Raw genomic sequence first — 70854 nt, forward strand, 5'->3', positions numbered from 1 at the left:
CTGGGAATCAACGGAGTGAGTGTCACCCGAAGGTGGTACCGGATAAGCCAAAGGTTGAGGGCAACAAAGGGGAATCTGAATCTGAGACTGAAGTGGATGAACAAGAAAAGTCTGAGAGTGACATGGAAGATTAAGATGAAGATGAAGATGAGCTCGTCTGCATGAAGTACAAAAAAGAGGCCGCGGAAAGCAAGGTACTTTGATTTAGTTTAAAACTTTTCGTTACAAATTACGTTGTTGAAAATACTGTTTGGTCATTTTGGTCCTTAGGGTTTTGACATCGAAACTCTTCCTCCGATATTTTCCTTCGGTGGTTCTTGGCCAGTCGTTTTGGATCTTAGTAGAGAAGGTATCGATGTCGTATCAGAAGCATATTACAAATTCGGATGCGAACTGTCCGTTAGATATGTTATTGCGGAACATAACCGAGAGAAGGTTTGCCTTGATTGGCTTTATAATTTACATTAGTAGCTAATTAAGTTCATCTTAATCTAGTGTTTAGTTTACTAATTAATTCTTTTTCCCTGTAGAAAAATCATCTCACACTTGTGAAAATTATTAAATCACTTTGTAATAAGTGTGGTTTGTATCATACAACCTTTGAGGCTGAAGATAGATAGAGATACGAGACAATCCAAAATTTATCAGACTCGGGTCTATTTTGATCTGCTTGGTGGTGAATTTGACATTGAAATATTCAGGGAGAGAAAAAGTAATACGTCATCTCCATTATAGCATTCTTTTTAAATTTTTTGCCTTCTGTATGAAATTTCATTTCCTAATAATAGCTTCAGAATACCAAGGTGAGGATGACCTAAAGATGGTTTCCGGCAATCCAAAGGTTGAAGACAACAAAGGGGAATCTAAGACTGAACAAGGGAAATCTGAAAGCATGAAGCACAACCAAGAGGTGATTTAATCTGGTGATTTGTTTCTGTAGAATGAAAACCTCGTCCTTTGTAAAACTATCAAGTCATATTATAATAAACGTGGTCTGTATCATCTTTAAACTTGAAGATAGTGAAACGGAAGAATCCAAAATTTATGAGACTCTGATCCGTCTTGATATGCTTACTGGTGAACTTGACGTTAAACTATTCTGGGAGAGAAAAGGTACTCTGTCAATCTTCATTTTAGCAATTTTTATGTATTCTGTCTGAAATGTCAATCTTTGGCAGCCAAGAAATACAGTTTCAAGCTTTGTCGAATTTTCTCTGAGCATTATTCTCTTTTTGTTATTTGCAGATGATCAATAGAAAATCGATTAAAGCTGATTGAATCTTGAGATCCTGGAAGAATATCAAGAACGGACTTAGAAGCTCGTTAATTATTTTTCAAGAATTAACACATCTGGAGATGTTTACTTATAATATATTGCCCTTCATTAAGACTCTATCGATCAGTTTTATCAGACCCTTTTGACTATGAATATGTAAAGGTACATATTTCTCAGGCATTTTCATATAATCATAAAATTTGGAATTCATTTGGAAGGAATTTGACTATAAACTTGACCTAAAATGTGAAACATCACTTCCCGGTCCACCCGTTAACTCTTCTATAACACTCCCTAATTCCATCGTTAAACAGAGTCAAAATCAGGGTTCAGTAGGATGTTACAAAATGTCCTTAGGCTATTTTGATAGTTTGGGAATATTTTTTTTAAGTACAATTTATTATTATTATTATTTTTTTTTTTTGATTTCAGAAATAACACGTGCTATATTATCAAACCATGTAATACATTAAAAGAAAAGCAACCATTAGATTAAGATTTTAGCAAAAAGTAAAAAATAAAAAAATCCTAATATTATGAATGATGCTCTAAAATAATCATTAATATATTAATTATTATAATAGCTAATATTTTGTTCTCATATTTTAATGATATAAAAAATTTATAATATTATATTATAAAAAAATAAGTTAATTAAATTTAAATTGTTATAAAAAAATTTAAATTGAATGATAAATAATTTTATTTTCATGAAAATTTGGTTGCAAATTATAATAATATTTTATTAATATAAATATGTTATTTTCTGAACAAGTTATTTAATTATTAAATTTTTATTTCTTCATAAAATGTCCTTTTTTTCTATTTTGTTAATGCTTTTAGATTTTTAATAATATAAAATATTTATAATTTTATAATATATATATTTATATTTATTTATTTATTTATTTAAAAATCAATAAGTATATACAATATGCAGACGCATGTTGGAAAAAACTAATACTAATAAATACAGGTGTGCATTAAATGGTTCAATATATATTAAATACTAGTTTTATGTTGTTTATTTTTTAGGTGGTTTGTTTGATTTAAAATTTAACAAATCATTTTAAAAATGGTATCGTCTAATCAAAAACATTTGAATCGAACTAAATTGTTTATTAAAAGATTTGTCAAAAAATTGCAATTATGGTTAGTTTCTTATCTAGTAATATCTAATATTTTATTTTATGTGAATTTCATGGCAAGTTTATTTTTAATGGTTAAATATTTTTTTATCAATTATTTCTTGAGGAATATTCAATGAATGCATATAAAATAAAAGAAATTTATGTTTCTTTCTTATATAGTGAAAATTTATTATTATGTTTATTGATTTAAATACAAATATTTGTATCGCATTAAATTACAAACTGAATTTGTTGCAATTTAACATGGTTTGATTTTATCGAATAAAGAGTTTGATTTGATTTGAAAATTTTTATACCGATAGTTTTTGGTATGGTTTTCAAACCAAACCAAATCAAATTGTCTCTACCATTAGGGACATAATCATGGTTTGATTCTAAATTAAAATCAATTAAAAGCAAACTAATTAAAATCAAAACTAAACGGTGATTAATGGTTTTCAATTTGAAATCGTAAGTAAAATCGTGTACATGTGTTTTTAATTAAGATTTCTCATTTTCTAAAATAAAACTGATAGTTTTGATTTAAAATCGATACAGTTTGAAACCGTGAAAAAAATAAAAAGATTATAAAATTAACAACTATTAACAAAACCCTCAATTCATTCCAAAAAAAAAAACTAAACCCTCAATTTATTTTTTTTTCTTATAATTTTTTAAATAAGTTTAATATTTTTATTATACTATTTACTTTTATTAATATTAGTACTTTTTTTTTTTTGGATAATATTATTGAGAGATCACAATTTATTAATTTCTTAATACCATAGTAGTGAATAAGTTAAAATTTTATATTGACTACTTTACCCTTTGTTTAATTAAATGGGGATAAATGGCAATTTTGGTATCATAATTTATTTCCTGATAAAAACTTATTTTTTAGAAAATATTTTCATTAATTTTCTATTATTTGATTAAAGTATTGAAAATTAATAGAAAATTAGCTAAAAATATTAAAATTGAACATTTAAATATCAAAATAAAAAATAGATTACCAATACTAAGGTAAAAAGTCTTATCATTTATTGCAAACCCTAAAATTTATAATAAAACTCAAACAAATCTTTTTTTTTTTGTGTAACCCACCGCTATCCGGACCTTATTATCATGGACCTCCTAATCTGGTTAGGGATTTAGTCACAGTTAAGACTTTTTACCTCTTCCTGTAGGTGTATTTAGTGGGAATCGAACTCGAAAACTCTTCCCTCGTATCAAAGTCAAATAAATCTTTAATAGTCAAAAAAATAAAATTTATTTGACAAAACAAATAATTTTATAGTGATTTTTCTCTAAAAAAAGTAAATATATATAGTGATATAATAAGACAAAACATGCATAATAGGATTTTAATTCATAAATAAGATTGGGAAAAAAATCCAATTAACATTGATAATATATACTTGATTTGATTTAATATTGATAAAACATAATTTAATTTTATATCACGTTTAATAATATATATAATGAGTGTTTAAGGCCTGTCATTTATAATTATTAAATTTCTAAAAAAGTTCTAAAAATTCTAAAAATTTCTAAAAAAGACTTTAAAATGCATATAAAATTTTTAATATATAATTATTAAATTTCATAAACTTCAGCATTCGAATGAGTTTTCTATTTGTGTCAAATTTTATTATTAAGGCTCCATTTGTTTTCATAAAATAACTTGCTGGAAAATATTTTCCACAATTTTTCATTATTTGGGCGTTCAGGAAAATAAGTCAATGGAAAATATTTTTTTGGTAAAAGAAAAATTAACTCATTTTTAAGGAAAATGACTTTTTATCTTCAAAATCGTACAACATTTTCCAGATTTTGACAAACTTATTGTAACCTTATAAATCCATATTTTGTTAATTTATTAATTATCGATAGCTAACACTGCAACTCACCGTTCACTACCACCGGCCAACATCTATCACTACCACTGGCTGCCGCTTCCAGCCAAGACCTCCTGTCACCGGTGACTTTCATAATTTACCCTTTTTTTTTCACTGTTCTCGTATTTAACAATAAAATTTTTAAAATAAGAAAATTATCTTATTAATATTTTTATTTTTATGGTCTTATGAATTAAAATTTTTAATATTTTTTAACTAATTTTCAAACTGCAACCAAATAATGGAAAATAAGTCATTTGTAAAATATTTTCAAGGAAAAAATTTTCCTTAGAAAATATTTTCCAAATATAAGTTATTTTTCGGAAACAAAAAAACTCTAAAAATTAGATCTTCTTTGTCTAAAATAGTCAATGCACTTCTTTATATTGAATTGCAATTATAACATAATCTAACAAGCCAATGAAGTCATGACCTAATAGCTAAAACAAAGATCTTTTATATGTAAGTTCAAACTTAAAGAATATTGTATTTCTTACAGAATTAATAAAGAAATGTTGCAATCATTTATAAAATCAACCTACCGACTGAAGAGTTTTAAATTTTTTATAAAATTAATAAATAAACGTTACAATCAAATATAGAAAAATCAACATATTTACTTAACAACTATAAATGAAAATTAAATATAGAAAAATCAACACGCATTTGACAGCTATAAATGAAGGAATCAATTATGTCAATTACTCGTCTACAAATTTACTATAAACAACATGTTATGTTGAATTATGGATTATCATCTATGTTACTTTATCATTTTCTTGTGTTTATTATCTACAATTATATGAATTATGGATTGAGGTTCGTAGATACTGTATAAAAAATAAATTTTTAAAAAAAGTGTGTCGTTACATTGCTCTTGTTTTTTCTTTTTCAAAGGGAATTAAATTGCTCTTGTTAATGCCAAGTTTTGTATCAAAATTATAATTTTGTTTTTGAATTGATTTTGAGAAATTTTTTCAGAACAATTTTAAGGCCTATAAAACAATATTATTACAAGAATTTATTTTTAATTCATCTATAAAAATTCTTTCTTTTGTTTATAATGTCAATGGTGATACCATTTTTTTTTTTTAGCGAAATAACAATTATAAGTTTATTTTTAAGTACATAACTGCAATAAAATGCATTTATGTTTTCACTTATGGAGATTGAAATCGCTTACCACATTAAAAAAAGCCACCATGTTGGTACTTTATCTTGGTTTTTAGTTTAACTACCGCATATTTTAACTCCTCATTCATTGATTAATGATTTATTATTCAGTCTTCACCTAATTAAGACTTCCACAACGAGATTATTCATCCTTAACAGTAGTCTTCGCGTTCAGATGTTTCTGTATCTTGTCTTCTCCTTACGAATTCAATTTTTTACTCTGAAAAAAAAAAAAAAAGTAACCAGCAAAAAGAATTAATTTAAGGGAAAATAATTATTTCGTCCCTGAAGTTTATCATAATTATTAAATAGTCCCCGACATTTATATAAATATTTATAATGTCCCTGAGATTCACTTCCGTCTTATTAATTAATGGAAAAAGTGTAATTTTTGGACAAAATGACCAATTAATAAAACGAAAGACGTTATAAATATTTATATAAATATCAATGACTACTTAAATAATTATGGTAAACCTCAGAGACGAAATAATTATTTTCCCTTAATTTAATTTTACTTATAATTGATGTGTGGATTAAATTGTACATTCTCCTCTATCAAATCGGTGCCATTCTACTATTTCTTGTTCTCTACTATTTCACTACCATTTTTATTTTGCATAAATTTACTTTTACACGACAAAACTCTTGGAACTTTACTCAGTAAAATAAAGCTATAGTATTACCAAGAGCATCCCGTAAGTGTTAAAGCATTGCTGAACTCAAACGACCAAATGAGGCTGAAATAATACTGCAGGCTACACAGGAGATAGTGAAAATTCTTATAGTCAACATGACTCGAGCTCAAGATTTCTCACTCCTCACATAAGCAAAAAAACCAATCAGATTATACCTGATTAGCTTTGCCATTCTTATTTTAGTTTATTGCCATTTTTTGTGAAAAAAGAAAAACCACAATCTAAAACTAAATATAAAAACACGATTATCAAATTAAGCAGAAAAAGAAAATAGCCCTTGCATATAATGACAGTCATTAACCAGAAACAAGGCTGATTCCTAAACTTTAGCTGATACTGATATTAACAGAATTTTAAAGAATTCGAATTCAAGAACATCTAAGAGGACTACCAGTTTGTCTCTCTAATAGAGGACTAGAAAACAAAAATGGATAAGTAGCATATACAGACCCAAGTCAGAAAAGAGGTAAATAACTATTCTGCCATTTAAGTGCTTCAATCCTCTCATGTCAAGAACTACCTGAAAAATATAGAAATGAAATGTAAGGCAGAGCAACAGAGAAATCTGTGAATAGGATATCCAAAGACAGAAGAAATGGAAAAGTGTATTAACCTTTTGTACAGAACCCTCACGTCTTGTGCTAACTGGGGACTCGCCAAGAACGGATCACCACACTCTTTCAAATCAATTGTCTCCACCTCAAAATTCTGATAACCACAACGCTCGTTCCATTCAAACCACATTTTTGCAATGGCTTCCTTTCTAAAACAAGTGCTGTGATCTTCCACTTCAGGTGAATCTGCAGCAACCAGTCTATATGCGTACACTTTCTTATTCTGGCCTGGACGGAATGCACGTCCTATTGCTTGGCGAGTGACGGAAGGATTGAGATGCACATCCAATATTATGATGCGTGATGCCCCAACCAAAGAAATTCCCTCTCCACAGGCCTTAATTGATCCAAAAAAAACTTTGGCATCAGTGGAATTGTTGAAATGATCCATGGACATCTCACGATCTTCAGCCCTTGATTCACCTGAGATCACAAAGACTTCTCTTCCCACCACCCAGCCCTTCACTTTCGCAACTAGTCTCTCTAAATATTTCAATGGCGCGAGGTACTGACCGAAAACCAGTAACTTCTCTCCTGCTGACTCACACAAACTCAACATATTGAGGAAGAATTTACCTTTTACCCCATCTCTCACATCCAACTTGTCCAAAATTTCATCCATCTTACCATCAGACATTAAAGAGTTCTCACTCACAGCATTCAACTTGGGGTGCAGATAAACAGCACTGCCAACAGAACTTACCTTGAATTTCCTTGCCCACTTCTTCAGCTTCTCAACCTCCTGCTTTTGTCTTGGACTAAGGTTGAGTACTACTGTGAAATCAACAAGTCCAGGAAGCTCATCCAAGAAGTCTCCTTTATAATAGTGAAGGACGTTTCTGGTCATCTCTCGAAGATCTTGAATGATGGACACTTTTCTTTTGAAATCTTGATCTTTCTGTATGGTGTGCTCTACAAGATCATAAAAAACTGTCTCCCCTGTCTTAAGATGTTTCTTCACTCCTTGAATGTGCACTTTACTCATGATGCGCTTAACAATACCCCGGGAAGAATCCAATCTAAGAAACTTAGGGCGAACAAGATTCAATATGTTGAACACCTCCTTGACATGATTTTGGTAAAGAGTTCCAGAAAGCACAACCTTTCGAGGCGTCTGCACTTTAGCAAGAGATTGTAACATATTAGTATCCTCATTCCTTGGAGTGTGCCCTTCATCCAAAATGAGAATTGCAGGCTTCTTGAGCAATATCTCCTGACAATTAGAGGAAATCTTGCTGTTTGTATCATCACAGACGATGGAGGCAAATTGTTTGTACCCCAAGAAAAGGATACTCTTCTGCTCAACCCACTGTTTCAAGACCTCTAGTTGCTGCATCCGACTATCCGCTTTTGCGGTATAAAAATCATATAGTGGAATATCCTCAACCTGCCATATCTGGAACTCCTTTTTCCAAGTAGCCAAAATTCCTTTGGGAAGCACCACTAGAGGTCTAGCCTGTGGATATTTGGCTAGGAAACTCTGCATAAAGCTGATGATCATGAATGTCTTTCCAGATCCAGGAGCATGGGCCAAGATGCAGCCCCCAGGATTATCTGATACCAGGTTACTGCAAAGAAAATTGAAACCTTCCACTTGATGAGGTTTCATATGCTTCATATGCCTTGGATGAGGAGAGACATCAGTTACTGGCAAATCCTCTTCAGGTAATTCTACCCCAACCACATTAGAATCTTTATCCTTGGTAATCCGGTAATCAGATGCATATGTCCGTGTACTCCTTTTCTGAATTAAAAGGACAAAAACATATCATTCAAGAAGCATTACGGACAAGCACAATTAGCTAAATACTTGACATGTGCATTTGATATGATGCTCCTACTAGCACCACATGAATTGGTCAGTAGGGAAATTAAAAAAGCACAGAAGAATCATGGAGAATACATGAATTCACTGAAGTTCCACTCCAAGCCTACATTCAAAGGCAAAGATTATGGAAGAAGGAATGTCAATTTCTATAATTTCACATGTAAATAGGCTGGTAGTATATCACATATCATGTAATATTCACATCAGCTAAAACATGACAAAAAGAAAATGTGTCAGCCTAAGGATTAATATACTTAGAAACTAAGTATACATCAGCACGTAAAATTTACATAAAATGAAGGAAAAGAAAACAAGGGTTGCTCCCTGATTTACCTAGTAAGAAACTAGACATAATTCATTTTATGCCACTTAAGAAGCAGGAGGAAGGCTGCGCACATCAGCCCTCTCAAAAGCCCACAAATGTGGGATGCTTGGTGCTCTTTTTTAATTATGAAAACAGAAACTAAACATGCTTATTGATATGCTCAGTTGACAAAAAGAACTTCCTATGCAGGACTCTTTTTGTGTAAAAACTCCTCATGGTGGCAAGAAGGTCCTATGGAATCCATAAAAGTAAGATGATGGGTTAAATTGATATGCAAAATATTTGAACTTGTGCACAAAGAACAAGTGGTAGATCTTTTGGAACAACTTCCCTTTATGTGATTCTAGGTTTATCTTTTTGAACTTGTGCACAAAGAAGTGGTAGATCTTTTGAGACAACTTCCCTCTATGTGATTTTTAGGTTTATCTCTTCCTATTTAACACCCTCCATCATCAATATATCACACTACAAACTGGAGCAAATAGGACCAAACCATCTCACGTCCTTCTCTCATTTTATCACCAACTTGTACTACTTGCACCTTTTGTTGTATACGGTAATTTTTTAACACTGTCCAATCTTATATGACCACACATCCATTTTAACATCTGCATTTTAACATTCATTATATCATCTTATGAACATGTTTTGGTAGTTGGAGTCAACATTCAATCCCATATAACATCACAAGTCTCACCACCGTCCTATGACATCTGCGATTCTTGGTAGCACGAAGCCTAAATCTAAGTTTGAAATCCTACCACAAAAATTCTGTAGCCAACCCATGATTTTGATCCTTTTCATTGCGCAGTCTGTTCATGAACAGCAGGCAGCATTCACTATGGTAACAGTCAGGTCTCAAGTAGCCCAGGTAGATTAATTAACCAAAAAAAAACAAGCATAGCAAACACAAAGAATGCAGCATGAATGGCAACTACCTTAGCATGTATGCATTAGCTGGCACTTCAAATCCATTTATGTGAATCAAACTTGGAAATTTATATACTACAATCATGAGATCGATGAGAACACAAAAAGTGAGGACCTTACTTTGTTATACTGAACCTCAATTATAGTCTCAATTCTTCTCTTAATAATCCCACACACACGACAAACATCACCTAAGTCATCCTTCAAAACAAAAGAGTGATCACAATATTCTTCATCTTCTTGCATGTGTTCATCGGCTGAAGGATATTCCGCAACATCCTACAAGAAACAGCAGAAAATATTATATAAATGCAGAAAGAAAATACAAAAAAAGTATTCTTCAAACTGACAGTTCAAATTATTAATTCCAGTATGCAAAAAAGAGACATGAATTCACAAGGTCCAAAAAAGCAAATAAAGCAAAATTATTAAAAGTCATTTATGAATTTTATATTTGCATCCCTTAAGCTATGCGGTGTCCACAAATAATACTAATGCAAAACAGCTTGTGCAACATGAATTATTCAAAGAATAGAATCCATGGATTTAAGTCACCCATATGCAACTTTTAATTACTAGCAGCCAATGTATCACTTTAGCATAAGTTATTATGGTCACTTTCATCATAATCAACTAGCCATTGATATTAATTTTGTTTTAATTACATATTTATATTACTAATTACAGCTAAACCCTCTTGTTTCCTTTTCTCTTAAATAAACAAGAAAAGCCCAGAATAAAAAAAAAAAAAAGCCAATTATAAGGTAAACATCTAAACTCTTTTTCTTTTTTTCAATTTAGAAAAAGAAATCCAGAAGACCAAATATTTAAATCCAACACAAAACTTTACAAATCACGAAATCTGCATTGCAAGCATAATTCCATGAAACTAAGCATTCCATTAATGATATCAATTTAGAAAAATTTAGCATACATCTGTATATTGAAAGTAGCCTGAGCTAGACCACAGGTGCACAACCATGATGGCCAAGAAGATTTCACAGAAATTAAGTACCTTAGAACATTCCAATGCCACTGACATCTCATTCCAAATATCTCCAAGACCATCATCTTCAGGCGCAGGCTCATATTGATCATCATCATACTCCTCTGCACCAACATAAACACCTTTATCTCTCTGGATATTAGTACCAATATCTCTCTTGATATCAGCATCAACACCATAAATGGCTCTCTCTCTCTTGATATTGAGTCCAGCAGCTGAAATTACCAAATTTCCCAGACTTTTTCCTTCCACATGAGTTCTAACCTGAATATAGCAAACCAAATAGAACAAAAATGACATTGGACACATTTAGGTATGCTCTCACTACGAAAGAAAATAATTTAACGTAATTAGAACAAAAAGAAAATAAACAATAGCAGTATCTATTCATAGATCATTTGATGGCATGTGGTGCTCTCTATTCTCCCAACCCCTACCCCCAAAAAAACCCTCTTCAAGGATGCTTCATTGGTTAGATTATGGTAACTCTTTCAAAGGCAAGAGAAGAAAACCTAGCCATTTTATATGAAAAATCTCCCTAACCTCTCAGGCAATGTTAAATTGTTAAGTGGAATCCAAAGTACCCTGTATGTAATATGATATGGAGATCAACCATTTTAAAAGCAGCCACTCGATACATGTTTCTCTACATATATGACGATCACAGATTATCATCACATGCATTTTTAAAGCTCCAACTTCAAAATTGCATAAAAAGAAAAGAAATTTACCTCTATTTCCAGGCGAGATTGCCCACTGGACCTTGGCAAGACTACCTCCTGGAAGTGATATGTTGGCCTGTGATCTGCACTGTCTTCTTCATCAGAATCCAGAATCACAACAGGCCTTGTTGACGCTGGTGGTAATGCTGACGCTGCCGCTGGACGATCATTTGCAACAATGTCATCCTCCAGGACAATGACATTTTCTTGTGCTGTTGAAGAATATTCACTTGAGCTCTTTTCCCCATCTAGTAAGACTTTTGACAGCACAGGATGCTTCTTGAGGTAGGGGCTGAACACTTGAAGCTTCCGAGAAATGAGAGCTTCTATATCTTTTGTGACACTTCCATATCTACCTGAGTCTAACCTGTCAATCAAACTGGATATGGAAAATGGATCAGAGTAATCCAAAACTTTAGGAGAGGGTTTCCCTTTCTTCTCTGCAGTTCCAATGCACTTAGGTCCGGATAAGTTCACACTACTGTATTCATCTCCATCATTAGAAAGTTTTAGCCGTTTATGTCCTCTCGTATATGATTCTACTAGAAAAAAAGAAGCACCGTCACAAAATAAAAATAAAAAAAAAAAGAAAAAGAAAAGGAAAATATAATATTGTTAAACTACTACATTTTGGCACACTAAAGCACAAAGGAAGACAACAATAAAAGCAAACCAATTGATCCAAGCAACAAGAAAAACAAGATGAAGCACTTCAGACAATCATATTATGGTCAACATCTAATACGACTTAATAACCACAAGTTATACATAGAAGAAGAAATTTGAAGGTCACAGGAGCAGTGAAATAGGAACAAGGAAAACAAACCAGTACACCAAAAATATTGGGCAAAATACTAAACAAAGTAATAAAAACAAAACAAAACAAAAATGCTACATTATAGCTCACAGAGAAGAACATCACACATAAACAAATACATGCAAAATTTCAACTATCCATAAATCCATCTATCTAACTACAAAGTACAAGTTTGCCTACAAAAGACAGAGAGAGAAAGGTACCGCCAGAAGAAGTGTGATTTTGAGGCAGAGCCATCAAAGGAACCTCCATTGATAACTGAATTGAAGATCAACACCTGTAAAAAACAAAAAAAAAAACAAAAAAAAAACAAAAAGAGGCTAATCAGCTACAAAATCACAGAACCAGCAAAACAGATTCAATTTCTTAACCAGGAAATGATATGCTCATGCAGTGCATTGGTTACTAACCACTGTATCGAGCTCAACACAGTGTCAATTACTGAAACCCTAAATTCATTTGCTTGCACCTAGCGATTGTGACTAGTGAAGAGAGCCGAGACTCTTTTGCTTCAATGGAAGTCTATAACTGATCGTAAAAGAGAGCGGATTCTCTATTGCTTTAATTAAAAATTGCATTCTTTTAGAATTCTTTTCATAAGTGGAAGACGTTAATTGGATCAATAGGACAGATTGCTACGTGGACAGCTGAAAAGTCTCCAAGTGGCAATATAAACTGGTATCGGGTACAGTGAATGTTTTTGCTGCTGCGCTGTTGAGAGAAGGGAAGAGTCTCATGGGAATAATAAAAATGGACACGCGAGGAAGAAAAAATGCGGATCTGGGTCCCAGGTATGCGTCACGAGTCTTAACACTTCCGTATTTTACTTTTACAGTGTTACGGTTTTACTATTGGGTAGTCGCGCATTGCTTGGATTCTTATTTCAATGCTGTGAAATTTGATTAATTAATTATTATATAGTACTTAATAAATTAGCTTTAAACCTCTTGATATTTTCCCACTGATCGTCTATCCTTAATTTTAATTTTGGGATTGTTCATCACCAATATTAGATTTATAACACTTGAGATTTTATTATTATATTTCTAAAAAAAATACCGTTAAATCCTTGCTTTGCTTCAAACTTTTATATATCGATGATTAGTAATGTATCACGGTATATTACATAGAATTTATAAATTTTTATTATCTTTTTACTCTCTGCGTTTGTACACATAGTTAATGAAGTAATTAAATTACCTAAATTATAATATAACACTCCATGTAATAAGCTAAATTATAGCATTTTCAAAAAAAAAAAAAAGCTAAATTACGCACTCTAAATAATAAATTAGTAACCTTTTTATTTAAGTAATTAATTTGACTAAATTAATTTTTATTTCATTTATACTCATTTAACAATAACTTTTCATGTAATGTTTAACGTTTTAACCTATATCAAAATACTATATATATTATTTATAGTATTTGATGAAGTAGTATTTATATTGATATATAAAGTTTAAGAGAGCGCACTATAAAAACATTTTATTAAATGCTAGTAAAACAATTGACTAGGACAGCTAATATTTATTAAAATAATTAATTTTATCAAATAGTAATTTAATTATTCTAATTTTAAGAATTATATCTTTATTAATCTACTCTTAAAATAGTGATGCTAAATAGGTAAGTTTTATCCAAATAAATTTAGAAAGCTAAAATTTAGCTTTTATTAATAATAAACCACTTTATATTTATTTGTTGTTGAAATTACTTCAATATGCTTTGTGTTCATATCCAAATTTGGTTACTCCTTTTTCTTCTTTTGTGTTATTTTTTTATTCTAATAATTCTTAGATTTATATATTTTTTGATATATATTTGAGTTACTATTGCTCAAATATTGAAATTTTGTATTCAGATTTAGTCATTTTGACAGTTTATGAATTATTGTTGCACCATTATGGTGATTTCACATATATATTATTCTGTTATTTGGATTATGCAGAATGAAGTACAGATCTCCTCTCTAATAGAAAAAATAAATTATCTTCAAAAAAAAAAAATAAAAATAATAAATTTGAAAATGATCAAATAGACTTGTAGAAATACCATGTAGTCAAACAATGACCATAAATAGCCAATAATTGAAGCGAGTAATCAATTATCACATATGTATTACGCTATGTTAATTCGATCGAGTACTTCAAATCAAGATTATGTATTTTTTTTTTTTGAGTTTTATTATTAGATTTGCTATAAAAAAAAATATAAAAATATGCTGATTTGTATTACATATAGCAATAACTTGAGCTTAGCTTCAATTCTGAAGATAGATAGAGGATTGTCCAACATTTATTTGAAAGTATCAACAATGGAATTGTTTGCTTGTCGAACATTTGGTGTATAGGATTAATCCAAAGAAATTGAAGCTAATTTAGAAGACATACCTGAAAAAGAATACACAACGATTCTAAAGAAGGTGAGATTGATGATTATAATGCTAACTATGTTAATAATGATATTATCAATCAAGACCCTAATGATGAAGTAAAGAGTCCAAGATTTGGTATGTACTTTCCATCAATTGAAAGTTTGTTCGATTGTAATCTTAAGCATGTAAGGCTAATAGGGTTTGAAATTGCAAGAAAATGAAGTTATAGAAACAAAACAAGGATTAAGAAATATCAAATTATTACCTGCAGCAAAGATAGGAAATTATGCAGATCTAAGTTCGAATCTCCTCCTTAATACTTAAAAAAAAATATATATAGAAAATTAAGTAATGGGAATCCTCTAAAATAACAAATTGCTCTGTACAACTTAATGAAACTGAAGGGTAACAATATAGCATATAACATGTGATAAAAATTATTGGAGAATAGAACACGAGTTAGAACCCTCTGTGCTTGGGTTCGTAATCTGAAGGTTCATGTACTTTAAATATATAAAATTTAAAGTAATTACAATTAATCTAGATTTGGAACTTCATCATTAAGAACTGCCAAAGGCATAAAATTAATTGCATTATTCTTAACATTCTTACTTTAACATATAAAGAAGATCCATGGCTCCATTCATGACCAAACTAATAAAAATAAAAATTGTTGTTGAATCGATGATATTTTTTACTGTACGCTAAAAAAGAAAAATATGAACAATTTTAAAAATATTTTTATTTCCATTGGTGGGGCTATGGATAAGGTATACTCCTAAAAATTTTGATATAAGATTTCTCTTATTTACTTCATGATGTTAGCAAGATGCATATATTGAAATGGTATGCACATCTTGTTGGCTCACAGATTAGTTCTATCTATAGGCAATTCCTAAATTTTTATGAATTATCCAAGTTTGTGATTCTAAATTAAGACCAAGGTTTGTTTGCATAAATGAAATTTAATTAATGAATTTATTAGATAACTTCATTTAAATTTTTTTCATGAATTTATTAGGTTACTTTTTTTAAGTTTAGTAAAATGGGTCAAAATTAATCGAATTATATCATGTGCCTAATTTCATAACTGTGGAAGTGAAAACTATATTGGAAATGCGATTTCCCGATCCTATCAATTTTTATTAAAATATAAGATATTTAATTAATTTTATTTTTTAAACAAACAATAGAATGTAAATTTTAAAATTTACGAATTTCACGTTTCACTGGTCCAAATAATAACATCATATGATAAAAACAGAGGAACTGAACTAAGTAGTTGTTTGATTTTATCAGAACTGGGTCTGGGGTCGGAGTCGATTCTGCTTCCAAGCAATTACCTCTTCCAGTACCGTACAGCTACTGCTGTTGCTAACGCCGCCCCTTTCACAGATTCTCCACCTTCTTTAACGTCTTGTATCGACTTTCCACGCTCTCTTTTCTCACACTGTTCTCTATTTCTGTTTCTATTCTATTATTATTATTAGTATTATTATTATTATATAACTAACCATTTTAATAACAGACTTCAAATTCTTCTTCTTCACTTTTCTTTTCTCCTTCCCCTCTTTTCTTCTACCCCTAAAATGGCTTCCCTCCAGCACTCCTCTGCTATAAAGGTACTAAAACACTCTAATAAACCTTTTATTTTCTTCTCTTCATAATATTTTGTTTCTTTGGTTACTCAATTGAATGGAATTTAAGGGTTTTGTATCTTTTTTTTTTTCTTTGTGTTTTTATTTTTTAGGGCGCGAAAGTCCTTATGGTTGGTGCCGGTGGGATTGGCTGCGAGCTACTCAAGACGCTCGCTCTTTCTGGCTTTCAAGATATTCATATAGTGAGTAATTCACTTTCCCCCAATTTTTTTTTTTAAAATTTTCGTGGGTTTTTTTGGAATGGGTTTTGTTTTGGTTTTTTTAGGTTTTGAGTTTTCTGGTTGTGTTTATGCTATTTTATCTTAGGTTGAAACGACTGATTACACGGTTGTAGTTTCTTTATGTTTTGGGGTTTATTATTTAATTTTGTTCCTAAATTGGTTTCTTTGACCCTTGTGTTTTTCGCCATTACATAGGCTCTAAGGGTTTTGGTAGGAGGTATTTGTGAAAAGCTTCAAAGAATTTTCTTTAGTTACTTACTGAATTAAGAAATGTTGAAGTTTTTGGTATAAGGATTCAACAAATAGATTAAATTTAGGTTTTTTTTCAGTGGTAGTGATTTGAGTGGCGTACGTAAATATAATGAAGTGGAGATGTTAGTAGTTTAGGGCCTAGCAGTTTGAGTGAGGGTTTTGCTTAACTGATGCAGCCTTGCTAACATGTCAGATGTGGAGGTTTGATAATTTGCAGCAGCAATTAGATGTTGAGACTTGTCTGATCTGGCATCCCTTTACTGTTGTGATTGGCATGCTGTGCATGTTATCCACAGAATGCTAGGGTAACTAGTTGGTGGGAATAGTATGGTATAGCAACTAAAGGTATTTCTTGGACAGTTGCAAAGTTTGCTGCTGTAGTTTGAGGTTGTTGATGTTGGTTGTGATGTGTTAAGCAGATATAAAGCTTTGAGAGTGATGATTATGGTTTATTGTAGGGCTGTTCAGTGGCCATGGAAACAAAAAAAGAGTAATAAGTTGGTTTTGGAATTATGTAGCAAATGGACTTTTTTCGCCTTTATAACTATTGTACTACCTAGTTGAACTTAAATCTTGAATGCAGAAGGAATTTCTACTTGGATAAAGGGTGCTGGATGACAAATCTGGAATTAGGTGCTCAACTCAAAATCCAACTGCAAATCTGTCTGTTCTTGATCTGAATGTCCCAAATATAGATGAGAACCCAATGTCCCTTATTTCTGCTTGGCTAGGTCATGACCTAAAACATTTTCAAAACAATCTTTGTGATAAGAAAGCAATTGAAAACTTTGAGGATGGAGGACCAAATGATTGCTTCTTAGGAAGCTGTTATTTATCTGCAATTTATGTTTCAATTTTTGCAGCTAAGCGTCCGCCATTATATATGAAAGGTAACATTTATTGGTTCTGATCATGAATTTTTTATAAAGCAAATTAAGAAGATTTTATAAGTAAGGATGAATGATTTGCACCAAAATGCCAATTGCATTCGACATTTGCTTTCTGAGTTGCATTTTAAAAACCTTATTCTTTTGTTAAGTGATTGGTGTATTTCTTGTGTATGATGTAGATTGATATGGACACTATAGAAGTGAGCAACCTTAACAGGCAATTTTTGTTCCGGCAATCACATGTTGGGCAGTCAAAGGCTAAGGCAAGGTTTTTGTTGTCATTCTTTATTGTATGCTCATATCATCAGTTTTGAGTTGCATGTGTTATGTTATTTCTAATAAAACTTCTGACCAGGTTGCTCGGGATGCTGTGTTAAAATTTAGGCCTCACATTAGCATCACGCCATACCATGCAAATGTGAAAGATACTTTCTTCAATGTGGACTTTCTGAAGCAATTTAGTGTGGTTCTGAATGGTCTTGACAACTTGGACGCAAGGCGACATGTGAACCGACTTTGCTTGGCAGCTGAAGTTCCTTTGGTTGAAAGTGGGACTACTGGGTTCCTGGGACAGGTGATCTTTTGTTGTTTATAGTCCTTTTTTCAAGAATTCACTAAAGACAGGGTCTTTTGTATCATCTTTTCCCCCCTTATTTGATATTCCTGAAGTGGTTGTATGATTAGTAAAGAAAAAACCAATCATTAACAGGTTGTGAATTTTGAAATATTGTGTTATTAGAGGCGGCTTCCGCAGATGAAAGAATTGGTTCTGCTTGTTTCAATGTGAGGTGTCCAAATTTAATGCACTCACATACACCTTTAGATGTTTGCATTTGTAAGTAGATTGTAATAATGTTATTTGTTTGTATGTTTCTGACAAAGATTTTATATTGCTTTGCCAATTTATGGAATCAGGTCACAGTGCATGTGAAGGGGAAAACAGAGTGCTATGAGTGTCAGCCTAAACCGGCCCCAAAGACATATCCTGTCTGTACAATTACTAGTACTCCATCCAAGGTACATGGTTTTTGAGTTGTGGCTATAATGTAGTAGCTTCCCCTCCTCTTCTTTCTTTTTTTTTTTTTTTAAAATTTTTTTTTTCTTTTTCTGGTCTGCTCTCATCTTCACTTTTTTGGGTCCTACTGTTGCTGAAAGCAATTAAGATGCTCTAAACCAGCTAACAGCAGTTTCTTTAGTTGAGAGGCAATATCTCAAAACATAAAACAAGAATGGAATTATTTTTTGTGTTAAAGCATGGGGGTTTGATGGTTCAATTTAGTTGGTATAGTATAGGTATTCACTTTGGATAATTGATTTGGTTGGTTTGACCAAAGTTAAATTGGTTTAAAAAGTTGGAAAAAAAAAAATCAGCTTGCTTGGAATTAAAATATTACGATAATGTTTAAGGACTTTTCAATTTTATGCACAAAGGAACAAAACAGTTGTATTTCATTTCAAGTACATGGAAATCTACATTGTTCAATAATAATAATAATAATATAATAATAATAATAATAATAATAATAATAATAATAATAATAATAATAATAATAATAAGGAAAATTTAAAAATCACTAGACAAAAAGTCCCCCTAAAATTAATTACATATAAACTAAAATGATAAATTTTACTATATTCTCATTTTGGTAAGCAAACCAAAAAGTTTGATTGGACAGTAATTTTAAAGCTGAATCAAACCATAAATGTAATAAACCATGGTTTGAGTTTGGAATTGAATTGGATTCATTCATTTGGTTGGTTTGGTTAAGTTTTGTGCGGGCCTAGTTGCATGCCTCTAGCCTACCTGTTCTTGTTTGCCAGAATTTCTTTAGACCTCCTTTAGATAGAAATTGATGTATAAATGGTGTTTACGTGTATTGTTGACTTCCATAATTTTAGAAGGTGCCTTAATTGAATGTTATCTACTCTCATTTCATTGTGGAAATTAAAATCATTCACTTGTAGGGAAATGTTTGATCTGTGAGAATTATGATGATTTTTCGTGTAATTACAAGATGATCTGCCTATTTGTTTGACTTTTGCTGTCGTCATTTAAAACTGCAGTTTGTTCACTGTATTGTTTGGGCAAAGGACCTGCTTTTCACAAAGTTATTTGGAGACAAGAATCAGGAAAATGATTTAAATGTACGGTCTAGTGATGCTTCTAACTCATCAGAACATGCAGAAGATGTATTTGAAAGAAGAAACAATGAAGATATTGAGCAATATGGAAGGAGGATATATGATCACGTGTTCGGTTATAACATTGAATTAGCTTTGTCTAATAAAGAGACATGGACCAACCGCAGGAAGCCCAAGCCGATATATATTAGGGATGTTCTTCCTGACAAACTAAGTCAACAAAATGGTAATGCTGATAAGAGTTGTGCAACTGATGATCTTTCATCAGGATCCGCCATGACATCTTTGGGCTTGAAGAATCCACAGGATGTATGGAGCCTTGCAGAAAATTCAAGAGTTTTTCTGGAGGCTTTGAAACTATTTTTTTCAAGCAGAGAAAAGGTTTGTTGATTTCATGCTTTTTTAGAAAGATTTAATTAAATATTTGCATATTTCTGGTCTTCCTAGTGAATACTTAATTATTTATTTATTTTTGTCATTTTCTTTTCCTGGCAGGAGGTTGGTAATCTTAGTTTTGACAAAGATGATCAGTTAGCGGTGGAATTTGTTACTGCTGCTGCAAATATTCGAGCTGCTTCATTTGGAATTCCTTTGCATAGCCTTTTTGAAGCTAAAGGTATTGCGGGTAATATTGTGCATGCTGTTGCAACAACTAATGCTATTGTAGCCGGTTTAATTGTAATTGAAGCTATCAAAGTGTTGGAAAAGGATGCTGACAGTTACAGGTGTGGATCAATTCTCCTTTACTCTGTGAATTTGTTTCTGTTTTTATGACTTATCTGGTGGCCTTATCCATTGCGCTTTTAAGTAACAGTTGAATATTTGTCCGAGGGATTGAAGCCGGTACTTTTACTTATTTCTTAATCTCAACTACTCAACTTAATTCAGATAAATTCCAGCCAACTTGGTGGCTGTTTTCAAACTAAGAGGACTTTTAGGTTTGAGGCTAGATATGGCTCTCTCTTGGTTTTTCTTTTTGGATGGATAGTCTGCCTGTTCTTTTACGTCTCATCTTTTGTAGAGAGGCTGGGCTGTATAAAAATCCAATCAAACTGATTGACCTGATAAACTCTAATCTAAAATAACTGTTGCTATTGAAAATGGATTGGTTGTGGTTTATCAGAAGTTAAAAATCAAATTTTCAGTTTGGGTTTGGTTTTACATGTTAGTAATCCTGTTGAAATGGATCCAAACTGATTTAGTAATGTCCAATTGAAATGCAGATTGTCATTCTTGTCTCAAATAAGGAAACATGACAAAGAGAGGACCTTAATTCCTCTTTCTCCCTGTTTCTCTTTTGCAATTCATTCCTTGCAGTCTCTGCAAAGTGAAAATTGATGCTCTAGATCTTAAACTGTGGTTGCTTGCTATTGTCCCTTCAAGTCTTTGCATTATTGCACCCTGTCAGTTTTCTCAATCTCATCCTCAAATATTTGCTGCCTCTCTCTCTCTCTCTCTCTCTCTCTCTCTCTCTCTCTCTCACACACACACACACACACACACACACACACACAAATAGAGCACACATGTACAGAATTTTAAGTCAGGTCTTCATATAATACTCAGTAATTATCATGCTCTTCCTTATCTTGTGTTGTTTTTGCGAAATTATTGGTTGGATATTTTCCCTTTATGACTGAGCCTAGGATGAGGAAGGATATAGTTCTAGTTAAAAAATTTAGTTTGTAGAATCTGTTCTTGCTAATCAACTAGCTATCTTTATTAATTTCTCATTGCTCTTAGTTTTTATTGGTTTTTGGGAACTGAACTGCTATTGCTCATGGATATCTCCTATCCTTTCTAGAGTTTTGAGAATTATTCAACTTTCTCATAAAACAAGATCTATATGAACATGTATGATTTGGGACATTTCAAATCATTTAATTATAAATTGTTTTAATTAGAACTTAAAGCATTGTTTAACCAAAAATTGGATAAGTATGGTCTTGCACATTATCTCTCTGGTTTTGGTTTAGCTACTGTAAATTGCTTAGTTCATGGTTTGTTTAGCATATCATGTCCAGCCCACCAAGCTGGTGAACGTGCAAACCGTCCTGCCCAATGATAACTTGCGTTCTGAATAGCTCTGACTGTTTTGCATCTTGTTTGTTATAATGTAACAATATAGTGCATTGTCCATGCAGGATGACATACTGTTTAGAACATCCATCAAAAAAGATGCTTCTTATGCCAGTGGAACCCTTTGAGCCTAACAAGTCATGCTGTGTTTGTTCTGAGGTAGATTCACACTAAATATATATGTGTCTCCGCATGTGTTATTTTTGGAATTACCTTTATATGTCTTTGAATTCAATTGTTCCCTGGTGCTTATATTCATCACGGTTAATGACAGTCACCACTGTTGCTGGAGATTAATACTCTCCAAGCGAAGTTGCGGGATTTTGTTGACAAGATAGTTAAAGCAAAGCTTGGCATGAACTCCCCGTTAATCATGCATGGGTCGACCCTTCTTTATGAAGTTGGTGATGATCTTGAAGAAGATATGGAAGCAAATTATACTGCTAATCTTGAAAAGGTATTTTAAGCACTTAAAGGCCTGATATATCAGATTGCTTTAAGTTAAATTAAAGGAGTTCGTTAATTTTTTTTATTTGAACATATCTCCTTATTCCTTAATGCCTAATCAGGTGCTATTTGAGCTTCCTTCTTCAATTACTGGTGGGACAATGCTCACGGTTGAAGATCTCCAACAGGAGTTCACATGCAATATCCATATCAAGCATAGGTCTGTTTTCTTAGTTACTTCCTTTCGTGCTCTTATCAGTATGTTTGAGAAAGGTTGTCATATATATATTAATTGTCAATGATGTGAATGCTCTCAATAGAGAAGTTTCACATTCTGCTGTTTCTTTTATTTATTTACCCCCTACTACTAATATGCTTGTCTTGGTTATTGGATGAGAATTAACTTGCACTAGACATTGTAGTAGGTGCACTTCCAATTTGCAAGTTCACAATGCTCCACTATTTTTCTTTATATGTGCCTCCTTAAATTTTCATATAACTGTTTAGACTCTTTTGTTCTTGTTTAATTTCTTGTCCCTAATGTCGAGGGCTAGGACTCCAACCCGAAAGACTAGCCTATTAGGTGCAAGTAACTCACCTGCTAATAACCCCAAGACAAGACCATCCCATTTTTCTGCCGATGTGCGACTTGTAACACTAAGGTTACTCTCTGAGGTTACATTGATTTTTTTTTGGCCCATTAGATCATATGGTATCAGGTATTTCTTTATTTCTTCAGAAAAAAGCCATAATTTTTTTTCCGTAATCAATGCAAATTAAGCACAACATGACGGTGTGTAGTAAGTTGTTGGCTCTCTGGCTCTGTATGCAGGTTAGCTTTTGTTTTTTTCTCCCCTTCCTAATTTGAAATTCAATACATTACTTGGATTCTGTCACTAAGACTTGCCAATAGTTTTTGTGGATTTAATACCTTTGTTATGGGAATAGAACTATGTTTGTATCTCTAATCTATAGGGTGGGAAACCTTATTGGTTCGTTATTGTGGTCAATTGCTTGTTGCTGTTAATACTGTTGCCGTTGCAACAATGACAATATGGCAGTGAAATATAGTTTAACTTGATTGTCTTACCATTCAAGTTGAATTCTTGAACGTGTTTGTATTTAATTTTGAGGGCAGATGGCTTTGCTAGGAAAACTGTTAAGTCTTAGTCCAGGATCAACTTTTTCTGACAGCAATGCTATTGTTGCATGCCATTTTTGTGGACTGCTAAATCTTCTTCTTTGGTTGGTGATTTTTGTTAGATGAGTCTTAGGTCAAGTTACTGACAATCGAAGCAATACTTCCTGAAACCTGTAGTGTGCAATAACACCCCTATTTGAATTTTAGATCTAATGTAATATTTTATGGTCCTGATGTGGGTTTAGCAACTAAATATTTAAAGAACACTTGATTCTCACAGGGAAGAATTTGACGAGGAGAAGGAACCTGATGGAATGGTTCTATTTGGATGGACACAAGCTCCTCTTGAGAAAAAGGAGGATAGCAAGCCAGCCGGCAATGACGTCGAAATTTCAGAAGGGACTGAGATTTCTGGGAAGAAGAGAAAACAACCAGATATGGATGTCTCAACTGTTTCTGATGAATCCAATAATCACAATAAAGTCCAAAAGCTCAATGTTGTCGACGACGAAGACGATGACCTTATCGTGCTTGATCATCGGGATATAGGCTGCAGCAAGAACAGCCTGCAATAATTTTTTGCTTCAACTTTGTTAGGTCTTCTTACATCCTAATTTTGTACAATTAGGGAGAAATGGTGATTCTTTGGTGCTTTAATCGTTAGGTTGCAAATTGTTATTGTTTTTGGTCAGGCTGATACAGTTAATTGTATCTCCATTTCCCTTCTGTGACTTACTGGTGTAGCAATGATGTGAATTCTTCCTAGCTATAGCTAAAGATAACAGTGGAATTGTAACATTTCAAGAACTAGAATCTCTTGGAGTTATTTGGAAATTCAAATCAGTGGTCAAATTGGGTGTTGATATTATTTGAAGCTACTTCAAATTTACTGTTATATTTGTATAATGGCATGTGTGGATGAATACATGAAAATATTTAAACTCATGATTAGAAGTTTTCATACGTCGTATAATATATTTATGGTAATTTTTAACGGCTTCTAGATGATATATTAATATGATAATTGATGGGAATGGCAAAAATACCCATTATATAATTACAAAATGTAAAAATTCAAAACCAAAATTTTAAGGCAAAACATGAAACATTATACAAAATATTACTTATTTTTCCCCCTCACCTTTTTTTTTATAACTATAGGAACTCCTCATGGCTAAACAAGTACAAAATCGTTTATCTTATCAAAGAACAAGGAGTATAATTAATTAATTAATTATGTAAATCTAGACACCAACATAAGGTGTTGTACGTTGGGTATTACTAGACATCCTTCGACATTGATATGGAGGAACACGCAGTTCCCTTCTTATCTCTGAATATTTCTTCCTTTTCTTGGCGTCCGGATGTTCTTTTTTCTTTAAATCTTCAACACTTTGAACATCCGCCATGCACGTAAATGATCTTGATTTTCCGGAATAGTACTTCGACAACCCTTTCCTGTTCAACATACAAGTTACTATCAACAATAATTATAATTAAGCATCTATCTCATAATCAATGAGAGTTAAAACCGGCATCCTTACTTTTCTGGAAGATTGTTTCGCAGATCGTTCATGTTGAAACTCATTGTGATTATTGAATTTTCCATTTTAGGAGAGAAATGAAAAGGTGATATTGTCTATGAATATTATTATTATTATTTTCGTAAATGAGGTTTTTATATGAGAAATACCGTTGGTAAGATATAACGGTCAAGTGATGTGAATGGTAATGGGGATAAGATAAGGGGTATTGGAGTTTCGATAAAAGTGGATTGGATAATAGCCTCTAAAGCAAAGACAATTATTTATATTTGCACTCTCTTTAATTAATCAATCAATAATTTCCACAACCTCATCTATACTCTCTCATGGCCCACATGCATTGCCCCTTTTTTAGGCATATCTCACTTTTTTCCCCCCATTGCTTTAATTTTCTTTTCTTTATCTTTTATGTTTTAATTTTTAATATCAACTTTAATTATTCAATTTCCTTCAAAAAAAAAAAACTTTAATTATTCAATTCAAGTTAATTTATAAATATGAACATTTTATCAAATCAATTAAGTTGAACCAAATTAATGTTCACTCTGACCAATTAATTTTTTATATAAATTAAATTGAACCTAATTGTACAGTTTACGAGATTAAATTGAATTGAATTAATTATTTTTTAGTAAATTTCTATTTTTTATTTGTTTAACAGAAATTAAACCAAACAAAAAAAAGGTTTGATCCTTTCTTTTTAAAAAGTCTGAATGGATGCATGGGAAATATTATGAAAATATCGAATTAAAAAAAAATTAAAGCAATAGATCCAATAACTCCCACAATAATGATATATTTACAACCTTTCAAATGTTAATATTTTATAGAAAATGATTCCTGATTTCATGCAAAATTCTTTTATAATTACTTCAATAATACTAATTTTCTATTATGAAATTTTAAAATATTACCTTAATGAAATATACTCACTCCGTTCTATTTTGTTTGCATGATTTGACAAAATACTCATATTAAGAATTTAGTCAATAAAAATTATTTTACCATTTTTTACCTTAACTCATTAAGATATTAATAAAAGTTATAATGAAAAAAATAATTGTTTACATATTCAAATTTAGAAACCTTGTAAACATTTTGGACATCCAAAAAAGAAATAACAAGCAAACAAAATGGATAAAGAGAGTATTTCTTTACTAACTGCATGTAATTTGATTGGTATTCTCACTCTTTTATAAGAGTGGAAGTAGAGATAAATCTCAATTTAAACTCTTTTCTATGACAGTTTTACTAATTTAATAAAAAATATTATCTAGTCTACCATGTTATTTAACCCTCATAATAGAGTTTTTCAAAAAAAAAAAAAAAAAAAAAAACCCTCATAATTAGAGAGGTGTTAAACACTTAAGATCCTAAAAAAATATGCTCCTCATGCTTTAATTATTAGAAAAATAAAAAATGTTTATAGATAAAAGCATAATCCCTAAATTCTATAGACTTGCTACTTTACTTAAGAATTCAAAATCCTGGTAACCCTAAAATTTCCGATAGCAATATCCAAAAGAAAATAATTATTTCCGCTAACTCTATCTTACAAATTATATATAAGGATGCATTAAGCACTTGCACTTCTGATTTTTTTTTTTTTTTTTTTTTTGAAAAATTTTGAAATTCATAGACTATGGATGTAAACTTTTAGTGTACTCTTTAATGACTACCGTTTAAAATTACTAACATTAAGTTTTAAATTAATCACTACTCTTTAATTTACTACACAGAGCAACCACCTTTTAAATTAAATTAAATTGCATTTTAGTTCTTAAAAATTTTAAATTACTTTTAATTCCTAAATATTTAATTTATTTTAGCTCTTCAACAATCAACATCTCTCAAAAACTTAAAACTGCTCTATGGATCAAAAATACTAAGTTCGAAATTATAGGGTGGGTGGAGCTAGACATCAAAATTTGGGGGACAGAAAATTTTTAAAAATTTTCCAGAGTTTGGACACAGCTCCTCTTATGAGACAAATACTAGATCAAACAAATTGGAAAATGTTTTTTTTTTTTTTTTTGATTTTTTTTCCTATGTGAGGTATTCATAGCCCGCAGTGTTATTTCGGTCCATTATGCTTCCAATGAATTAAAAAAGAAAAACAAATGAATGATAAAATTGCAATTAGAGTCCAAATATCTTTTGGTTGCTAATTCACATTCTGTTTGCTGCTATGATATATATGTAATTACAAATGATAACTGATGCTGCAACTGTTAATATAAATGCTGCCATATAAATAATTAATACAAATCTCTATAGCTAATTAGCTATGGAATCATAAGCCAAAAATAAAAATTAAATAAACAGGAGAGAGTTTGGATACTAAATACACCATCATCATCATCATCTTATATAAGAAGTATGTATGTGAGCAATCCTAGCCCCTTAAAAGACCTCTGCAAATGACTGAAGTAACAACAAGAAAAGCTACTGTGAGATTCTTGAACTTTATGTACTGATTTAAACAGCCCTTGTTCAAATTTACAATTTCTTTTTATCTGCCATTAAGATCTGAAAATTGAGCAAACATTGCAGTTCCTGAATGGTCATCAATGGCATGAACTTGGGCAGGGTTTCTATTCTCTTCAGGAACCGAAGCCAGTCGGTTATCAGTGGCAGGAACTACAGGAGGAGTAGGAGCTATAGGAGGAGTTGCAGCAGCAGCAGCAGGAGTAGCAGAACCAGGTGATAATATTTGTTCTTCCTCGGGTTTCCCTTGCGTAAAGGCTTCTTGAAGCTGTAATGCATACTCTAAGTTCCATAAGACATCTCCCATAGAAGGTCTATCGACACCATGATCAGCTAAGCACTTTTCTGCAGCCTCTGCAAATTTTTTCATTGATTCAGGATTTATGGTGCCTACAAGAAGAGGATCGATGATATTTTCGAGCGATCCTTTTCTTTTCCATTGCATAGCCCATTCAGCTAAGTTAACTTGCTCTCTTGGAAGCTGTGGATTAATTGCAGGCCTTGCACACAACACCTCCAGTAACACCACCCCAAAAGAATACACATCAGATTTATCTGTTAATTGCTGTCTCCTGAAGTACTCAGGATCTAAGTACCCGAAACTTCCTTTCACTGCAGTACTCACATGGCCTTGACCCATTGGTGCATCTTTGGATAGACCAAAATCTGCAACTTTGGCAACAAAAGCTTCATCCAGTAGAATATTTGTAGTCTTCACATCGCGGTGAATGATTCCTTGTGCAGTACCAGTATGCAAGTAATGAAGTCCGCGAGCAGCTCCAATGGAGATCTCTAGCCTTTGCTTCCATGTCAATGGAGGTAAGTTCTTGCCATATAAATGGTCTCTAAAAGGCCCGTTTGACATGTACTCATAAACTAAGATCATTTCATCATTTTCATCACAGTAGCCAATCAAGGAAACCAAATGCCTATGCCTCAGCTTAGATAGCATCTGAATTTCTGTTTGAAATTCTGTAATTCCTTGTTCAGATTGTGGGTTTCCTCTCTTAACAGCAACTTTAGTACCTTCATCAATTTCGCCAAGATAGACATTGCCAAAACCACCAACACCAATAATTGCACTCTGGTCGAAATTACATGTAGCATCTTGTAACTCCGATAAAGAGAAGTACCGGCCTAGGCCAAGAGTTGATGAATAAAAGTTAGTTTTATGAGAACCCATTGAGTTCTTGCTTGCCATGAAACTAGAATCACCGGCATGAATGGGAAGCAACCAAGAAGAAAAGCTATTCTTCTTCTGCCAATCTTGAGGTCTTTTATGCCATTTAATCACCATAGCACCAAGACCAACAAAAGCACCAAACATCATTGCAAAACCAACAGCTGCGACCGTGCTGCGAGTCGCACTAGCCACTCTACCATCAGTACCAAACTCTCCGTCTAAGCTATCAACTGAGTTGCTCATCTTCAACACCTCTAACCCATTCAATATAGCATTTATAGTACCAGTGTCCTCGCCCATTGGTCCCACTTGAACAGTAAGTCCACTGGTCATCAAGGTACTATTCACCACAATGTCTTTATAATATGGAGATGCTAATTGTTTGGTGATGGAAGATAAGTCCAAACCAGAAATTGCCATTTTTCCATTAACATACACATTAAAGTAAAGGTCATTAAGGGATTTACTCACAATGTCACAAAAATGCAGCCTAAGCAAGTAACTAAAAGCTACATCGACATCAAATTTCCAAGTTATATTGAAATTCGCCTGTACTGTTTCTGAGTCAGCCATCTCTCGAGCAGACGCGTAAACTGTTGGTGGTGCAATTAAAGGGGAGATTCCTGTACCGTATTTGATTGAGCTAGTTGGGATATTTGTACTCCGAGCAAAGGAAGGATCCTTAAGGAATTTCTCATCTTTCTCCCAACTCCTTCCAAGGGTATCATTTACAGAAGTAAGCAAAGGTCCTCCTACATTAAGCCTATAAACAACTTGGTAGCCGAAACTGCTTAAGCCTGAAAAGGGCGAAACAGGAAAAAGCGCAGAACCTTCATCAGGGACCATAACATCTGGAGCTGAAACCACCTCAATGGCATTGATGAAAGCGGCAGAATTCTTCATAGGTTCGAAGTGGAGAGAAAACTTGGGATCGGTCACATTAATAAGATACTCCTTATGGAATGGTTTAGTTTGATTCTCTAAATTAAAGTTATGCAGAAGAACATACTTGTCAGTAGACACGGAAAATGTTGCAGTCCGAAGATCAAACTGTGAGTTAGTGAATGGATAAAAATGAAGGCGAACCCAATGCCAGCCCGGGCTCTTCATAGTAAAGGAATAAGTAGCTTCTTGAACAAAAATCCTGGCATGGAGATATATAGGAGAAGGAACATCTCCAGAAGAGGCAGAAACTAAGATGTTTTCTTCAGTTTGCAACAAACTTTGAGCTTCGTGATCGGTCTTAAACACTCTTCCATCAGGAATTGCAGATAAACTCTTAGAACCACAACTGATGAGGAATTCATCAGCTGGCTCAAACTTACTGACTTCTGCAAAGGCAGTATCAGGGCTTGAAATGAAGGGAGAGAGGAAGATCAGAACCAGGAGGATAGCCATCGAGGAAGAAGACGACAATGAGGAAGATAGAAAAGGATTGATGGAATTTAACAGTTTGTTTTCTATCTCCATCCCTCCTGGGCGAGGGTGGATGATATGTCAGAAGAAAATCAAAATAAAAAATAATAAAAAAAATAAAAGAGAAAAATGGGATTTTCTTGAGAGATTTCTTTTTAATTTTCTTTACCTATTTTTTTTTGTTTTCTTGATTATTAAGTGGAGGAAAGGAATTGACAGCTGAGATGACTTTGGTTTTGCCTGATAACAAGCCATTGTTTAAGGTTCTTCTCAAAGTTAGTTAGTTTTGGCGCCTTTTTTTAGTTTGCTAATAACAGAATAGTGGACATAAATGCTTAACCCTTAGAAAAGGTCAAATACAATTCCTACCTCTCTTTCTCTCTACCTAACTTATTTATTTATCTATCTTCCTATACAAATTTTAAATTTGAAAAAAAAAAAAAAACAAATTAAATTGTAGGTTTTTCAATGAAGATAAAATTAAATGCATGTATTATTATTAGAATTTCACTAATTATAAGCTCAAAATAATTGTAAATAATTACTTAATTAACATTCTTTAATTATATAATAAACTTGAAGAAATTAAAATATCTTATACTATAATGGTATAAACATTAAAGTGTAAAACGCTTCTAATAATTAGAGAGGGTAAATTTTCTTAATGAATGATTAGAGTTATTTAAAGGTTTTAATTTTAACTTAGGAACCAAAGTTAACAGCAATAATAATTCTGCAATCATATAACAAATCCTGATCAATCTGTTTTTGATTTTAGAATGTCTTTGCCAAATATATAAATAAAAAAACATATATCAATAATTTATTGGATAGGCTCAAGGTCCCAAACGGTAATTCTAATTACAATCACAACATTAGAAACATCATTCTACAAGTAATAAATCAAAATTTAATTATACAACAGCTTGGAAAAAGAAACACTAAACTAAAGTACAATCAAATCCAGTATTGGTAGCCCAACCTCAGACTTCCATGAATGAGAAATATATCAGCAAAAACACTCTGCTTTCTTTAAGCAAAGGAGAGGGATTACAAAGACTCTGGACTTGTAGAAGGTCTTATTCTTGAGGGCATTTGCATATTGTCACCTCCAAATCTGTAATTTAATCCATTCTTAGGTGTAATGGACATTTTGTTCATTGCACAGTCAAATTCATCCAGATCAAGATCCTCATCGAAACTCCGTCCCATTCCTTCTTCCATTAAACTCTCCCCGTTCATGGTGTCAAACTCATCAGCAATGTCTTCATCACTGCTATCTTCCTGGTCACTACCGTAAGTAGTTCGCACATGCTTCCAGTATACAAAGTTTGGCCGGATGAAGTTTCTACCAAAAAAAGAGAAGGTATCATCAGAAAAATCAACAGCATCGTTCTGAACTTAAGATCTATAGCATCACGAAAATAGCTCTTTGAACCACTGCTTATTTTACTTGTCAAAATGACAGGACCTAACACATTAATTCTTCAGGTATCAGAAATATAATTAAAAACATGACTGCTTGATTATGCATGAAGTAATCAATGCCACAAAATGCTAGAACGCACAACCATTTTAACTCCATACATCATCACTTGCTTTTACCTGACAAAAATGTAAGTTGTTTACACAAGTTTTATCCAATTAAAACAACAAACTTCTCCAAAGGACTATTTGGAAACCACCACTACTGAAAAAAGTAACTACCATTCCCTTCAAGCAGTCTAAAAAGTATCTTTGTGGGGAACAAGTTTCAAACAGGCAACTGTAGACACATGAGAATCAAATCTATAAAGTTTATCACAAAGCAAAGAATACACACCTATCACATGTTTTTAGTAGACATGGGTCAAATGGAAAGAACATGTCCAGTCTCTCAAGCCCCCCAAACTCCCTGGAAAATTCAGATTCCAGCAAATCTTCAGAAATGAATGTTTCAGGCGTGGTGAACAAATGAGCAGCTTTTGCCTGTTTGAGAAACTCTTCTACTATAGATGGCAGGCAAACCTGTTGATAAATGAAAACCAAAGAGAAGCACTATAAATTATGAGATATTTGACGCAGAAAAGACTGAATAAGAAAACCAAACAATCACTGCAAAGAGCAATAAAGTCAGTCAAAAAGTTCCAGGGTTTCTGGACAAGTCTTTTTTCTTTCCATTTTCAATTTTGTTTTTCCCCTCTATTTTCTATTTTAAATTGAGAAAACCAAAAGATTTCCCACCTTCAAAGGGTCTAATTTATGTTTCAAGATGAGCTCCATAGGTTTGAGGAGAAGATGTGATTTGAGCCCAGGAACATCCATTATCGACCTCATACGGAAGCAAAGCACATACATGATGGCCTGTGGAACAAAATTAACCATCAAGAAACATGTATTTGCAACTATGCCGGAATTTTGAAGTGTATAATCACATGATAAATTAAGAACCTCCAACTAGTGTAATTTTGTGCTTATAAATCATATAATTTTAATTGATTTAACAAGACAGTAAAAGACCATCTAATCCAGTCCGACCAGTAAAAGTTTATTGTCAAAGCTTGAGTACCTGACATCCAGAATAGAAAACTCGATGTGCTTTTGGATTCATGTGACCATCTTGGGTTTTACAGTATTCCAAACACCAATCCACCAGCCTGAAAAACCATGCAATAATATCATCCACGTCAAAGATGTTCATCATCAATTTTCCATTCCCACATTACTACGCGCAACTAAACTAACGCCAGGTTGTAAATTGATATTATTGATAAAATCACAAAGCTAGATATGCATCAGAACCTCTTCAACGTGTTAGCAACAAAAGCAGAAGACAGGAACTTTGCACGAGCCAAATAACTAGCAAGATAAGCCACAGAACTCATCCTGCAAACAATAGGTAAAGGAATTAATTTAGAAGATATCTTTAGACATAATATCCTAATTAAACAGCTTTGAACCTTCAAGGAACAGAGAAGACATGAAGAACCTGGTAACTTAAAATAAAATGTAAACATAGTCTATTATGAAGGAAGTCACCCTATCTTTCAATTCATCAGCAAAGGTACTTTATCCATGAACTAAGGGAAGAGAAAAGGTTATCAAATTTTTGAAAAGAAAAATAGCAATTTCAAGTCACTCTGTTTTGAAATACAAAGGAGACAAAAAAAGAAAATATATCAATCAAGAATTAAGTTTGCTGTCTCTTTGACATGTCAGTACAATAGGAAAATATCACATAATGACACTTTAACTGAGGGAATTGCTATATTTAAATTCTTAAAATCATGGAGGAAATCCTAACAGATCAAATAATTACAATTTTTAATATTTAAAGCTAAATTACCTGGTAAGTGGGTTGTCACCGTAAACAAACCTATCCGCAAGCGTTCTGGCAAATTTCAAGCCACAGTTTTCAGGATCTAGTGAACAGGCATAGAACAAGACAAACTGCAAAAAGAAAAAAGAAGGGAAATATACATCTTGCTGGAAAGGCAAATTCAAAGTACCCCAGTAATACCCTTTAACTGCTACTAGAAAATATAAGCCAGCTTCTTAGTTTCATAGTTCTCATGATAGGACAGGACCATGCAACTAATATTCTTGTTTACCAAAACAAATTCCTAATTCTGAAGTTGCTCGACTTCTTTATTTCTGTAAAAACAAATTTTAGACATAAAGCAATCAAATGACCCTCACATCTCCAAACTTCAATCTCCTTCAAACTGAACACTTGATCAGAAACATACTCGACCACATTTTTCTTTCTTTCTACATCCTTGTTTCAGAATTATAATTAGCAAACTTAAAAGAGAAAAATACTAATTAGATTACAGAGACATCCTAGCAAATGTAAATAAAAAATTCAGTTTTAATAAATCTGTTTTACTCATTTACATGGGCAAGAAGGAAAAAAAATTACCTGAGAAAACTTGGACTTGTAAGTGTTCAGGATAGTAATCATGAATGAATCCAGAAGAGTTTCAAATACCTAAAACATAAACAAAAAAATGAAGCAAGCTTGTTACATGGAGAAAGGAACGATTTGGAAAAATATTGGCATCAGAAAGTACCTCACTCAAGCGCTTATTGTTTGCACACAATTCAAGATGCTCAAATGTTTGCACCATCAAGCCATCCAATAAATCAGCAACAACATTTTTGCCTAAACTCTTATGAGTTGAAGTTCTTGGAAACTGCAAAATGAACACTGCATTAGTTTTTTATTAAAAAAAATTCATGTTATTTATCAGACAACATGATGGAATTTAATTTTTGAGAAATGTCCAAAACTGCTTGGAGGAAAGTTGTCACGAAGAATCTACAGCCTATTAATGAGGATATAGATATGAATATAACAGAATGGAGACAAAAGATTCATATAGACATAGCAGACACTAGTTAGTTAGTGTTACCTATCTTATACTTTATTCTATTTATTAATATATCAAATGATTTTACAATTCCTCTTTCGAAATTTTTTCTACAAAAAGTATTTCAAAATTTTTTCTGACTTGTACTTTTGCTTTACATTGCTATTAATTTGATCAAAGTGGATATTAGAAATAATGGATCAAATATAGCCGATCTCAACTAGTTTGGGAATAAAACTTAGTTGTTGTTGCCCAACGAGCAAGAATTTGGTCAGCTCTGGCAATCCATGTTCTTGAATGAGGAATAAATATGGCCTAACACAAGTTAAACCTTTTGTATAATTTGCATAATCGATAGCAATAATGAAGTTTCTGATTACGTTATCTGGCTCCCAAAAGTCTCAGATCACATAGTCAAGGATTAGAGCCAAAAGGGTCAAAGGTAGAAGTCCTAACCAAAAAAGTTCTATACAAAAAACCAATATTGCAACAAATTATTATCAATGGGGGAAACAAATAACATCTATCCATAGAAAATGCAGACATATCTTTTATAGCTCTTAAAGACCAATATTGAAAAAATTCAAATGAAAGTTGGGAAAAATGCATATTACAGAAGCAAGAACACAGGATGCGCTTGCAAACAAGTAAACTAATTATTTCATACTTTCAAATTTTGTCAAGATAATTGATGTGTAGCAACTTCAGTGTCATACAAGGGTCGTAGGTCAAAAAATATGTTTTATGAAAATTTTTTCGTGAGTTTTTAACATTAGCATTTAAACCAATATTGAGATCTTACCTCGCCAATGTCATTCTCTTCATCATCAGAACCAATATCACCTTCTTCTAGCTCAATTGCAAAGATGCCTTTACTAGAGTCATCTCGTAATATGTCATCCCAACCAATAGCCACCTATATGTAAAGGTTGAAAAAATATAATTCAAATAAATTAAATGAAAACCTTTGTTCAAAACTAGATTAGTCAGATACACTTACATCCAACTCTACCAGCATGTCAACCACAGCCATAATCATCCTGTTCCCAACAAATTCTCTAATTGCACCACTTTCCAATCTTAGCATGTTCTCCACATAAATCTCAGTCTAGAAAAAGCAAGATAATAAATCGTCAAATTGGGATCTAGAACAACTTCTAATCGACAGTGAGCAACATTACAAAGTACAAACATCATACACCTCTGACGGATGAACTAACATTGGAAACTGCAGGAACATCACCTTAGGCTAAAATATAAAAGGACAATAAGTAAACTATAATTCTGCTTCCAGGTATACAAAGGTTGCACCGAACCCGGGTCTGATAAAATGTCACCAAGTAGAATCAAACAGTATCTTATAATACCTGAGCATAAAAAAGCAGCACCTCCCACTCATAAAAAATACACAAAAACTCTTGATTTTTAGACCATGTGTCAAGATTAGGGTAGAAACTATGGTGCTACGATGAACAACATTATTTTTCATGTAACTTATTGGAAAAAGTAATGCATGTATGGGTAGAAAGCATTCATAAAGGAGCTTGGCATTCTGATAGTCCAAAAAGGGGAGAAAAAATGAAAAAAAGATGCCAAGTTTCAAATTAAAATTGTGCATCAATACAAGTAGATAAGCACACATTACCCAAGTCCATTATAAGACTAAGTACAGCATGATTTGACATTGCAAAAGGTGGATGTATTGATTACAGACGTCGAATACAAGCTTAAGTGTAAATGGTCAAAAGAATTGCTTGAATAGTCAAAGAAGGGATAGGATATGGGCTGCAATTCATTCTTTCCTAATTAGTAACTTCCAAATCACTATGCAATTCCCAGCTATATATTCATTCTATAGATAACTCCAGACACACAAAAGTTCAAATCAAACTCACTCGATATTTTAGTCGATCTGTCTCAAGATCCTTCTTATAGGTTGTTGGCATTCTATGGACAACAACGTTTGACAATCTCAATGCTGCCATAGGTACCAAAGCAGCAATATCTTGTAAAGCAGTATGCACGCGAGAAAGAACTTGATCTTTTTTTCCATGACCACGTGGTTGCTTTAGTACATCTACCAAATACATGGGTGGCACGAAATTGCCAACAAGCATTTCCAAGCATGCATCAACATATTTGACATTTGAAGCAGCCTGAAGAATAGCATGTACAAAACATAAGTAATAATTCATCCTCCAAAAATAAAGGTAAAGACCAGTCATAATGCAACATACCAAGGAAATAACCAATTCGAGCAACGCATCCATCACATCTGGACCATAATTCCACATGCTCATTCCAAAAATCTGATAGATATTTCAATATGCAAAACATAAGCTGCCAAGACAAGTAACTCGAACAGATAGAGAGCCAAGTCAAATGTCCACAACTTACAGAACTAAGAAGAGATTCATGATAAATATTGTCTATGCAAGAAACTGCCCCAGATAGTGCCTTTAGACTTGTCTGCCAAGCGAGCACAGCGAGTTCAAAAATCAGCCAGAGAAGTTATTAATAGAGCAACTTTAGTTTCAAAAAAGTAGGAAAACATACCACAAGAAGGGCCACCTCATCCGATGATAGACGTTTTGAATGATGCATTACCCCAACAAGCTGGTGGTAACTTTCATTATCTCCCTAATCCAGAAGAATTAGCTTCGTTAAACAACTAATATATAGTAGAGAGAAAGAAGGGTACCCATAATTAAACAGATGAATTGAATAAGGACTGAGCAAGTATTGGCAACACATTTTTGTCAAGATAACTAGCTAGAAAAAACTACCTTCTGACTTTTTAAGGTGCTCACAGGTTGGGTTTTGGTTAAGATCAGCATGAATCCAAAACCAAACCAACCATCGTTGGTTCTCTATATTTCAGAACTGGAACCGTACTGTTCTTCAGAAATACCAAAATGAAGCCAAACCGAATAAAAATGAATTTAGTTCGGTTTGGTTAAGGGTTGAGAGGTCCTGTTCAAAGAGTGAACACATGGATTGGTCAACCCAAAAATTTCTCTCAACTCGATTTTCTTAGCAGCTTAAACTATAAGAGTCTTAAGAAAAAATAAAACATTAAAAATTCAAAAGGCAGCATCATAAATGGTTTGCTGCAGAGTGTATAATCACAGTTAACAACAAAATCAAGGAAAAAGAAAACACTTATGCAGGAAGACTGCCCAAATTTGGTTTAACTATTTACTGACAATAAGAAACACATTCTCTCTCTATTATCTATCTATCAACTGAGCCAGCTTCTTTGCTTTCTATACCATTTGAACAAGAAACCCCATATACCTCAAAAGAGAAAGCAAGACAAATTAAGTCGTATGCACTGAAATATTTCAATGATTGTGATGGCAAGGTACTCAAAAACCTGACCATCAACTCAATGAAGCTATGAGCCGACGTACCAATACTACAATCCCAATATGCCAGATTGCTTTGGTTTCAATGTCTCAAACCAAACCAATAGACAACCACCCAATATCTGTGGTTCCAAGAAAAGGCCAAGTAAAAAGATTTTTTGAGTGATAAATCAGGAAAGCCAGGCCAGAACACAAAATCTTTCATTTCTAGTTCTTTTCTATTTGTCAATTGAAGTGTGAAGTTCCTCATGCAGTTAAAAAAAGGGGCCAGGGATTGAAACTGATCTTTTAAAATTTTAAGGAACACTACAAAAAGATAATAACTTTTGCAGGAAGCCCCACCTCCACACCATAACCAAGCATCAAACATCCAAAGAACAATTATCACATGCCTTCGGGCTGAGTGGTGTATACAATACACCCTCATAGCTGCCCTCATTAATTAGGGCAACCATCCATAAGAATAACATGAAGACTCTAAAGAAATAACATTTAACGTAGATAGTATGAAAAAAAAAAAAAAAAAAAATAGATGACACAAAACAAATTCCAAAAAGCCCCAAATCAAGAAAAAGCTTACCGTTTTAGCGGAAATAAGAGCATCCCTGACATGATAAACTAAGTCAGAATCACTGAAATTAAGATCCTCCATTTCGTTGAACTGTTGGGTTAACTCGACACCCATAACTTTCTGGTTTTGTAAATAACTGAGTTACTGGAGAAAAAACGGGTGGCTTTTCTTCTTCCCCTCCTTGTTGGCTGCTGCGAAGAAGAATAGCAAACGAGGGTTTTGGAGAACGAGTGCTATTAATATTATTATGGATGAATACACCAGTTCGAATCGAACCGTTTCCGAATTATAAACTTATCGAAGTACCCACGCGAGGTGGAGCAGTGGCAACTTATAAAAGTTGGAAATTGTTAGACGACTCGAATCGGATCTGCTATTTACGACTATCAAAAAAACCTTTCTTTTTCGCCTCTTGTATAACACCATGCGCTACTGGGTCCCACTACTAATATAAAAAAAGGTCTGGAACGTGGTTCTATGCGAACCATGTATTATTGCCCATTAATTACTTCTCTTAACTTGTTTCTTTTATTTTTATTTTTGGCCCCTGTCATCTTTTCTTATTCTCGATTTGGTTTCGTATTTTTCAAATTGTACAAACCAATGCCTGATAATAATTGGATGATCCTAAACGAACAGTAAATAGTTCGGTGTAAATTAAAACTAAACCAATTAAAATCTGTATCAAATTATGATTAATGAATTTTTTTTTTTTTTTTTTAACATCAAGTGAGGGGTGTTTCGAATTTAGATTTACAATTAAAATTATATATTTATAGTTCGAACCAAAATAGTTGATTTTTAATTTAAAATAGCCGCTACAGTTTAACACTGTGAAAATATTTTTTAAAAAAACTTTTAATTTATTTTTTATTTCATTATAATTTTTTAAAATAAATTTAAGACCTTTTGTTAAATTGATTTAGTCTATTTATTAGTACTATTTATTATTATTATTATTATTATTATTATTTATTCAAGTTACAAAACTTGGAAGAAGTTAAAAAGTTTGAAAAAATTATCTATTTTCAATTTCAAATGAAATAGAACCGTTTGGCGGTTCCAAAACCTTTTCAAAAATCACCTAAAAGCAGTTTTAAGTCCACTCTTCTTATAATAAACCAACCATTTTAAAATTAAAATTGGCTGTTCTAAAACAGTGATCAGGGTAAAATGATTGAGCTTGAGAAGGAGATTTATGCTAGGCTTTCAACTCCATAATCCAGCCCAATTGGAATTGCCTTCAAAGCTCCAAGGCCCAACCTTATAAAATTTATATTCTTTTTGTAATTCATTTAATTTTTAGACCTGATTATTTTTTACTCATGACAGGTCCATACAATTTAATATTTTACAGCCAGAGGATGCTTTCTTTTACAATCATGGTAAAGTAAAAAATAAAAAGACTGACCAAGTTAAATTTTTATATTATTAAATTAATTTGATATTAATTAAATTATAACTTTGGTTCGAAGACCAATAATATGAAACCGCATATTTGTAATCATGGTACATATAGCACATCTTTAATAGATAGAAATACAATCAACTTTTTACATTTAAGCAATTAATGACAAAGATTAAAGTTCCATAAACATATTATATATATACTACCTTATAAATTTCTGAAAATTTAATAAAATTATACTACTAAAACTTTTTTAATTTTAATTATTTATATTAAAATAAAATTTCCGTAGTATTATTGAATATTTTTAATTAATAATAATTAATTCTCACATAGTAATTATATTGTTATTTATTTATATATGTAATACTTTCAGACTGCTTTTTCTAACATCTAGAAGAACGTTGTTGATGTTTCAAATTCCAATCTCAATGTCAATTTTCCTGTACTACATCAGGGAAAGAAAAAAAAAAGTTTTCCTTGAGGTTTCTCTTGCTCGAATTTTTTTTTTTTCCATAACATATTAGATATTTTAATTCATTGCCCACCAGCCAAAATCGATAAGGACAATCATGGATAATTCTCTCATATTTGTGAAGACAACAATAACTAAACTTTAATCTCAAAAATTAGCTGGGAACTTCTATATGAATCCTTTATATCATTATATCCGCACGAGTCCATAATAGCAAGAATAAGAAGGATAAAAAGAATAATATATAAATGATAAAAGAAAAAGATAAATCCATTTCACTTATTTAACTCGTCTTGCCACTGTGCTCATTTCCAGCTCTTAAAAGTAAATAGATATTTGACATCAGTCAGTAGTCTGGTGATTTTCCTACTGTATAGGAATGTAAAAAATAAGATCGGGGTAAGAGTCTCCAATCACAAGAGTTTTCACTATTAAAAAGGGAAGGTTAGCTCCCTTATTTTACTATTTTGGTGCACTTAACCCGAAAGAAAAAAGGGGAAGGGGATAAAAAGAGCACAACTTTGTGAAAATCTTTAATGCCATTGTAATGTATCCAGTGCTTGTTGGTGAATCTGTTTGTCTCCTGCTGCCAAGATGTTGAAACCTAAAAAATAAAGCAATAATTGAACGATCAGTGTCAATAAATACCTTAAAGATGAAGAGCAACAATAATAATGTGTCCCTGAAAAATGTCAACTTACTTGTTGCACGAGAATTTGGTGAAGCATCCCAAAAAAGACTCCCTCCTTTCCAATCAGTTATAATACCTCCAGCACCCTCTATCACTGGAATGAGGGACAGGAAATCGTATGGCTGGGGAAAGAAAATTTAACTAATCGTAAATAAGGATGAAGTATATGCAAAACATATACTTAGCTGACAGTTATGATGATTGGAACTGTTGAATCAAATTACAGCTCACTTTGTAGGGGAGAGAACAACAATGCAAATGTCAAACTCCTCATCTTAATTAGCGTATAGTGACTTAGGGCAGTTTTGCAAATATTCATCAAAACATGCTTTATTGGGGAAAAAAATTAGCACTCCAGATTATTTTTAGATAATTCATTTCTCAGAAAGGTTGTCACCTAATCTAAAATGAGAAGCCATGCAAGTATATATCAGTTGGTCAATCAACATTACGGATGAAATAAGCGCGACATACCTTAACACCGGATTCGATGGCAAGATCCACATATCCAGAAGCCAAAAGAGCAAAAGCATAGCAGTCACATCCATATAAGGGCATTTTCACCTATAAAAAATGAATACAGGGAACTTGAAATTGGAAACTGAGTAACGATAAGACAGCAAAGATAGGTTTGATGCAGGTTCTAAATCTATCAAGTTAAGGAAGAGCAACAACAGTCCCATTGTTTGGTTATTCTGTTATTAATGTTCTCTTTGTGTTTTAGTTACATCATCTATTAATATTCCATGGCATAGAAGCTCTTAACAATAACCATTTTGAACAGATGATTCACCTTACTTCTTAAACGAGCAAATGCTTCTTTTTGTATTTTAGTTACATCATCTATTAATATTCCATGGCATAGAAGCCCTTAATAATAACCATTTTGAACAGATGATTCACCTTACTTCTTAAACGAGCAAATGCCTCTTCAGCATCCCCACTAAATAGATGTGGGCTTGTGGTGTACCTAACCAAGGGAGAGAGAAAATAGTCGAGTTATAAATACACACCACTCATGTGACCTAGATGGGAAAAAAAGAAGTTAGAGTATATAACCAGAGGAGAAAATGCTTTAATTTAATTAGATCACAAGTTTTATTTCTTGCATCACAACCATTTTGTTTCAGTAGAAAAACAAACAAGACCCTGAGGACATACAAATATGCCTGTGACAGTTTTGCACAAGTGCGTGTAGACAGTTCCTCCCCATTCAATGTTGTTCTCTTTCCGATTATCCCAACCCATCTTTCTCTAAGTATCGGCTGATCAACTATGCCCAGTATCTGTAAAAATATTTTTGGCACTTAAATAAAAATACAACCCTTGTAAAGATGAAGCATGCAATTCAAAACTCCCCATGCGCTTCTTTATAAAATAAATTTATTTTAAGTTTAACTGCTTAAAATATTACACCAAGTATGCATAAACCGACACGGATAAAGTCAATGACGTCAATACTGACCATTCCTAATACATACTCCAATAATATGTTAAAAAAAGATCACCAAGTCATGTTTACCAAAGAGAAGTTCTAGGAAGATAGCCCAGGAGAGAATTCTGTATGCTATTCTGTATGAAGTCACTGTTATCTCGTGGCTTGACCTTTAAGATTGTTTAATGCTATGGCCATTGTAAAAGTCATGCCCTTCTAAATTGTTATACAAGGAGAAATTCCAGTTTTTTCATGACAGGAACATCTATAGTTCACTCACTTAACAAAATCTAGCCTTCTTTAGAATTAAACCTTTATTATTCATCAATTTGCACATTCAGAAAGGAAAACATGAGTTGCGCAGCTTAATATCCTCTAACTCAATTTCTAACATTGCCTTAGAATGTTCTGAAAATATGATAGACTGATAACATACCTTCCATTTGGTATAATAAGTTCAACAAAATTTTGTGGAATTGAAGGAAGGAAGCGAAGTAGTATACTTGTGAAGGTAGGTTTGGGCCAGTTCGTGGCAGGGAAGGAGATACAGTGGGTTCTGGCCACTCAGACAGAGAAGGAAGGGAGAGGGTAGTGAATAAAGCCAGCCAAAGTAGAATAATACGATTAACCAGAATAGAACCCTCCTAATGAAGGCCAGTTGATGCCAGGGAAGTCTTCCTACTATAAAAGAAGGGGAAGCCAGCACCCGCCCATTGTGCTCTTCTCTCTCTCTCTCTCTCTCTCTCTCTCTCTCCCACTTGTTCTCTCTATCTCATCATCTTTTTCTCTGCTTTCTCATTCATGCTTCTCTTCCTCTCACTTTCATTCTCTTCTTTCTCTCCTCTTTATCTCTCTCATTCTCATTTTCTTTCTATCTTCATTTTTTAAGGGTATTTTAGACAATTATTACATATTAAATTGAATTCTAAATTTATTCCAAACTCAAAATACATGGAATTAAATTGAATTTCACATTTTAAACTTGTTATAATGAACATATTCATTTGCAAATGAATTCTAACTAGAACTCATTTACAAATGAATTCCACGTTTTTAACTAACACACACCAAATAGGGCCTTAAGTTTTTTCCTTTATTTTCACATTTGAGAGGGAAGAAAAGCATCTTGCGTTCAGAGCCATAGATAAATATAAACAAATAATCTTCTAATTTTACCCATCAAAAATTCTGTAACAAGCTTATTTGCACTAAAGAGAAATTACTCCTATCTTTCTTTGTTTGCAACAAGACAGAAGGTTATTCTTACCGGTTTACCCTGATGCAGTAAAGCAATGAGCGTACCAAACAAGGGCTTGCCTGAAACAATTGGAAGTATTGAATTACTTATTGAAATTTCTCACAGATCAGATGTTGATGACAATACAAGAGGAATGAATGGAAACACACCAGTAATAAAACTCTTTGTCCCATCTATTGGATCTAAAACCCAAACATAGTCAGAGAATTTTTCTTTACATCTCCAGCCATTCTCCTCACCATAACTACAATCACAATTCTTCCACAATTACAGAAAACAATAGACCAACAACAGAAAAAGATAATTAAGTTCCGCAATTAAAAAATCAGCCAAGTATCTACTCGACTTGCTCAAATACACACTTAAAATTGTTGGATCCAGAACAGCCATAAGATAGGGAGGAACATGATGAATTTTTATTTTTTCTAACCAGAAATCAACTATAGAACAAGTAAAAGAAAAAATCAATAATATATACAACTCACATTGCATGAGAAGGAAAATTCTCCAATATAATTGAAATCATAGATTCTTCAGCTGCTTTATCCGCAATTGTTACAGGGCCTGTAATGAATTGAATACCACAATACTGAGGATAGAAACAGAAATTAACATATGCTCTAAGTTGCAGAGTACCAGCCATAGTGCTTATCAATGCTCTTGGTTATGAAAGCAGAAATAAAAGAGAGATAAAGTGGTGCCTAGATATTATGACATTTGAGACAGGAAAAGACGTTCCACCTTGAACTAAACAATGCAAGAGTTTGGCTCAGTAATCAAAGTACTACTTTATAATGGAAGAAGAAAAAATCAAAACTTTCAAGATAAATCCTATCTTTTTCGGAATAATCTCACAGTGAAACTAAACTAAGGAATTTCAGTTGTAATTTAAAAAAAAAAAAAAAAAAATCTACACTCAGTTAATCACTGCATAGAGTTATTGTATCTCTGAACAGAGAAGTCAGAGAAATTATGAAGCTTCTAATTATTTCCAATGTGCTAAACTTAATTAAACTTTACTAGAGCAACACAAAACACAAAAGTCATAAATTTTCTTTTCCCTTTCATTTCCTACATTTTCTAGGCAACCAAATGAAATGAAGCCTCGCGTTTCCAATTGCCAATGAAAAATCAAATCATTGTTACGAAACTCCCAAATTGAGCTGGAAATACCATTACGAGAGAGCTAACCGAAAATAATGCGCACAGATTATTAATAAATATGTGTTTAGATATTGCACATACTCGAATCGTCCTTATCGAGAATTTCGAATTTCTTTCGAAAGTACTTGCGAATGACTTCACCGGAGGCATCTGCGAGCTTGTTAGCGACATCGGCGAAGCGATCAAGGTCAGCGGCAGTGAGTACTGACGGAAGAATATCGGAGTGATCAGAAAGCTTTGAATTTGAAGTCATTGTGGAAGTAAATCCCGTTTGGAGTTTAAGAGAAATAGCGGACTGCGGCTTGAAAGCTGGAAATGAGAATGAAGTGGCGGCAGCCGTCGTGGTAGAGTTTTGAGAGGAGAGAGGGAAAGTAAAGAATTTAGGGGTAGTTTGAGAGAGGAAAAAGGATTGCAATTGAGGGAGCATTTGTAAAGGTAAGGTTAAATAGGCGGGACACAGAGAAAGAGGGAGAGAGAGAGAGAGAGAGAATGTGGGAGTGACGAAGAAGCGAGAGTGTGTGTACAGTACAGTCAGGCAGTGACACGGAAGAGAGGAACAGAGAAGGAGGACGGGAAACCTGTGGTAAAATGCTTAGATTTTTCGTTTTTTCTTTTAGAAAAAATTACAATTTGATTATTTTATTTTGTCATAATTAATTATTTTACCCCTATATTTATAAAAATAGATGATTTTATCCTTCTGTTCTGCTATGCACCAAACTATCAATTTTTGAACGCCCTAATTTTGGCAAAGATAATATAGCACCTGAAAATTGGGCAAGGAAGGGGAAAGTTTAGGACTACTGAGGAAGAATAATTTTTTTCACTGGGAAATATTGTTACTTGTCAATCGTTACAATCGACCTCTCATAATTACTTTTCATCAAAAAATTAACAATACCAGCTGATAGAAGACGAACTACAGCTACTATAACCTTCACTACTACAACCCTATAGTTAAACTCTTGGATACAAAGACACATTTTGGCAGAACTTAAAAACAGAATATCATTTTCTGAAATGGAGAAAAGAAGGTTTTGGTCATATTTAGTATGTCTACTGAAGAAAAAAATAAAACAAAATATAAAAAATATACAAGAAAATGTTAATGATTGGGCATGAATGTTCATAGCCCAAACATATATTATTACACCACTCTACTGAACAAAAAAAAAAAAAAAAGATAAGATAAAGAAAAGAAAACCTACAAATGTTCAATTCACCCAATACAATGAACATACAAAGAAAGCATACAAAGTCCTACATATGCATATAACATTTTTATTTATATAATTTCATTAGTGGTTGTGACTGTGGTGGCCAGGCAACTTCTCTTTTATCTTCTCCATTACACTCTTCTTCTCATGTTGATGGTGTTGAGGATCCCCTGGGGTTGTTTCAGTGATTGCTGTCTGTTTATGCTCTTCCTTGTGCTTCCCACCTGTCAGCTTCTCCTTTATTTTCTCCTTCAATCCCTTTTTCTTTCTCCTCCCTCCTTGCTCATCATCCTCTGACTACAAACACAATGAAAAACAGTTATTGTATAATATCAAATTAAGACTAATAACATAACTTCGACAAAATTATGAGACGGACCGAGCTAGAGCTTGAACTACTAGATCTTTCAAGTTCTTGTTGTTGTTGTTGCGGTTGCTCCGCTTTCACGGGCTCAGGTTCAGCACCACCTACATGCTCGCCAGTGTGGCCCTTTGGTGGCTCCTCCGTACTAGCCAAAAGGCCAGTATCCGGCACATCGATCTGCAGAACATTTGCAATGGTTGCAGGCTTAGAGGTAGCTAGGCCAGTTATATGCACTGGGTTGCCATGTTCATCGGTCAATTCAACTGGATTTCCATGTTCATCGGTAAGTTGAATTGGATTGCCATATTCATCTCTTAAATCAGCCATTTTTTCTAAAGTTTAGTTGATAAATCTCCAAATATGAATGTTTATATATGGGATGGCCACTGTTCGAGGGAAAGTCGAATTATAAGTAAAAGGAAATGAAAAGCGGCGCAAAAGGCCAGAAAAATAGTATTGTTTCCATGCGAGTAACTACGTTTCTACACGTATTGTTAAGCATTTGAAGGGTATTGACACGTTATGGATTGGGCGGCTACGTGTGAGTTAACTGAGCCACATGGTTTATAGCTTCTGTTGAGAGGAAAATTCTGATCAGTTCCCTTATGCAGCAGCAATGCAAAGCTTTCTTTTTGGATGCATATGGCATATCCAAAGACAAATGTGTCTTTATTTATCAAACCAAACATATCAGTCTTTGTATTTCCATTACGAGACACCCAACAGAAGCTAAGGATAATATCAAAACCATCAAACTAAAACTCATTAATCCTCAAATTTTGTTTTTGCTTCTAGAATTTAATAAGGTGTTGCCATGAAATAGAGAGAGCCATCGCCCAAAATGGCACAAATAATGGCTTGTATTGAGCTGCAAGTCAATGAAGAAGATGCTTGTAAAAAATAAATACTTCCATTGCAAAAGCCACTAATAGATTGCAACCCATTAAGAACAATACACCAAATGAAAAGAAGAGAATTTGATATTTGATTTATTGGTGTACAACATTCATTTGGATCAATTCATTAATTGTCTGACCAAGAAAACAAATTAATCTGTACAAAAATAAGAATAGAAGTTACTAGTCTCGCAATGAAATTTCATCTACTAATTAATTTTCCATGATCAATATAAGATTCGTTTTTCTATGATTTTTTTTTTTCACTTTTCTTTACAAGTGTAACTTCACAAGCTAATCCTGTTGGGATTTCAGAAATGTTATGCAAGTGTGCATATGTTTGTAAACCAAAGCTTTGAAGAATGATGACCTGTGCCAGTGATCCTCAGAATCCCTTTCCAATGCAGAGAAGGTCAACAGTGGAATCTTTCTGCACAGAAAACTTAATCGTGAACTTGCAAGAATTTTACAATGATCAAAATGCAAATAATTCCAATAATTTCAACTTGAATTGGTATATCTAGAGGTCAAATGTAGGCATAATTAAGGCAGGTTACGATCTTTTCATAATGGGGGAAGACAGCTTCCAGTGATTTGTATCGACAAGAGTAGCATAGAGACATGCTATAGATGTGCTCACCTCTTAATAACAAGGAAAAACCTCATGCCTTCATGGATCTCGTCCAGAAGAATCCCTTCTTTTTGGTTGCATGGTTCTCTGTTAAGGATTTACTAGCCTTTGATGATCCAAATGAAAAATGCCGCTTCAAGAAAGGCTTTGCCAAGGAGCTCTTCATGCTGGAGCTTGAAGCCATCTTGGGACCCTTTCCTTCATGTCCACTACCTTTTAGGCGATTAAACATGACAGAATCACCATCGAGATCACTGTCCACAACCCGGTTTCTCGATCTTTTGTTTTTTGCCTTCAAATCCAATTCTGCTTTAAAAGCTTTTTGAGACAGCTTATGGGTTTGTTTTTCCCCTAGCGTACAAACAGGACAAGATGGATCATACTTGTTAATGTCAGGTGTCAAAGTCTCCAAACACTCGGCGTGATAAACATGCCCACAAGTTAGAACAGCAACAACAGAGAGCTCGTTACTCAAAACAAGCTTCTGGCTGCTCCACAAAGATTTCTCAGTCAACAGCTTTGAACAAATCCCACATGTTTGAAAATCAACAGAGGGAGAAGAAGATATTCGACCACTGGACCTGGTTTTCTCATGATTCAAGCCCCAGGACTCAGTGTCAAAAGACCACCTTTCTCTATGTGAAGTTGCCATGAGCTCAGAAAAAGCATGCATAGACCAACCATCGGAAGACCCACCATGGGACCCCCGAGTTGATTCATTGCTCCATGAAGGAACTGAGGATCTCTCTTCAGGAACTGAGAAGCTGTTTGATGACTTAAATTCAGTGACTCTGGTATCAGAAACTTGCCCCATTAACTGATTTCCGGAAGAATGATTGGGCCAACTCGGTGTGGTTGAGCTAGCAGGATGCAGATAACTTTGGGATGATACTGGAGATGGTATGGATGATGTTGAAGGTAATGAGAGAGAGAATTTTGTTGGGGATGGATTTGAAACTGCCGGGGATTCCGCTGACTCCTTCATCTAGTAAATGGATTTAAAGAAACAAATCATATTAAGGGGGAAAAAGGAGTTTTCAAATCAAAGATCTAAGAGCAAATAAGTCCCTTCCATACAAAGAAGCTCTACCTGTTCCACACTTGTGTCCATTGACATATTCCTTGAGACAGATTGATCTGCCACAGATATAAACTAATATCAGACATCAGTAGTAATTACAAATACAAGGGTCTCTTTTTTTTTTTTTAAAAAAAATGCATTGCATTAAGACACAGTTCGATTCAACTATGGAACATACGAAACAGCTATAGAGAAATTATCAGTCTGAACAATAACTAGTTGGCAAAAAGCTGTAATGTAAGAGAGCATCAAGAATTTAGTTCAAAACTTTGAAAAAAGGGGGAACAAGAAGGCGGACTGTTACAATTTGAAGTGTTCAAGAACACTATAAAAAGGATATAGAAAAATGAATGTTGACTAGACTAGACTGCAGAACAATAAAATCACATAGAATTACCAATCCAATACAACATCTGATGTTCTAAACAAGAACATGGACGCTATTGACGTTTACGTGATGCAGGATGCAGTTAAATCAAGGGGCCATTTGGTTGCCGGAATTCAACAAAATAACTTTCCCAGGAAAGTTATACAGAAATGTCCAATAATCTTTTTTGGGGGACAACAAAAATTTCCCAGGAAAGTTAAGATGATTGTATCAGTTGGATTATAAAAAGTTTAAAAAAATATACTACATTACATTATATACCCCCAGTTTAATTAGATCTCTTTTATTTACTTAATAACCTGCAAAGTTACCATAAAACATAAATAAAAGTATTAATGTAATGAAATTTTTATAATAATCAATCAATATGAAATGTAAATACCGTTCAAAATTACTTTGACATGTTCAGATTCATCTCCAATATGAAACAAGTTTCAAATATAGATTCAAGTCCAGGTTATTTAATATTTACAAAACAAGCAAAAAAAAAAAAAAATGTGTGGCATTATTTGACTTCAGTTTCCTTGCCAAATGAGCCAAATTTGAGCTAAGGCCACTCTCAATTGATTTAAGTTATAAATGAAATCATTCATAAATAAATGTACTAAACAAATATATTTGTGATATTTCAATACTATAATTATTATAAAATGGGTCACTTTCAGGAACCATGTTAAAATTATGTAGCATCCTCAATGCCAAGAGCTTCAAAACTTACATGGTCAAGAGAAGACCACCTGCTGTAGTTGATTTTGGAATCAAAGAGTAATCAAAGAGCTTCAAAACTTAAATGTATATGTAAATATAATTTAAAAGTTGAAACCAAATAACTAATCATGCTTACAAATTTCTACACTTTGCACTTATTTTTCAAGTTCATATTACTGTATCTTATAGCTCTAGAGCAAATATAAGGAGCTGAACCAGCTTTATAAATATCATTATTCCACACTCCTTTTGAGTAACTTCAGCAAAAATTAGGTTGCCTAACATAAAGGCTTAGCCAAAAGAATTTAGCTCTGTAGCAACAGACTGCAACCACGTGCTAGAAAAGAATGTGGCTTCAATTTATTTCTCAACATCCGTGGTGCATGTAAGCTAGACTTGAGGCAGTAGAAATTCACATTACAGTCGCCCCTCAGCCTTTAAACATAGTTAACTTTGCTACATTTAGGCAAATGGTAATATAAATACTAAAAATTTTAATTCCACACTCTCTCCCTCTAAATAGAATGACTTAATCACGTATCCTTAGCCAGTGTCACCATACATAAGAGAGTTCCATTAAACTGTTTTTCTGTCTTTCCATTTTAAATTTCTATTGCTCTGTGGTAATAGAACTTCGTGTCGGGATTATCCTTATTTTGAACCTCAAAAGTTAAGCGTAACAACAAAAGATATGAACCCAGAATCACTAGGATTAAAGCTCTTCTAAAATCAGATGCATATTTTTGGGTAGTGAGGGCATATAACGCCAGCTCATAATCTGAAAGTATGCCTCTGGATGTGGCATTTAGAGATGATTCAACTCAGTTAGTCACCAAAGAGTAGAAGCCATTTTATTATTCTTTGCATAAATTTCCAGAAAAACATATTCAGCCTAAAGTCCTTGTGTTTCTAGCATTCATCGTTTTTTAATCCCAGCCTGTGCATATCGAAGGTATCTCCCGAGATGTTTAACTTCAACTTAATATGATAATTTTTTATTTGTCAATCTCTAACAAAAACTCCAGCAAATAATACATGCACCTTATTTTCAGTAACAATAACAAACTACACTAGTAACATGCAAATTTCCAACAAGGCCTCCGCTAGACTATTGCTAGAGTATATTGCATCTCTATTCATGCTTTTTGGTTAATATGCATACATACAAGTCATACACAGCTAATTGAAAAAGTACCTGGAAAACATATTCATTGAGAATAATAGAATGATCAATTTCCAGAAAAAAATGTTAACAGTATATGAAACATGTTTAAGTAAAATTATAAGCTCCATCAACAAGCAGTTTACCTGAACCCGGAGTCCTCACATGTGCAGCAGTACCATCAGATATTGGCGACTTCTGCCATGCACGTCTCCTAAAACTATCCAACGGGCTTCCTTCCTCAGATGCATAGGCTGATTCGTTTTTAACCTCTAGTCCATCGTTCCTACCATTTGTGTCTGAAAACCAAGTTATGGAAGTTTCCTCCCCAGCTACTCGCCCTCTATTATCCCACCGAAAGCTCCATGTTGGCGAATACCGAATATTCCTATGCAAGATCTCACTACTTGGTCCATTTACAATATTTTTATCTCTAGCAGCAACACAACAAGCACCCCCCATGCTAAAATACCCTGTGTTGCAAAATTCTGATAGCAATCCCAAAACTTTCACTCACATGTCGTGAAGTTCAAACACGACTTAAAACCCAATACCGTCACTTCAAGGAGACAGAAGAAGACCCAGGTACAGTTGTGGCTCTGCAATTAAGAAGGGGAAAACAAAAGCCATCATTTTGATATCAATAATTCGATAATCAGACTTTAAAATCATATAAAAACAAACCATTTAAAAGGAGTACGCCTGGAAAATTTTAAGAAAATGCTTCATCAAGTCTCAAATGATTAAGACCCAGTTTCATTGATCGCTTAAAAGAAGTAAGTTTTACAAGTTTAAAGTCAAACATGACAATTAGTCAAAAACTTTAAACATGAAAATGGGAAAATTAAAAAGAAAAGAAAAGAAAAGAAAAAAGGACCAAATCCCCTACCTCAAAACACTAGTGAGAGCTTTAAGTGACTGAAATTCCCAGAATATGATTTGGACATACCACACTCAAAAGACAACGTCCACAAAAAATTTACACTAAAACCAGAATCAAAATTGTGGACATAACAGAACATGGACCGAATCTTATTCTTCAGACGTCTTACCCATACCTAATTTCGAGAAGATTAAAAGGGTTCGATTTCAAGTTCAAAACAAAATGAACAAAAAACAAATAGGGTAAGAAAATTCAAAGTCAAATTACTTCATCCAGGGTATAGAATGAACCAATTTTGAGTTCAAAAAGATGAATTGAGAACTGAAAAAACACAAACACAAACTCAAATTTCTCTCCTTTCAACACTCACTGGTTCACACCAACCTCACCAACCAACCCACTTGCCCCAAAAAAAGAATCAAAAAGCCCATAAAAAGCAACACCCAAAAACAGAAACAACGGAAATATTACACCAAGCACAACAAAATATAAAGAAAAAATCGAAAGCAAATAAAAAGGACCGAAATCGAATCAATCTGCTACTCTATAGGTAACTGAAGAGTCAGTCCTAATCCAAACTCATCTAAAAATAGTAAAATCAAAGAACGAAAGTGGAAACATCACACATGTCAGAGAGATCCGAATTTTTCGCCCAAAAAACTGCACTAATAGTCAAAATCTATAAAGAAAAAAATAAATTAACTGATAATATATGTCAGAAAAGAAAAAATCAATCACCGAATATCTGAAACCTGACGTGATCGAGACCAGCAGTACCTCTATCGGAGTCAAAACGCCACCGTTTAAAAGAATATTTTTCTAAAGAGAGAGGCTGTAAGAGAGAATAAAAATTGAGACTGCGAGAGGCTGCTCGTTCTTCGTTGCAGAAAGGGGGAGAGAGAGGGAAAGAGTGAAGTCGTTTTAGACGATTTTGTCAACGCCGTTAGATTTTGTTCCGGAATTTAAACGTTTACATTTTTTTGACGGAGTTAGGTGACGTATATTTGAAGGGTTTTGCTACGTAAACTTAAATTTTTCATTTTATTCGCGGTAAATTTTTTAAATGAAAAATAAAGCGGAGAAAAAAATATTTTTCTGTCTTTTAAAAAGTAATAAAAAGAAAAAGGGAAAAATGAGCGTCAGCTGAACAGATTGATTTTCAAAGAATTTGATGTGATTTTTGTTTTAATGGAAATTTTTTTGTTTATTTAATTTTTATTATATCAAATAAAAAATAAAAAATTCTTGAAACCAAACTGATTTTAACTTAAAAATTAAATGAAAATTGAAAAAATTATTGAATAATATTAGTTGCTTAATTATTATAGTAATTATAAACTTTTTTATGTTAGTCATTAAATATAAATAATTTAAAAATCCAATTATTCAATAAATAATAGTAAAAAGAGGAACTTTCATTGAGGTACTTCTCCACGTTAAGAATCTATTTGCCAAACTATTTTAATAAATATTAGTTATCTGAGTAGTTTTTTTTTTTTGTGAAATGCTAATAAAAATCAAACATTATATGTTTTAACTTTTTAAAATTCTCTGTTTAGAAAGAGTGGTTTTGAGAGAGGAAAGAAAATGTGGATGGAAAATTACCGGGGAAAGAACTTTCCCTCGTTTGGGAAGGTAGAGGAAAATTGCAAAGGAAGTAAAATAACCATTAAAATCCTTCCGGGCCCATACAAAGACAATCTCTCCAAAGAGGAGAGAAAATAACGGATTGTGAGGGAAAAGGTGCTGTTTAACACACAATTACTAAATTGCCCATATTTTTACCGAGGGACCTTTCTATTCTTATATTCATCATTGTCCTTCATTTTTTACCTTCAAATCCTTTTCTTACAATTTCATCATTAATCCTCAAACCACTTACAAATTTTAAATTAAAATCACCGTTTTTCTAGATTTTTTATATTATTTTAAACATGATTATAAATTGCATATATATTAAAAAAAATTAGATATATCAAATTTCATGAATAAACGTAAAACATGCATTTCAAAATTATTAATTTTTATAATTAATTATGTAATTAATAATTATAAAATACTTAATACACATATAAGGGCAAAAATATAAATTTACAATAACACAATTTTCATTTCTCTTTATTAATTTTTTAATTAATATATTATTTAATAATTAATAAGGATAAAATTATAAATTAGTAAAAATACCATTTTCTTTCATCCTCCTCTTTTCCTTCCAATCCAAACATATGGTGGAAAATGAGGAGGGAAAATAAATTGTACAATCCCTCTCTGTTTTCCTTCTATATTTTCATTCCTCCCTTATTTCCTTTCTCTCATTCCCAAACAAAGTGAAAAGGTATTGTGTGGAAATGGGTTATTGTTTTGTTTTATACAGATTCGATGCAAACCAAACGCTGACTCCTAAAATAGAGATAGGATAGTACTAATTCTGCGTTTTTGCTTTTTCAAGATTAAAAAAATATAATAAAAATGTAATTAAGAATTAAATAAAAATAAGCCGCGGATGCCTTCTGCAGTACGCAGAGTGCGTAGTGCGCATGGCATGCTTTTCACGCTGCAAGAAAGTATCAAAAATTAAGAGATTAATTGTCAAAAAGATTCTTTAAAAGGTCTAATATTCTTAATAATCATAATTAATTATAATTTTTGGATTCTCTTTGGTCCTTTCTCTCCGCAATTTCCATCATTCTTTTGTTTCTATTAGGAGTTTAGTATTAATTCCTCTTTTACAGTCAGCCAATAAGAAAAAGAGGCGTGTTATATATAATTACATATTTTACTATTTTCAATTGGTAAACTGAACTCTTTTTTTTATTGTAATTACATATTTTAATTTTGCCCAAACCTTTATTTCGCGCTGAACTTTTAGAATAATTGTAATTTTACTCCAAATCGATTTTTGTATCTTAGACATCTTGAATTTATCACTCTAGTTGCAATTACACCATAATTTGCTCTTAGAATGCAATTGCACCCTCAAAGTTAATTACAACACTTTGAATTGACAATTTCTTACAATTGCATCCTAAGAGTAAACTAAGTTTGGAATTTTAATTAAAATAATATAAAAAATTATATATCCAAATATTTAAACAATAAATAAATAAAATCAAGATTGATTATTTGAATTTAAAATTGAACCAATTTTAAGATGCAAAAATAATGAATTTAGATATTAATTCAAATTAAGATGTAATTGCAATTAGTTAATAAGTTCAGGATGTCCAGAATACAGAAGTCGATTTAGAGTGAAATTACAATTATTCAAAAAATTTAGGGTGAAATTGAAAGTCAAACAATTTAATTTTATTCCGTAGTCGCATCTACTAATGAAATATTAAATTAAATCTTATATTATAACACTATGGTATTTTACTTAGGGGTAGGCATTTCAAATCCAACCAAACCATTGTTAACCTAATAAATCAAATCTTTGCGAACTTAAAAATCAAATTTGAACGAATAGGAATAAATTGTTTATTAAACTGAATTGAATCAAATTGTTTTATTAGTTTTGGATGTTCAAAATGTTTTATTGTCTAAATTTGTGACTCTTGTGCTTCTTAATGAAACATTATGAGAGTTTTATATTTGAGAACATTGCAATTTGGTGAAATCCTATAACTTGGTGCAATTGCTCAATTTTCATGTGAATTATTTGTTCAATGTTGAATTTTACTTTGACTTATTATAATTTTTTACTATTTTTAGTCAATTAAACCTTATTTTCAAACTTAATTACAATTATATTCGACAACCTTTCTACTTAAAATTGAAAATAATAAAAATATTTTATTTATTAATAAATATTGAAATGCAAAATTGTATCAAATAAGTCCAATAGTTAATTCTATATTTGTTTAATATGACTTAAATTAGCATGTTAATTAATAGCATTTCAATGTGATCAAGCTGTTTAAAATTGCCATATTTATTACAATTTTTTTTTATACCACCGAGAGATGTTAAATCCCGTCAAGCTAACCATAGAGATTTTTAACTCTTGCATTTTTTAGTAATCGAATTTATAATCTCATTCTTATAAAATTTAAAATTATTTATCACTCCCATCAATAAATTAATTATTGTTAGACTTAATTAAATCTGATTTTGTAATAAATATAATTCTCAAATTCAACTTTTCATTTTATTTCATATTTTTTCATAAGTGGAAAATTTTATGTTGGTATTCTAAAATTTTGTCTATAAAAAATATTTCCTCTGTCTCATTTTGTTTGCTTGTTATTCATTTTTGGATGTTCCAAAATGTTTGCAGAAGTTTATAAATTTAAACATGTAAATAATTATTTTTCTCATAATAACTTTTATAATTATTCATTGAATGGAATGATTTTAGTATCTTAATGAGTGATTAAGAGTAAAGAAGAACTTTTGTTAACTAAATTCTTAATATGTGTATTTTATCAAACTATATAAACAAAATGGGACGGAGAGATTATACAATTTCAACTCTAAAATATTTTCCGGAGGTTTCTGAATTTGTGGCTTGTGAATTGATCATCCGCTTGTATCTACCTATCTGTCTCTTTCTTATCTAGAGTTTCTTGTACTCTTGGTCTTGGGGCTATTTTATTTATAAGTTTTATAGTGAATTATCTATTTTTTTTACATAACATTACCTCTTCTTCTTCTTTTTTTTTTTCTTTTCTCTCATTCCATACGTACACTAATGGAAGATAAAAGATTTCATCACAAATTAAAAATTACATACTATTAAAATAATTTAGCATAAATGAACCATGGAATCAATATTTTCAGGAGGATTTTAACATAATCGTTTCGCAGTCTTTCATCTAATTATAAAATAATATCATTATAGAAATAAATAAATAAGCTTTAAATTTCGAAGAGACACCCCGAACATTAAAATTTCACATTTTTATTTTATATTGAAATCTTGTTAAAGATAGAGAGGGATTATGAATACTAAATAAAATGTATATATTTTAAAGAACTTGTTTAATTTTCAATTCTACATTATATGTATAATGACTATAATATCTTTTTTTATATATAATTTATTAGACCATTTAGCCTCAACACTTAGATTTTGAGCGTAAACTTAAATTTATAACATAGTATCAAACTACATTATTTTTCTTTGTCTTCTCACAATTCCACAATCAAAAATTATTATTATTATTATTATTATTTTTAATTCGATTTAATTTCTCTATCTCAGTTTCTAATTAGTAAAATGAGTTACGAAGTCGCTTTATAGAACTTTAAACAACCGATTGAATTGTGTTTGTACACAATTTCTTTCACAAAATTGTTTCGGATTAGTTAGAAAAATAGCTCATGCTACTCAAAAACATATGTTCAAAAAACATTTCTCCCTGACAATAAAAAGATTGGGAAAATAAAAAATAAAAGAGCATAGCCCCAATTATTTTATTTATTAGACGAAGGACTATCCGGTGAAATTAACTATTTCGACAGCTATTAGCTATTTGAATAGTTTTTTTATGAAATGCTAAAAATTAAATATTATATGGTTAACTTTTTATAAAATACCACTTTAATATCTAAAAGTAAATTTAAATATTATGCTATTCAATATTATAAAAAATAATATTTAATATTTTGATAAGTTAAAACGCTAAAAATTACTTAAAAAATTAGCTGCGAAATAATGCGAAAATCATAATAATTGACGTGATCTGCAATGTAAGTAGAACAACAAGCAAGCCATTATCTCATGCTTTGGGCCACTTATGAAATAAAGAAAAAACACGTATTTGCGTCTTTTTTGGGGTCCTCAAGACAACGAGTAAGATTAAGGATAAGATCCGGATAATGATAGAAAAGGACATTGACAAATTTTATGTAATAATTAATTAAAAATAATAATTAACAATACAAAGATTCGATCAATTAAAATAGGGATTAATTGCCCTTGGAGTGTCTATATATACTACATTTATTTTATAATATTTATCGTATTTAAAATTTTACGGTTTTTTAAAAAAACTGTTAAATTTATCTAAATTATAATAAATTAGTAAATAAATCACTATATTATCCTTAATTTAATATTAATTCTCCAAGAAAATCATTAAATTGAAGTACTAGTAATAATTATTGGTCATGTACAAAGAGTCAACATGAAAAAAAATATTTATTATTCCTTTAAACTACAAATGTGACAAGTATTTTGGAACAAACTATTTTCTCAAATGTGACAAGTACTACCTCTATTCTATAATACTGAAATACCCCGTAATTTTATTTTCAAAACTTTGAATTTAAAATAAATCAAAAATCAGAATTTTTAGTGGGATGGGCTGTAAGTATGGTACAATCTTAATCCGAGACCAAATTTGCGAGTTGGGCCCAAACCCAAAGTGTGGTATCGTAACTCCTAACCAAACAGTATCTAAACTTTTTACCGATTATATTGGAAATTAAGCATTAAATTAAATAAAATAAATCAATCGGATCCGTAAATCCATTTAATTTTCGAAAATCGAGTAAAAATCCCATAAATCAGGCCAAACTGTTGATTTGGACCAAATCAATTCGAATCAAACCGGAATGGCCCAGACTTCTCTGGAACCATCTTTTCTTTCTTTTTCTTTTCTTCTCTTCTTCTTCTCCGCACGATCCTCTCTGCCTCTCCTTCGATCTCCGTTTCCGGCCATCATAATGAGAGCAAGGGTGGCGGTCGACCCTCCTTGAGGTGTTGGTCCCTTCGCCGGTCTCCAGACACGCGTAGCAAGCTTCGATTGGCATAAATCGGGACTGTCTCTGTTGACAGCACCCGTGCGTTCGATTTTTCGGCGAAATCTCGCCGTTCAGTCGATCTCAGACGACGAGAAGGATGCCAATCGACTCTAATCACCTCCCTCCATTGATTTGCGATTACACTTGAGTTTTGAGGAACCACCATGAACGGCGGCGAGGGGCGGCTGTGGAGCACGATTCGGCCAACTAGAGGACAATTCTCACTAAATTAACACTAAAAATGGAATCCTTGGCGAATTTCGAGTCGAATGGTATGATCGTGGCAAATTTCTGGGGAGGATCGATTTTCCGACCGCCGTCCATGGCGGCGGCGCAGTCCGGTGACCAGCCGGCGAGCCTCCAATGAGGCCCAAAGAGGCAGAATTCTCCTCTCCTCGTGTAGACTGTGGATTCATTAATATTATCATTATTATTAGTAATATTAGTGTTATTATTATTGTTAATATTATGATTAATATTATAAAATATTACTTACCAAATAATTAGAAGCTTATTTAAAAGTTATAAATTAGAATAACAAAATAAACAAAGGAACGATACATATAAATATATAATTAAGTTCGATGAAGTAAGAAAAATAGCTATAGAGCCTCAAAATTAATAAATGAATGCAAAGTACATTTATGGAATTAGGATTCTTACACCGAATTTTCATTCTAGATGCTTATAAAATTCCAGGATAGTGAGACAAAAGTCGGAAGGATGCAGCAGTATGGATAGTCCTATAAAGGACAATAAAGAACTGTGAGTAGTGTTAGATAATTTGTATCATCCACCTGTATTTTTGCATTCATGCATCACGACTCAATGTTAGCATGCATTACTTGGTCAATTGCCATATTGTGCCGCATTATTGTTTCGATTAAAGATTGCTTGATCACCTGTGATGTGATATTGATGTGTGTTGTTTGTGTGGAATTGGGATGAAGTGGGTTACCATGAGACTGTGAGGACGGTCTACGATGCCGTCGGCCATGTATGGGAAGATCGACGCCTCGTGTGCATCTGATGATATGATATGAATGATATGGAAAACCACAGGATGGCCTCCTGTTGGTATGGAAAATAAAAGAGAGAATGGAAAAACAATGAGAAGACTGGTCAAAGTGAGGATTAGACCGGTCGGCCATGTATGGGGGATTGGCTCCCTAGTGCACACGTCAGGAAATGATGGGCCACGTGGGAGGACGGTTCATCGGAGTTTCGGTGACGCCACTGACTAATTTCCATGTGATGTGATTACATGAAGATGGTAATAATTGTGGTTGTTGTTGTATTGTCATTTGTGTGACAAACTGCATGAGCATATAACTAGTCGGAGGACTAAAACGATTTATATTACCATATGAGTGATTGTGTGGGGTGTGAGGGTTATCTAACCCTACTCATTGAGTTTGGCGCTCACCCTGCCTCCATTTTTTTTTAGGTAATTAGAAGAAAAGAGAATCCTATGGACCCGACTGAGTCAAAATATCAAAACTAGAAACTTGTTAATAGTTGTATTAACCATGTCAATATACAGGACTGTAATTATAGAGTTCCGCAATTATATTCCAAATGGGTTGTAAATGAATAATAAGAGTACATATATTAATTAATGAGCTGTACTTTGGATATGTTTGCGAAATAAGTTATTGGGCCTGAAGCCACAATTATGAACAGAATATGAGTTTAACTAATATAGGCTTACTACGGGCTTCGGGAGCCATAAGCCCACCCAGGTCCTAGTGTTGGTCTGGCCCTTGGAGACGGGTCGTGATAAATACTTATCACATTTGAGAAAATAGTTTGTTCCAAAATACCTCTGTTCCATAATACTTGTCACATTTGAGAAAATAGTTTGTTCCAAAATACTTGTCATATTTGTGGTTTCAAGGAGTAATAAATATTTTTTCATATTTACCCTTTGTATATGACCAATAATTATTATTTCAAATTAATGATTTTCTTAAAGAATTAGTATTAAATAAAAGTAATATGGTCAATTTACTTAATAATTTATTATAACTTAGACAAATTTAATGGTTTTTTTAAAGGATGTGAAATTCCAAATGTGACAAGTATTATAAAACATAGATAATATTATGAAATGAAGGTAGTATTTATTTATGTCTAATTTTGTCTACTATATAAATTATTTTGTGATTAATATAGTTTTAATTAATCATATTTTTCATATACGTGCATTGCACGTTCTTTTTGGTTGTTTAGTACTTTTTTTTTTGGAGATTTTATGAATACTTGTTCTTTATATTCATTTACTTTTGTTTATACAATATTAAGTATTTATTATAGCTTTATATATATATATATATATATATATATGAAACACCCCTTCCCGGTCCACCCGTAAACCCGAATGAACCGAGTCGAGATGTCACAAAACTGGTTGACTGTATGATCTGATATGCTGAAAACATACTGTATATTGAATATAATAACATGCTGGTATTGTTTACAAAAAAAATAATGTAATTTATATTTACAAAACATGATACAAGTTTACAAAATGAAATGGGCCCAACTGTGTGCCCTGTACATGCCATAAAAAGAAAAACAAAATGAGTTTCTACCCTGAAGACCGAGTCTTCTACAGATGAACTGCGGCAGTTGTACGCGGACTCTCTATGGACCAGTCTCAAAACCTGCGAGTTAAACAGGTAACTCGCTGAGCAAATAATGCTCAGTGGATATCTCAACAAATAAAGAAACAATTAAACACATACATATATATAGAAAGAACCATGGAAACATATCTGGCACATATAAGCTCACACATTATGATACTTTCATGATATCTTAATTATCTTTTGTACTGTTTATAATCCTGTATAATTCATGAAATGTTATGTCAAAATATCTGAATGGCTCCATAAGGTTGTAGTGAAACCGAAGTGATAAGATAAACTGTATGAAACTGGGTAAAACTGTATGCTATAGGCCCCGAACCGGATTCGCCTATGCCAATATTGTCCGTTTTGGTGCCCCTAACCGGATTCGCACCGCACGGTTTAATCATATCCACTCAACGGCCTGTAGCCGGAGTTCCAAACTGTATGGGGCGCAGATTTGCTATTCTATGTCGCGACATAGCCTTATCTACATGGTTTCTACCTAACCTCAATGGAGCTTAAGATTAGCATGTCAACAATGTAACACAATAGCACATAAATGGTTCCACAACGTCATAGTTCATCATATTGATTTGATTTCACATCATATGAATGCTTGTATGTTGTTTTAATCCATGTTCTTATGTTGTATTTTTGTTATAAAATGATTGGATGCATGCATGTTGAGCAAAGGAATGTGATTACATAGCAAATGAAAGGCAAAAGAGGGTCACAGCACAAGTCGCGACCGCGTATGTGAAAGTCGCGAGTGCGACTTGTGCATCCAGAGAGTCAGTGTGTTTCTGGCTGAAGTCGCGACCGCGCAGCACAAGTCGCGAGCGCGAGATGAAGTCGCGAGCGCTCTTGTGTGATTCGCGAGCGCGAGATGCGCACTCTGAGAGTCAGAGAGCTTCTGGCCAAAGTCGCGACCGCGCAATAGGAAATCGCGAGCGCGAGTTGTGCCATTTGAGAGTCAGAGAGTTTTTGGCCAAAGTCGCGACCGCGCATGTGATCCTCGCGAGCGCGAGTTGTGCAATTGAGAGTCAGAGAGCTACCTGACTCAAGTCGCGAGCGCGCAAAAGGAAATCGCGAGCGCGACTTGCTTTCCAGTATGCGCGAGCGCGCGACGTGATTCTGTGCAGTCTGTGTTCTTTTGGCCATAACTCTCAGTATACAACTTCAAATTGAATGATTCAAAAGCCCATGTAAAGCTAACACAGAAAGGAACAAATAACTCTTCTATGACAATTCCTAATTCCATCATTATATGGGTTCAAAATCAAGATGAAGTTGCTGGTATCATTTCCAGCAAACTCTGTTTCCGTTTCATATATTCATCCCCTGTTTTCACATCATTTCCAGTACTTCCACCCAACAACAAGCAACATATCATCTCATGAGCAACACTCCACACAATTTTTCATGCAAATAACATGGGAAATAACAAGAGATATCAAACCTGTCTTGCCACAAAGCTGGGGCTCTGTTTTAACTTCCCTTTTCTGCAACTTTGGAACTTTCTTCTCCTATACACAAGAATTCTCATAACTCATCTCCAATATAACTCAATTAAAGAGTGAATAACATCTAACTTCAAGGAATTCTACTTACTTGGAGTGGACTTAGTGCTTAACGTGCATGAAACTTGCAAGGAAACGGGAGGGAAAGTAAGAAGAGAATATGAAAATGGGAAAGTGAGCTGATAAGAATGGGTAGTCTCTAGAAGAAATGACTTGGCTGTGTAAACTCTCTAATTGGTACCTCAAGTATACAAAGACACAACTTAATACCCACACTGTATGTTTGGAGGCAAACAAGTCCTAAACTTTCCATGCAAATAAGTCCACTTATCATCCATTCTACCCCAACCAGGTTTGGTTCAACCCAACTCACCCTTCCTCTATGAAATGACTCAACTCAACGCACTAGGATGTTACAATTCTCCCCTCCTAAATAAAAACTTCGTCCCGAAGTTTACCTGTTGTAAACAAATGCGGATATTGTCGTCTCATGGTGTCTTCTGATTCCCAAGTTGCTTCTTCTGTCTTATGATTCCTCCAAAGAACTTTCACCAATGCTATTTTCTTGTTCCGCAATTCTTTAGTTTCTTTGGCTAGGATCTGAACTGGTTCTTCTTCATACGTGAGATCCGGCTGGATATCAATCTCTTCCGCTGATAATACATGTGAGGGGTCTGATCTGTATCTTCTCAACATGGATACATGAAAGACATTATGAATTCGATCTAAAGTTGGAGGTAATGCTAGGCGATAGGCTAATGGTCCTACGCGTTCAACAATCTCGTATGGACCAATGAACCTAGGGCTAAGCTTACCCTTTTGTCCAAACCTTAAGATCTTCTTCCATGGTGAAACCTTCAAAAATACTTTATCCCCAACTGAATACTCAATGTCTTTTCTCTTTAAATCAGCATAGGATTTCTGTCGATCACTTGCTTCCTTCAGCCGTCTTCTGATGATGTCCACTTTCTCTTCTGTGTCTCTAACCAAATCTGGACCCAAAATCTTCTTCTCACTAAGTTCTGTCCAACATACAGGTGTTCTGCATCTTCTACCATACAATGCTTCATATGGTGCCATCTTGATGCTCGATTGATAGCTGTTGTTGTAGGCAAACTCCATAAGAGATACATATTTGTCCCAACTGCCTTCAAATTCAATAACACATGATCTCATCATGTCTTCCAGGATTTGAATCACTCTCTCTGATTGCCCATCTGTCTGCGGATGAAATGCAGTGCTGAAATGCAGTTTCGTTCCTAATGCCTCTTGAAGTTTACCCCAGAACTTCGATGTAAACCTTGGATCACGATCAGAGATAATGGATGATGGAACTCCATGTAGTTGAACTATCTCACTAACATAAATTTCTGCTAACTTGTCCAGAGAATAGTCCGTCTTAACTGGTAGGAAATGAGCAGACTTGGTTAATCTATCCACAATTACCCATACTGCATCATGCTTCCGCTGTGTCTGAGGTAAGCCAGTAACAAAATCCATCGTGATCTGATCCCACTTCCATGTTGGCACTGTTATTGGATGAAGTAACCCGGATGGCAGTTGATGTTCTGCTTTTACTTGTTGACATGTTAAACATCTTGTTACAACATCTCCGATGTCTCTCTTCATGCCTGGCCACCAATAGCCTGTCTTCAAGTCTTGATACATCTTGGTAATACCTGGATGCATTGTATATAGACCGTTATGAGCTTCATGCAAAATCTTTTGTCTGATCTCACCTGTCTGTGGAACAACAACTCTGTCTTCATAGAATAAGACTCCACTATTATCCAATCTGAATTTCCCACCATGATCTTCCTGTACTTGTTTAACCCATAGTGCTATTTGTGCATCTTTCTTTTGTGCTTCTGCAACTTCCTGAAGCCAAGATGGCTGTACTTGCATCTGTGCGAGAATAGCTCCTTGCTGTTGTAACTCCATGCTGATTCTCATTAAGCTCAAAGCATACAAGGATTTCCGGCTAAGGGCATCAGCTACTACATTAGCCTTGCCCGGATGATAATTAATAACATAATCATAATTAGCCAGAATTTGCATCCACTTCCGTTGTCTTGAATTCAAGTCCTTCTGTGTTGGTAAGTACGTTAAACTCTGATGATCTGTGTAAATGTAACACTTTTCACCATACAGATAATGCCGCCATACTTTAAATGCTAGAACAATGGCTGCTAGTTCTAAATCATGGGTTGGATAATTCAACTCATGTGGTTTCAATTGTCTGGAGACATAGGCGACCACTTTCCTATCTTGCATGAGCACACATCCTAACCCAGTATGAGAGGCATCACTGTAAATCTCAAAGTCTTTACCTGACACTGGCTGAGTTAACACTGGTGCTTCAGTCAACGTTCTCTTCAAAGTGTCAAAACTCTGCTGACATCTATTATCCCAATGGAATACAACCTCTTTTTTCAATAGTCTTGTTAAAGGTGATGCAATGATGGAGAATCTTTTTACAAACCTTCTGTAATAACCGGCTAAACCCAGAAAACTTCGAACTTCTGTGACATTCCTGGGTGGTCTCCAATCAACAATAGCTTCAATCTTCTTAGGATCCACTCTGATACCCTCTGATGACACCACATGTCCTAAGAAAGAAACTTCTTCTAGCCAAAACTCACAGTTACTGAGCTTAGCATACAACTGTTTATCTCTCAATGTCTGAAGTACAATCCGTAAATGCTTATCATGTTCTGCCCTGTCTCTGGAATAGACCAAAATGTCATCTATAAACACCACCACAAACTGATCCAGGTATGAATGAAATACGCGGTTCATGAGATCCATGAAAACCGCCGGTGCATTTGTAAGACCGAATGGCATTACTAAAAATTCAAAGTGACCATATCGGGTCCTGAATGCAGTTTTGGAGATATCTTCTTCCTTTATCCGCAACTGGTGGTATCCTGATCTGAGGTCAATCTTAGAAAATATACCTGCACCTTTTAACTGATCAAACAAATCATCAATGCGAGGCAATGGATACTTATTCTTGATCGTCAGCTTATTCAGCTGTCTGTAATCAATGCACAGTCTGAGTGATCCATCTTTCTTCTTAACAAATAATACCGGTGCTCCCCAAGGTGATACACTGGGTCTGATAAAGCCTTTGTCTAATAACTCCTGCAGCTGAATCTTTAACTCTTTTAACTCTGCTGGTGCCATTCTGTAAGGTGCAATAGATACTGGTGCTGCTCCAGGATAGACATCTATGGTAAACTCCACTTCCCTCCTTGGTGGTAACCCTGGTAACTCATCTGGAAATACATCTGGATAATCACACACTGTTGGTATGTCTTCCACTTTCAACTTTTCTTTCTCTATTTGTAATGCACATACCAAGTATGCTTCACAACCCTTCTGAATTAATCTCTTTGCTGCCATGGCTGATATCACATTACTCAAAAACTCTCGCCGCTTCTCGACTACTGTAATCTCTTCCCCTGCTGGTGTAGATAATGTCACCCTTTTCTTTGCACAATCAACTAGAGCATTATGTCTAGATAGCCAATCCATACCCAAAATAACATCAAATTCTCTAAATGGCAACTCCATAAGATCTCCTGGAAATTCCTTTCCATGAATAACAATTGGACAGTCTGTGATCACTGTATGAGTTGTTACTACATCTCCTAATGGATTGGTAACCAACATACCCTGACCCACATGTGCAACCGCTAACCCTTTAACCCAGGGTGTAGGCACACTAATGTATGAATGAGATGAGCCAGGATCAATTAAAGCATAAACTACATGCTCAAATAAAGAAAACTCACCAACTATAACATCTGGAGCTTCCTCATCTTCTCTGGCTCGCATGGCATAAACCCTGGCTGGACCCCTAGTATCGGGTCTGTCTACAGTCTCTGATTGCTGTTTCTGCACTCCGGAAGGCTCACCTCTACCTCTACCTGCTATGAACTGGGTAGGAACTCTTGCCTTCTTCGGACAGTCTTTCTTCTGATGGTCTGATGCTCCGCATATCCAACATTTACCGGTCACCAACCAACACTCTCCACCATGTCGTCTACCACAATGCTCACAAGGTGACGAAGTATAACCGGCTGACTCTGCACCTCTACCAGTGCCTCTACCAGAACCTCTGCCTGGACCTCGAATACCACCGGCAGAACTAGCCACAACTGATGCTGCTGGTGCATGAACACCCCTAGCTATGCCTTGACTAAAAGAAGGTCTAGAACCAGCTGAACTACTAGCACCTCTGAATCTCTTGCTTTCCGGCTGATAGGTACTCGGTGCACTCTGAGTCTGGTCTCTTATCTGCTGAGACCGCTGGCGTCTAGAACGCTGATTGGCCTGTATTCGCTCTATCTCTTGAGCTGCCTCTACCAGGGCTGAGAATTCTCTGAATCTGGAAGCTACCACTCCCATCTGAATCTCATCATTCAGGCCTTCTTGAAACTTCTTACACCTTTCGACCTCTGTAGCCACTATCTGCTTACCATACCTGCTGAGTCTAGTAAATTCTCTTTCATATTCGGCTACGGACATTCTGTTCTGTCGCAGGTATAAGAATTCCTTTCTTCTCGCATCTAGGTAAGCCTCTGTAATGAATTTCTTCTTGAATTCATCCAAGAAGAATTGCCAAGTACGCTGATCTGCTGTCACTCTCTGTTGGACAGTGGTCCACCATGTATATGCCTCCTCTATCAGCAATGAAGTGGCACAAATCAACTTGTCTTCTGCTGTACACTGCAATTGTTCTAGGACTCTCGATGTCCCATCTAACCAATACTCAGCAAGCTCTGGGCTATCATCTTTACTAGCTTTAAATTCCTTTGCACCATATTTTCTAAGCTTCTCCAGTGGGGGCTTTCTCTCTCTTTCTACTATTACGGGTGCTTGAGGCATCACTCCTGCAATCTGTCGAAAAGTATCTGCAAGTTGCTTTAACAGCACCTCTTGACCTAGTGCTCTTGAAGCCTCACCCTCCACTGTTCTAGCTTGACCTGGTGCTGCTGGAGCCTCACCCTCCACTGCTCTGGAGGCGTGTGACTCACTTTCACCTTCCTGAGACATCCTCCTAAAATAATAACAACTGCTTAGTTCATCAGGGTAGTCATGGCATGTACATATACTGACTTATGCATGCAAGCCCGAGGAAATTTAACCTAGGGCTCTGATACCAAAATTTGAAACACCCCTTCCCGGTCCACCCGTAAACCCGAATGAACCGAGTCGAGATGTCACAAAACTGGTTGACTGTATGATCTGATATGCTGAAAACATACTGTATATTGAATATAATAACATGCTGGTATTGTTTACAAAAAAAATAATGTAATTTATATTTACAAAACATGATACAAGTTTACAAAATGAAATGGGCCCAACTGTGTGCCCTGTACATGCCATAAAAAGAAAAACAAAATGAGTTTCTACCCTGAAGACCGAGTCTTCTACAGATGAACTGCGGCAGTTGTACGCGGACTCTCTATGGACCAGTCTCAAAACCTGCGAGTTAAACAGGTAACTCGCTGAGCAAATAATGCTCAGTGGATATCTCAACAAATAAAGAAACAATTAAACACATACATATATATAGAAAGAACCATGGAAACATATCTGGCACATATAAGCTCACACATTATGATACTTTCATAATATCTTGATTATCTTTTGTACTGTTTATAATCCTGTATAATTCATGAAATGTTATGTCAAAATATCTGAATGGCTCCATAAGGTTGTAGTGAAATCGAAGTGATAAGATAAACTGTATGAAACTGGGTAAAACTGTATGCTATAGGCCCCGAACCGGATTCGCCTATGCCAATATTGTCCGTTTTGGTGCCCCTAACCGGATTCGCACCGCACGGTTTAATCATATCCACTCAACGGCCTGTAGCCGGAGTTCCAAACTGTATGGGGCGCAGATCTGCTATTCTATGTCGCGACATAGCCTTATCTACATGGTTTCTACCTAACCTCAATGGAGCTTAAGATTAGCATGTCAACAATGTAACACAATAGCACATAAATGGTTCCACAACGTCATAGTTCATCATATTGATTTGATTTCACATCATATGAATGCTTGTATGTTGTTTTAATCCATGTTCTTATGTTGTATTTTTGTTATAAAATGATTGGATGCATGCATGTTGAGCAAAGGAATGTGATTACATAACAAATGAAAGGCAAAAGAGGGTCACAGCACAAGTCGCGACCGCGTATGTGAAAGTCGCGAGCGCGACTTGTGCATCCAGAGAGTCAGTGTGTTTCTGGCTGAAGTCGCGACCTCGCAGCACAAGTCGCGAGCGCGAGATGAAGTCGCGAGCGCGCTTGTGTGATTCGCGAGCGCGAGATGCGCACTCTGAGAGTCAGAGAGCTTCTGGCCAAAGTCGCGACCGCGCAATAGGAAATCGCGAGCGCGAGTTGTGCCATTTGAGAGTCAGAGAGTTTTTGGCCAAAGTCGCGACCGCGCATGTGATCCTCGCGAGCGCGAGTTGTGCAATTGAGAGTCAGAGAGCTACCTGACTCAAGTCGCGAGCGCGCAAAAGGAAATCGCGAGCGCGACTTGCTTTCCAGTATGCGCGAGCGCGCGACGTGATTCTGTGCAGTCTGTGTTCTTTTGGCCATAACTCTCAGTATACAACTTCAAATTGAATGATTCAAAAGCCCATGTAAAGCTAACACAGAAAGGAACAAATAACTCTTCTATGACAATTCCTAATTCCATCATTATATGGGTTCAAAATCAAGATGAAGTTGCTGGTAACATTTCCAGCAAACTCTGTTTCCGTTTCATATATTCATCCCCTGTTTTCACATCATTTCCAGTACTTCCACCCAACAACAAGCAACATATCATCTCATGAGCAACACTCCACACAATTTTTCATGCAAATAACATGGGAAATAACAAGAGATATCAAACCTGTCTTGCCACAAAGCTGGGGCTCTGTTTTAACTTCCCTTTTCTGCAACTTTGGAACTTTCTTCTCCTATACACAAGAATTCTCATAACTCATCTCCAATATAACTCAATTAAAGAGTGAATAACATCTAACTTCAAGGAATTCTACTTACTTGGAGTGGACTTAGTGCTTAACGTGCATGAAACTTGCAAGGAAACGGGAGGGAAAGTAAGAAGAGAATATGAAAATGGGAAAGTGAGCTGATAAGAACGGGTAGTCTCTAGAAGAAATGACTTGGCTGTGTAAACTCTCTAATTGGTACCTCAAGTATACAAAGACACAACTTAATACCCACACTGTATGTTTGGAGGCAAACAAGTCCTAAACTTTCCATGCAAATAAGTCCACTTATCATCCATTCTACCCCAACCAGGTTTGGTTCAACCCAACTCACCCTTCCTCTATGAAATGACTCAACTCAACGCACTAGGATGTTACAATATATATATATATATATATATATATATATATATATATATATATATATTTCATTCATTGGGAGGTCCAATGAGCCGAAACATAACAGAGGTAGGTGAAAACATTTGTGGTCAAGAGGATTTGAAATTGAAACTTTTCACTTCTCACATAAAGTTATAATTATATAATTTTCCATCAAATATTACATAACAATGTAAATAAAGAATAATTAAAAAAAGAGAAGAAAATAGAGTTGAATTTTTTTA

General features: G+C 33.7%; 7 protein-coding genes and 1 long non-coding RNA gene across 13 annotated transcripts; 1 reads left to right on the plus strand and 7 right to left on the minus strand.

The window, feature by feature from the left end:
* Positions 1 to 6428: 6428 nt before the first annotated feature.
* Positions 6429 to 12987, minus strand: DRD1 (SNF2 domain-containing protein / helicase domain-containing protein). Of its 2 annotated transcripts, none has more exons than XM_012211821.4 (7): positions 12828 to 12987; positions 12621 to 12694; positions 11610 to 12139; positions 10888 to 11142; positions 9993 to 10151; positions 6789 to 8533; positions 6429 to 6695 (listed from the first exon to the last, which is right to left on the minus strand). In XM_012211821.4, the coding sequence occupies exons 2-7, from the start codon at positions 12667 to 12669 to the stop codon at positions 6692 to 6694; spliced, it is 2742 nt and encodes a 913-aa protein (XP_012067211.1). In that variant the 5' UTR covers positions 12670 to 12694; positions 12828 to 12987; the 3' UTR covers positions 6429 to 6691. The 2 variants fall into 2 exon arrangements, with proteins under 2 accessions (XP_012067211.1, XP_012067210.1); XM_012211820.4 differs by having other exon boundaries at positions 11610 to 12142.
* A 3089-nt stretch (positions 12988 to 16076) lies between these two features.
* On the plus strand, positions 16077 to 24492 carry SAE2 (SUMO-activating enzyme 2). The gene is made up of 11 exons (XM_012211822.4): positions 16077 to 16416; positions 16545 to 16634; positions 17995 to 18078; positions 18171 to 18389; positions 18731 to 18832; positions 19880 to 20338; positions 20453 to 20682; positions 22102 to 22195; positions 22311 to 22493; positions 22606 to 22703; positions 23905 to 24492. The coding sequence occupies exons 1-11, from the start codon at positions 16384 to 16386 to the stop codon at positions 24197 to 24199; spliced, it is 1887 nt and encodes a 628-aa protein (XP_012067212.1). The 5' UTR covers positions 16077 to 16383; the 3' UTR covers positions 24200 to 24492.
* A 197-nt stretch (positions 24493 to 24689) lies between these two features.
* On the minus strand, positions 24690 to 25325 carry LOC105630121 (protein OXIDATIVE STRESS 3 LIKE 4). Its single transcript, XR_005177634.2, has 2 exons — positions 25169 to 25325; positions 24690 to 25082 (listed from the first exon to the last, which is right to left on the minus strand). It is a non-coding gene; the product is annotated as a protein OXIDATIVE STRESS 3 LIKE 4 (long non-coding RNA).
* Positions 25326 to 27388: 2063 nt separating this feature from the next.
* On the minus strand, positions 27389 to 30335 carry LOC105630122 (putative receptor-like protein kinase At4g39110). The gene has a single exon (XM_012211824.4). The coding sequence runs from the start codon at positions 30306 to 30308 to the stop codon at positions 27681 to 27683; it is 2628 nt and encodes an 875-aa protein (XP_012067214.1). The 5' UTR covers positions 30309 to 30335; the 3' UTR covers positions 27389 to 27680.
* A 716-nt stretch (positions 30336 to 31051) lies between these two features.
* On the minus strand, positions 31052 to 38764 carry LOC105630123 (uncharacterized). Of its 2 annotated transcripts, XM_020677863.2 has the most exons (16): positions 38555 to 38698; positions 37393 to 37579; positions 37163 to 37246; positions 37004 to 37075; positions 36844 to 36915; positions 36502 to 36762; positions 35607 to 35714; positions 35409 to 35522; positions 34307 to 34429; positions 34156 to 34224; positions 33580 to 33683; positions 33036 to 33119; positions 32803 to 32890; positions 32478 to 32597; positions 32077 to 32261; positions 31052 to 31602 (listed from the first exon to the last, which is right to left on the minus strand). In XM_020677863.2, exons 2-16 carry the CDS (start codon positions 37441 to 37443, stop codon positions 31305 to 31307), a joined length of 1833 nt encoding a protein of 610 aa, XP_020533522.1. In that variant the 5' UTR covers positions 37444 to 37579; positions 38555 to 38698; the 3' UTR covers positions 31052 to 31304. The 2 variants fall into 2 exon arrangements, with proteins under 2 accessions (XP_020533522.1, XP_012067215.1); XM_012211825.4 differs by lacking the exon at positions 37393 to 37579 and having other exon boundaries at positions 38555 to 38764.
* Positions 38765 to 40673: 1909 nt separating this feature from the next.
* On the minus strand, positions 40674 to 45577 carry IMPL2 (inositol monophosphatase family protein). The gene is made up of 9 exons (XM_012211827.3): positions 45058 to 45577; positions 44298 to 44376; positions 43962 to 44056; positions 43822 to 43871; positions 42281 to 42405; positions 42023 to 42089; positions 41594 to 41683; positions 41130 to 41241; positions 40674 to 41032 (listed from the first exon to the last, which is right to left on the minus strand). Exons 1-9 carry the CDS (start codon positions 45401 to 45403, stop codon positions 40962 to 40964), a joined length of 1035 nt encoding a protein of 344 aa, XP_012067217.1. The 5' UTR covers positions 45404 to 45577; the 3' UTR covers positions 40674 to 40961.
* A 487-nt stretch (positions 45578 to 46064) lies between these two features.
* LOC105630125 (embryogenic cell protein 40-like) lies at positions 46065 to 46903 on the minus strand. The gene is given in 2 exon segments (NM_001308776.1): positions 46065 to 46490; positions 46573 to 46903. Coding segments are annotated over 2 exon segments (528 nt in total). The 5' UTR covers positions 46885 to 46903; the 3' UTR covers positions 46065 to 46274.
* A 616-nt stretch (positions 46904 to 47519) lies between these two features.
* LOC105630126 (RING/U-box superfamily protein) lies at positions 47520 to 53240 on the minus strand. Of its 4 annotated transcripts, none has more exons than XM_089719244.1 (5): positions 53084 to 53240; positions 51570 to 52022; positions 49175 to 49221; positions 48094 to 49069; positions 47520 to 47883 (listed from the first exon to the last, which is right to left on the minus strand). In XM_089719244.1, exons 2-4 carry the CDS (start codon positions 51883 to 51885, stop codon positions 48116 to 48118), a joined length of 1317 nt encoding a protein of 438 aa, XP_089575370.1. In that variant the 5' UTR covers positions 51886 to 52022; positions 53084 to 53240; the 3' UTR covers positions 47520 to 47883; positions 48094 to 48115. The 4 variants fall into 4 exon arrangements, with proteins under 4 accessions (XP_089575370.1, XP_089575372.1, XP_089575366.1 ...); XM_089719246.1 differs by having other exon boundaries at positions 53059 to 53226; XM_089719240.1 differs by having other exon boundaries at positions 53045 to 53226.
* Between the last annotated feature and the right edge of the window lie 17614 nt (positions 53241 to 70854).

Source organism: Jatropha curcas, chromosome 1 (assembly GCF_041381405.1).
Source record: "Jatropha curcas cultivar XTBG-Jc1 chromosome 1, XTBG_Jcur_1.0, whole genome shotgun sequence".
Lineage (NCBI taxonomy): Eukaryota > Viridiplantae > Streptophyta > Magnoliopsida > Malpighiales > Euphorbiaceae > Jatropha > Jatropha curcas.

Bases quoted from the DNA above. Each gene is read 5' to 3' on its own strand.
- DRD1 (XM_012211820.4), bottom strand. From the start codon at position 12,669: ATGGAGGTTCCTTTGATGGCTCTGCCTCAAAATCACACTTCTTCTGGC. The intron at 12,143-12,620 runs GTACCTTTCTCT...CTTTTTTTCTAG, and splicing joins AAATCACACTTCTTCTGGCG to TAGAATCATATACGAGAGGA. The intron at 11,143-11,609 runs GTAAATTTCTTT...TGCTATATTCAG, and splicing joins AATCTCGCCTGGAAATAGAG to GTTAGAACTCATGTGGAAGG.
- SAE2 (XM_012211822.4), top strand. From the start codon at position 16,384: ATGGCTTCCCTCCAGCACTCCTCTGCTATAAAG. The intron at 16,635-17,994 runs GTGAGTAATTCA...TGTATGATGTAG, and splicing joins GCTTTCAAGATATTCATATA to ATTGATATGGACACTATAGA. The intron at 20,339-20,452 runs GTTTGTTGATTT...TTTTCCTGGCAG, and splicing joins TTTTTTCAAGCAGAGAAAAG to GAGGTTGGTAATCTTAGTTT.
- LOC105630122 (XM_012211824.4), bottom strand. From the start codon at position 30,308: ATGGAGATAGAAAACAAACTGTTAAATTCCATCAATCCTTTTCTATCT.
- LOC105630123 (XM_012211825.4), bottom strand. From the start codon at position 38,659: ATGGGTGTCGAGTTAACCCAACAGTTCAACGAAATGGAGGATCTTAAT. The intron at 37,247-38,554 runs GTAAGCTTTTTC...CTTCTGGATTAG, and splicing joins CTCTTATTTCCGCTAAAACG to GGAGATAATGAAAGTTACCA. The intron at 32,891-33,035 runs GTTCTGATGCAT...ATGGTTTTTCAG, and splicing joins GTTGCTAACACGTTGAAGAG to GCTGGTGGATTGGTGTTTGG.
- IMPL2 (XM_012211827.3), bottom strand. From the start codon at position 45,403: ATGCTCCCTCAATTGCAATCCTTTTTCCTCTCTCAAACTACCCCTAAA. The intron at 43,872-43,961 runs GTGTGTTTCCAT...CAATTGTTTCAG, and splicing joins GACAAAGAGTTTTATTACTG to GCAAGCCCTTGTTTGGTACG. The intron at 42,090-42,280 runs GTATGTCCTCAG...TCCCTTGGTTAG, and splicing joins AAACTGTCACAGGCATATTT to GTACACCACAAGCCCACATC.
- LOC105630126 (XM_089719244.1), bottom strand. From the start codon at position 51,885: ATGGGGGGTGCTTGTTGTGTTGCTGCTAGAGATAAAAATATTGTAAAT. The intron at 49,222-51,569 runs GTAAACTGCTTG...TATCTGTGGCAG, and splicing joins TGTGAGGACTCCGGGTTCAG to ATCAATCTGTCTCAAGGAAT. The intron at 49,070-49,174 runs GTAGAGCTTCTT...TCCATTTACTAG, and splicing joins TGGACACAAGTGTGGAACAG to ATGAAGGAGTCAGCGGAATC.